Here is a 72,089-nt window from a genome sequence, read left to right on the forward strand (position 1 = left end):
GATTCATCACCGATATCAAAAAAAATTTCAACAAAGGACTGCACCTTACCCTCGTTTATGGGAAGATAGGAGAGTGGATCTATCCATGATAGATTATAGTGATCATCAACAGAAAGATCCAAGGTTTAGAACATCTGAACATTTTAAAGGGTATCAGAAATTCTCTTTCCAAAAAAAATTCCCTAGTACTAGTAAAGATGCCTGTTTTCAAACATGTTTAGATCCTCGATGGATTCATCGCCCATATCAAGAAAACTCTCAGCAAAGAAGTGCACCTTATCCATGTTTATGGGAGGATAAGAACGTGGATCCAACCATAATGGGTTATTGTGATCAACAAAAAGACTCCATGGTTAGACCATCTGAACATTTTTAGGGGTATGAGAAATTCACTTGCCCTAGCACTGGTAAGTTTTCAAACATGTTCAGATCCTCCACGAGTTCATCACCAATATCAACTAGGATCTCAAGAAAGGAATGCACCTTACCCTTGTTTATGGGAAGATAGGAGCGTGGAAAGCGCGGATCAAATCATGGTAGACTTCCTTCTAGATCTTATGCAGTTGCATTTGTTATCTCTGCACCTTAGCATCATCGTTTTGACCTATTTATACCAGCCATGCTTCTGTAAATCCTGGCTATAATTTTGAATTTAGGAATTTGAGTGGCTTTTTAGAGCAAGATGTTCACAGGACATTGTACAAACATGGGCAGAGGAAGTAAGAGTTTGGATATGCTGTATATCTGCAAGTCTCTGCATTTTGCTCTCTTCGAAAATTATCAGCCAAACTCGAAAATGAGCTGCCATTGTGCCCGAATTGTGCATTATATTTTTGGAACTATGATTTTGTTAATGCCCAAATTAGTAACCCTTTCTTTTTATCTGTATTATTGTTTGTTTAGCTTACCAACTTAGCTTTGATTTTGTTATTTGTTTGGTACTTCGTATGTCTTACCGTTTATTTTGTTATCGTTTTGTGGGTAGTTATAAATATAGCCACATTAGTTATTATGATGGACACACTTGAATATTTGAGGTATTGAAATCAGAATTGTTCTCTGTATTTTTTCTCTCCTCTAGTGATACAATCTGCTCATTGTCAAACAGCTTGCTTGAAACTTTGAGGTGTAAAGTGGTTGCCTCCATTTCCTATTTTCGTTTTAGTCCACTACAGTACTATGATTATACTCTGGATTAATCTCTTAGTCTTTCGTGAGTGCGTTTTTTCTTTTTTCTTTTTTGTTTTGTTTTGCTCTTTGTTTATTACGTTAATCGGACTTTTCGGCATTGTTTTATGTGCAAATCCACCCACCACCATGTCGTGAAGGACTTTTCCAGACGGAAGGAAAAAAAAAAAGGTATGCACTTATTTTGTTATCCCTGTCTGCTTTTCCTTTCCTTTTTTTGTTTTTTGTTTTTTTGAAATGTTTAAATATCTGAGCTTGGTTATAAAGATTTTTGTTCTCTCATTTACGATGCACAAACCTTCTCCGTTGGTTAGGGCCTGAAACTTTGAAAGTAGAAGTCTCTTTAATATCTAATGTCAGACAGGTTGAATGGATGAAACTTTTTTGTGGAACTAACTCACCAAGCATAGCTTTTTTCAGCCAATATATATATGTATGTATGTATATATATATATATACATACAAAATATATTTATATATATATATAATAAATAAATAAATCTCACCAAGCTCAGAAGCTGTCAGCTGGGGCCTAAAGTCTCTGGCTGTAAACCAATGGTGGGGCGACAAAAGCATATCTGCAATATCATTTCTGTATGAAAGGCATTTTATCATTGGGACCATTTGTGGGGCTTAGTTTTCTGGCGCTTCAATCATAGTAGGGAGACCAGAAATACACACATAATAATAAATTGTATGGATGAATCTAGAATATGGGTTATGGGATATATACTTCAAGGTCTTTGCACTAACCAATTGAATTAGAGTAGATTTGGTCAAGTGCTAAACATTCATCATTTTCATATCATTATTGGTAATCTTGTCATCACATATTCGGTACAGCGATACAAACCAAGCAATACAATCAAAAGGGTAACGCCAAATATGGGTTGCTTTAATCAACTTTTGAGATGGGACTTGTGTATGCCCTTTCCAAAAAATAAGAAAATAAGATAATACTAATAATAATATTGGTATTGGACTTTATTGCGTCATCAAACAAGTGTCACTGTGTTAGTCCCACTAGACCTAAAACCAAATGACGGCTCCTCCTACAAAGTATCCATTGCTGAGCCTCTTTTGACTGACAGCACATACCCCCTTCCTATTCTTGTCGTTTTCTATCCTTTGATTGTTAGGAAAAACACTTTTTATCTATTTTACTTTTGGGAGCTGTTTTTGCTGAGGAACTTTTGGAAGCTTATTTGTTAGGGACATTTAAATATGATCAAAATCATATTAAATGTGCAAAATTGATAGAATGATACTCCAAAATAGAGTTTTATTAGTAAGGTATTCAATCATAAAATCTCGTGACTTTTGTTTTCTTCAAATTTATCCTAAACCCAATGTTTAGGAAAGGCGCGTGTGTGTGTGTGTGTCCTAAATTGGGACACGAAGTCCTCGTTCTATCCATGTATTGGCGTCCCCATTCCTAACTTCCCCACCTCTACTTTTTCTTTTGGCGCAACTTTTTCTACTTGGATTCACCGCACAGTAAAAGGAGGAATGAAACGAAATGTAAAGTAATATCAACATTTGGCCGACATTGACAAATCTATTTCTCCAATCATATAGATTCTACAAATAGAGTCACTTTTAACAAATCAAATGATTCACTCTCATCACAAAAAAGAAGAAAGAAAAGAGATTCACTGAAAATCTACATTGCGTTGAGAAACTATGCATGTTTGGGGACCAAAAATCGAACCAAAATAAAAATTTAAAAAAAAGAAAAACAAACCAAACCAAACTAACATCATCAAACAGAAATAATTACAAACAAGATATCAATAAAAAAAAAAAAAGGGGGAGAAAGTATCACTCATACAGTATACATAGCAAACATATTAATACAAGTGCTAGCTAACTCCATAGGCTGGTTTTGTAAGCTGATGACGATCTTGTGATCACGTTGCGGGGGATAAGCGCGAGTGGGGGAATTGTGGGATCCAACTTTCTAACTTTGGGAATTCTCCTTTGTGGGATCCTCCATGAGGTAAGTTGGCCTAGCAAATGGCTTGGAAGTAGGCTTTTGAAAACATGTAATATCCACACTTTTAATCACATGAAATTTAGCCATTTAAGCCAATTAATAGCCAAGTCTAATCAAGTATTAACCAACCAACCAAGAAGTACTAGTGCCTAGTGGTGGTAGTACTTGATGAACCCATCACTTTATAACAAACAAAAAAAGCAAATAAAAAGGGAAAATTAGGGTAATTTTCATATACTGGAGTTGGTATTGATGAAACCGTTACGAGGAAATGATGGATATATATATATATATATATGACTATATAATTAGCAGAATCTAGAGGTGGAAGGACGAAGGTCAATCTCTTGGGTCCAAGCGGTTCGGTCCTGAACATGCAAGTGCCAGTAAGTTTGAGCCAGCGCGTCTGGGTTCATTGACCCGTCCCCTCCTCCGCTCTGTACTTGTTCCCCAACCGACGTCCTCTGCCCTGTACCTGTACTACTATTCCCTCCTCCCCCTACCCCTCCAGCCCTGCATTTATATATATACATATTTACACACACACACACAACAATTTTCATTTGACGACTACAATTTTATTGGGTTTTGCGATTTAAAAAAAAAAAAAAAGTAGGAAGTAAACTAATGAGTTTAATAATACCTTTCTCAACATTTTGGCTAAGATGAATGAATTTATGTGTAAATATATATATATGTGGGTTAATAAAGTGAGAATATTGGAAAGGCAAGGAACCTTGGTGGGCCAATGAAACCGTCGATGATAACATGAGCGACGTGCACACCCAGTGGTTGGAACTCTCTCGCCAGGCATTGCGATAGTGCTCTTAGCGCGAATTTCCCACAACCTGATATGAATATGAATATGAATACGGATATTTCTATCTCAAGTGAAGGGATTATTTGAATTCTTACATAGTTCAGAGTGACCGGCAATGCCGCTTAAAGAAGCCGAACAGCCGGTGAAGAGAATTGTCCCTCTTCCTCTTTCCACCATCCCCGGAAGAACCTTAAAAAAAAAAAAAAAATTTAATCAAATGGTTGCAGGCTTAGTGTAGGGGTATGAGAAATCGAAATCGAGGTTTCACCTGTTGAGCGCAGTGAAAGGCGCCGACAGAGGAAACCGCGAGCGATTTCTCGAAGGAATCGATGCGAATGTCAGCGAAGTTGGTCGGGTACTGCCGAGCCACTGGCTGGGACGCATTGTAGACTAAAACCTCTACAAATCCCAACGACAGAACCCCTTCAAATGCTTCCTTCACACTCCTCGATTCCGAGCAGTCGATTCTTATGGCGAAAACCTGCGCTTTCTCCTCCCTCGCTATCTCGTCCGCAAATCTCGACAACCTCCCTGCGAGTTAATTTTCATTTTTTGTCAGCTAATTCAATATGCTAAAAAGAAAAGATAAGTTGTGATAAAATAAAGTAGTAGTGGTGGTACCTAAGTCACGGGCCAGTATGGCGACGGTGTAACCCTCATGGGCGAACTTGCGGGCAATGGATCGGCCGAGCTTGGGCCCCACCCCGACCACCGCCGCGATGCCTCGTTTGGAGCCTGAGCTCGCCATGCTGCGCATCTTCGCGCCGCCGCCTCCTCCGCCCCCGCCTCTGGGTGCAGCCACTACTACTACTAGACCACTAGAGAGTGAGAGTACTCTTGGAATCTGTAGGCGTAGAAGAGCAAGGGATATTGGTGCATATATATATATATACATGTATGTTTCGGTGTATATATATATGTATGTATATACGTGTATATATATATATATATGTGACTTGACTTGGGGACTGCAAGGGAATGATATTATAGCTATATTGCTGTCTCAGTCGCTGCTTCCTTTAGGGAAGGCATTGTTATTGAGAGCTGGTCGTTGTAGTCATGGTGCTGTGCAGGCAAGCAGAGCTCATTTATATTACTGTGGTTTGTCTCATGAGTATCAAGGTTAGTTAAATGGTCTGGTAATATTGCTTTGTTGTTTACAAAGGATTTTCATGAATGTTGGCCCAAAATTTATAGGCCATTAAATTGGTTGGTTTTTGTACTCTTTTTTCTTTGAAAGGGGGGTTTTTTTTTTTGTTTGTTTGTTTGTTTGTACTTGTACCTAATTTAACTGAAATTGTTCCCTTCCATTAAGAAGTATTAGCTTTTAACTGTTTTATGCCCGTTAAATTTATCACCAAATTCCGTTAAATTGTGATACTTTTAATATTCTGTCATAAAGTAAAATATTCATTGATTGATTAAAAACCAGATATATTGTGATACTTTTAATATTCTGTCATAAAGTAAAATATTCATTGACTAATTAAAAATCAGACATACTACGATTAAAAATATTATTTAATATCGTTTCACGTAAAAATAAATAATTATCATACAATAAATAAAAAAAATTAAAAATCATAATAATATTTAATTATTTATAATGACATACATAATAAATATTTACAAAATCATAACAAACCAAATACTTTTCTCTTTCAATAATTAAAGCTCAATTGCGACAGAATAGTGACAGTGAGACTGAGACACACAGTCCTTCCATGGAACAATTACCAAGTGAGTTTAACGTATAGAAATAAATTATAATACTTTTCTTCTATGTACAGACAAAAAATTCCTCCAAATGCCTATCTGATGGAGATGAAAACTTGGGCCACATACTTCCAATATATACCACCTTAATATTCTCCAATTCATGAATTGCGTATATTAGCCACATTTTATAGTTTCTTCACTTTGGTAGCAACGAGGTATATAGTGATATTATATACTTGCCATAGTGATCATTTTGCCAAGAGTGAGATGAGCCAAGGCAAAAAGGGGGGGAAAAAAAAAGAAATAAAGGTAAAGCCTTTATCTAAGTGCATGATCGTGACATTAGCTTTTTGGCTGGTTGGCATTTTTAGGTTCAGTATGTATAAGCAAGGATGAAAATACCAGTATTAGTGAAAATATCGGTACTTTAGATTTACAAAAATTTCAGAAAAAATATCAAGATATATGTGAAAATAATAGAAAAATCGTATAGAAATTAAGGAAATTTACGTTAGAATATATTTTTAATACTTTTTAATAGCATAAACATTTAAAAAAAACATAAATAAACAAGTTTTTTTTTTAATTTTAAACTTCATAGATATTACATTTTTCAATACCAAAAGAGAAGTTCTATAAGGCTTAAATGTGGTCGGGATTCTATCTTGATTTAAATAATAATAGTTTTCATGACATGTTATTTGAATATGTTAAATATACTTATAAAAATGCCACATGCAGTTTTATTGGTCCCTTCAACTCTTCCCAATGTGTTTCTCGCTGTAGTTTTAGGTTTAGAAAAAAGAACTGTTTACAAGAGTACATATATTGCATGTGTCTAAATGTTAGATTTAATAAAATAAAAAAAACATACAAAATTGAAAAATTTTATATAGATTTGAGGGCTTGAAATCGAATCTTACCAATACGGTATTTTTTTTATTCCCTATTGTAAAATCACATTATTATAACGCAAGCGGATTAGAGTTATTGTAACTTGTTTTTATCCAAATATGAATGATTGCCTCTAAATTATATTTTAGATTACTCCATCCTAAACTTTTTAGGTTCTTAATTGGCTTTCGTTATTTAATTTTGGAGAATCCAATTTACAGAACCTTATAAATAGAAAAAGAAATCATTTTAGTAATTCCTATAACTAAATGACCAAGATCTCTAATAATATTATTTAAGTCTCGAATACTGTTTAAGGTATCATTAACTCCTTATAAAAAGAACTATGAATTTCAAATTTATGAAAAATGTAACTGTAATCATTTATGGCTTATGTCTCCAACATGCCGGATGCTAAAGCACGTCACTCGAAGTCACTCTTTGACACATTAAAGTTGCAACCAATAAATATACAATTACTCAAGATAAGGTGGTCATATAAATAATCATGAAAGTGAATTCAATTTATTAAGGTACAACTCAATATATATTCACACTTATGTATATCGTTCTTTGCGAATGCGCTCTAATAGTCAAAATAAATCACATCACACAAAAAAGTAAACAAACAATAATCTTATAAAAATTGCATACTATTAATTTACACTACTACCTTGAAAATATATCTTCCGACATATAACACCGTATATGCATAATGTAAGGATCAATACTAATAGTCTTTGGTACTTTTCGTTTCGCTTGTTAAGCTGTTACAATCAATCCCAATAATAGTATTTAGGACAAATGATGTACTAAGCAAATAAAAACTTTAAATTGTCTCAAATCCATAACATGTATATTGCTTCAGAGCAATAATCCTAGCACAATTATAGCCCATTTGAAAGGTATACTTAAACCACGATTCTTGATTATGACGTGTGAATTTTAAATTTTTTGTGAGAGAAAACCATTATAACAAAATTAATGATTTGAGTTTGAATATATGAAATAAACGGGCTCACAAAGAACATGTGGATAATTTCATTGCGCACGTTTTTTTTTTTAATTGTCGTGCACATGATTTCGTAATAGAAATAAAATTTTGGCTCTTTTAATATGTCTCTAACCTAGGCTTTTTTTTTTTTTTTTTACCTAATACAATTACAAATCTATTGTTGATGTCAATCTTCATCTACCTAAAAGCTTTAAAATCGGGCTTTTAGAAGCTTTAAGTCTCATGAAACGCAATACAAAATTTCACAAAAATACTAAAACAAATTACGAAATCATCATAACTAAATCGAGATCCTAGGTGACTAAACTCATCATCAGTGGAAACATACTGATGACTGTTATGATAATGTAGTGGTAGATATAATGTCAGTGTCACGCCACCGACAATAGAAGCTAATGTTTATATATAAACCAAATAAGTTTTAGAAAAAAAAAAAAAAAAAAAAAAAAAAAAAAAAATTAGAAAAAAAAAAAAAAAAAAAGAAATGAAAGAAAAAAGTGATGCATATTTGCTATTTTTATTCATAATCCACCCGTCTTCATTGACGGTCGATTTCTAGCCTAGGTAGTTTTTTTTTTTTTTTGGGTTCAATTAAGTTCATCGTAACAGGTACTAACAATGTCGGTTGCTCTCTTTATGAATATATATATATATATATATATATATATATAATACACATAAAAAACACACCCATATATATATATGATATTATATGAGTTATGAAAATATCTCTTGAATTTGAACTCATTATAAATAGGATAGAAAACATATCGAAACAGGGGGAAAAGGAAAGGAAAGTACAAAGGCAACTTGCCAAACATGTTACATATGTGACACATTATATATGATGAAGTTTGAAAGAAAGTTTTGGTTACTATCTGGCGGATGTGTATGACTCTGTACAATTTTGCTAAGATTTTGCTACACAGAAGTAGACCCATCCATATCCATTATTGATTTTATACCTTCCTCCTTGAACACCAAATTGGGAAATTATCCGTCCCTCTTTGTGGCAATACTTGAATTCATTTCTCTTGTGCCGCACTGACATGTGTTGCTAGAGGGATCGTTTCTTTAGAAAAAATACCACGAGAAATCAGTGATATTCAATATCACATTAATAGAAAGTGAGTCTCATAGTACGAATTCTATAGATAGGCTCATATTCTACTAATTTTGGTGTAAGCATTTTTCATTTTCTTGCTATTGGTGAATGTTTGAATGACTCGGTTTCAGCAAAAGTATGAGAAATTTATCCTCTTGTCTACAAAACAATTCACACAAAAAACGACCGGAGAACATAATAAGATCAAGAAAACCAACGACTATCGAAATGAATAAGACAAGGTTCGGATTGATAAGAACAACCATACATCCAAGGTTGAGATTATCTTCCTAGTTGAATCTACTAAAGAGATGTGTCACACCCTCAATCTCTCAGCAAGAAAAACAAGAACTCAGAATACATGAATGCTTCTCAGTTTCTCTCTACTGTTTTTTTTTCCCTTTTTTTTCTTTTTAAATATACAAGTATTCTCTAAATCTCCAATACAAACCCATAAATTCTCCAAGAATTTCACTCTCAATTTTTGTTTGCAAAAAGGATGGCAATCTAATGATTTTTAACGATTTCATCAGCCATTTTACTTATAATACAACTGAGAACCAATAAACAAATGAAGCTGGAATAAACATAGAATAACCAATTGTTTAAGTCTTAGTATAACCGATTCTATCAAACTCCATAATGTCATAACTGCCAGATTAGCAAATTAGAGACAATGTAATCTACAACCATGGATATAGAGATAATTTCTCTCTAGTTCCTTGGGCTGCTGGCTAGAATTATTGAAATTGTCTCAAGTCCCACATCCAACTAGTTTGACAAATGTAACTTTTTCGTATAGCATCGCTTGTACAGTATGTGACATTCAGTTTATTTTAGTGTAACATTCAGTAAATATAATATAATCCAACACATATAACATTAAGAGCTACATGGGTATACGAAAAAAGCTACATATATGAACGGACTATGTTACATATACACATGAGAAAAAATTACATTTGCTGGTGAACTTAAGACTTTACGAGAATTCCAATCAAAACGTTTCTGCAATAAAACGTTTCCAATAAGGAAAACGTTTCTGAAATCATTCATAAAACGTTTCCAATAAAGAGCAATCATTTTATATCATTCATAAAGCGTTTCTGCTATCTGATTGCCATTCTGTCTATGTGTTTTTCCTTATTTGGAAGCCCGTAAATTGCAAACTTCAAGAAATGGAGGAAAGTATCCAGTCTTCATAATTAATCACTTATTAATATGTATTAAGCACGAATCACTAATAATATGGTACTCACATGCCGTCGCCAAACTCCTATGTCTTTATTTTTCTTCTTTTAATTTGTCCCAATATATATATATATATATATATTTTTTTTTTTTTTCCCTTTTCATATTTACCACCACTAAAAATAAGTTTTATTTCATTTCACTTATATCATTTTTTTTTTCAAAATTATTGCAACATAATGTAACTAAATAACTCATTTTCTCTTTCTCTCTTTGTTTTTCTCTATGCTTATCTTTAACAAATTTTTGTATAAAATTTATCCATTTCCAATAATTTATTTACATCAACAACAAAGTACCATTGTACCACTAAAAATAAGTTTTATTTCATTTCACTTATATCATTTTTTTTTCAAAATTATTGCAACATAATGTAACTAAATAACTCATTTTCTCTTTCTCTCTTTGTTTTTCTCTATGCTTATCTTTAACAAATTTTTGTATAAAATTTATCCATTTCCAATAATTTATTTACATCAACAACAAAGTACCATTGTAGTTTGAGGTATTTTAAATAGTTTCATTTATATTTCTTGGCTATAGATAACTTTTTAGAGTTTTTTATTAAAAAAAATCTGAATAGAATATATGTTCGTTTAGAATATGAATGAATAAGTATAAAACATTTTATTCATTTTTTTTGCTGAATAAACATGCTGATCAAACGCTAAAAAACTTAAATCGATCAAGTAAATATAATTGAAGAAGAATATCTATGCAATGGGAGTTTATTTCTATAATTAATTGAGACATTTTTACCAATATTGACGTTGTCTTATATGTAGTGCTTTTTTTAGGGATATATAATTATAGTGTGAAAGTACATTTTATAATATCATGAGATGAGTTATATAACCACGTAATACTATAATTCTAGGTTGATTCTATTAAATTAAAAATTTTATGTTAATAAGCGCTTCATATAAAATAAATTTCCGGGTCCGTTATTGCATAACTTATAATTAACACCTAGGTGCACGCTACTTATAACCTTTTTCATACATCTATATGCACCACTTTCTTTTATATATACCACTTTCTTGTATGTATACCACTTTCTTGTATTTATATGTTGGATAAGGACTCCAGCTAAGACGAGTAATATACTATTTTTTAGAGGGAGCTGGACAAAAAAGAAAGATACCCTCCTAAATTGAATCATCAACTTGAGGGCCATAACAAAATAACAAATCTAGCTAACTTTTTTGAACTTTGAAGCAATATATATCAATGTATATATATGTATATATATATACACACACTAATTTGGCGCGACATTTTCTAAAATAGTGGTTATACAAATGGTTGGGGGAAAAAAAAAGAGTGGGAAGCAAAAAGAAAGGAAAAAAATAGTTTAACGTAATAAAAAAAATAGAGTTTCTTTAATAGGATTGAAAAAAATGAAATACTACTTTACTTTTCAACCGTTAGATTTATATCATAAACTATTTACTTTGCATACTTTTTTAATTTGATATGATGTTAATCAGATCCCATCAAAAGAAACTGATCTCACCGGTAGACCGACTTACTAAAAAAAATCCCTAAAAAAAATTTCCGTACGAGAACAATACGAAACATTTTGTAACCGAAGAAATCTTTTCTGCTTTTATAACATGGAATATATATCAATTATCAACTCAACTTGACGACCAATGTGAAGAAACCCATATTCCCACCACTTTTGGCATGCATGGGTGGAGTAAAAAATGGTCCATAGGTATACCGTATAATCTGGATTCTTCCTGCCTACTTGATCATTATGTATTTCGGATTATGGATGGCTCGATTCCTGCTCGAACTGGATGTAAATATATTCGTTCGCGAAGATATTGGTAATTATAATTTACGCTAGAATAGTTTTATACTTTGTTACATGATTAATTATTCTCAATTTGTTTAGTTTAATTACGTATTAGTGTCTTCTTTTAATTTCCTCAATAGCTATAATAAGACAGCTTAATATATAAATTTATTAGTCAAAAAGAACAGAGACCGAGTTTATGGCTCATATAGAGTGGTAACCTCACCAACAGGCAGCCACTAGTGCCTGCATCCGTATAATTACTTATAAACTACATTCATATATTAATACACATATATATCAAGAAAAAAAGTTTCCTTAAACCTTATGTATAACTCATGTACAGATTTATACAAGTGTGCAATTAAAGTACCATACAAAAATTAGTGAGCTTATTAACACATATAAGGGGTGCATTTATGGATTAATTGAGAAGGTTATATTGCATCAATGATACAAAATGTGTTTTAGCCATTAAATTTGTTTTTCAACAATGTGATATGGAGTATGAATAGTTTTATGTTGCTCACCGTAAATTTTTAATGATATAATAGTTAAAAAATTAATCCAACAGATAAAAATAACAGTTTCTACTGATAGAGCAAAAAATGCATGTTCTACTGTAACGGTTCCATATATATGATATTTAGGGTTTAACACAACTTTTTCTCTCGAAATATATATATATATATATATGTGTGTGTGTGTGTGTGTGTATTTATCGTGTGGTAGCGACTAATAATTGTTGAGAATGGTGTCCTAAAAGCATGAGATGTAATATAATATTTATTATTTATTTAATAAAAGAGTTTATTCATTATTTTATGTGCATATATTATTGAATATTTTATGAATATCACTGAAAATTCTGTGATTATTTATGTGACCTTTAATATTGTATATAAGTAATATATGCGAGAGGATAATATTTAAGAATAATAATCAAACGATGTTTGTAATGAATTTAATTAAAGTTCAGAATCTTTAATTAAAACATTACTAATACATGTTGTTTCCATTTAGAAGGGAACAATGTTATCCACACTATTAATATGACTAGATATTGAATGAGTGTATTACGTATAATGAGATTGTGTGGAACCGGGACACATACACAATATGAATTTCTGATAATTTCCTTAAACATAGAAATTCTAATTGAGTCTATCGATGGTCATATATAGAACAATCTTAATCTTGAGTTATTAGCAGACTCCTATTTATGAATTTGTATCTTTTGATTTACTCGGTACGGATTCTAATATGTTGAATCATGTTCCTTATATTTTAGAGACATGATGAAGTGAGTAGTTGGGAATGTTATTATATGAGATGAAATCCATTCATTCTTGAGAAAAAAGTAGATAAATAATTCTCTTGAGGGTTGATTCGGTACTTAATGAATTTGTTTTATGAATCACTATCCAATAGAGAATTAATGGTATTCAAGGATAAAGATGTCATTAGAGAGGTTAATGGACTTCACTTAGCTCTAATTATGAATTATTTATGAAAGACTGATTTATATGTAATGACTATATTAAATGGACACTTCACAGTTTAGAAGTAATTTATATCTATAATTACGAGAGTGCAATTCTACGTTTAGAGTGGAGTAACTTTTGAAATTAATAGAATGAATGAATTAATTAATTAAAGAGTTTTAATTAATTATTAATTTTATTGGAGCTTAGAATTATAGGTCCATGAGTCCCCACATTGTCTTTGTATTCTTATAAGATACTAAGGGCAAAATGGAAATTTTAGAATTGTGAAATTCTAAATAAAACGCTCAAGAATAATTAATTAAGAATTAATTATAAATTAAATAATGTGATTATTTAAAATTTAAATTTTAGAACATACATGTGGAGGTGTCCACATGGTGTACACGCCTTATGTAGTGTGAAACTCTCTGAGATTCAGTTGCTTGCTCTCTAAGTTATCCAATTAAAATTTAAATTAAATTAAGTTTGACTTAAATTGAAATTTGAATTTGAGTCAAAATTAGACTAAGGATAAAAACAGAATTTTACCTTCTTCTCTACCAGCTATTTGCGCCTACCAGGAATCTCCCTGTGGTGGCCGGCCATATGGGATAAGGGAGAAAGTGGATTTTGTTTCCAAAATCAATTAGAAGTGGGAGATAATTATCAAGCTTTATCTTGAGATAAAGTTTAGACTTCTTCTGGGAGTCTAACTAGTATTCTATAAATAGAATATTGTAGAAAATTAGAGAACACAATTTTTGCTCTTCCTAGCATTGGTGGCCGAATTTTATAGAGTGAGGAAAGGAAAAATTTTCTCCCAAATTCCATGTCATACATGTGTTGGTGTTCGTGGAAAACTTGAGGGTCCGTTTAGTTCGCTAATTTGAGTTTTTAATTCGAATTAAGATGTGACTTTATGTGAGAGTTTTTTACTTAGCAAAAAAGTTAAATGTGACTGTTTTTTAGAGCTTTTTACTGTAGCAAAACTCGAATTGGTGAAATGAACGGGATCTGAGTGTTTATTTACTAATCCCGTTTTGTTTCAGGTGTGCTCCCACACACATGTCTTCATAGATTCAAGGAATTGATGAGGGAGATTCGGGTATTTTAAACAAGTTTGGAGCGAGAAACGTTCGTGATCAAAAAATTCAAATTATCGACCTTATCGTTCACTAAGTAAATAAATTAATTTAATTATAAAATTTTTATTATACAAGATTCTCTAGATACACATTTCATTGAAAATCGTTTTCAAAACCAAGTAATTGAATTAGACTACTAGCTATCCTGTCAGTGTCGCTCGACTTGCATTTGGCAATTCAAGACCTCATGATTGGGGCATATATATGTGTGGATGTAGATAAGAAGGGACCAATGTTTCCATGACCAATCATTGCACATTCCCTTAGGTCCACCGAAAAAGATGTTGGAAAGGAAAAAGAAAAAGAAATACTTAGGACTAGTATTAATAAAGAAATCTAAAGCAGAGTATATATTACTTGAAGAATAATCATGCACCGCATTTTTATAACATAAAGCTGCAAAGCTAATTTGCTGTTAATGTTGGCTTTATAACCAGTCACTTTCTCCTTTATGCTAAACGTTAAACAGCTTTTTGGCTCTTTAAACAACTTGACAACATAAGAAATCACAATACATTTTCATTCTGTGCCAGAAGAAAATGAGCATACAGCCCTTCTCCCCTCACACACACGTATGTCTCTCTTACTCTCTCTCGCGCTATACATATATATACATACATACATACATATATATATATATAATATACATATACACATTTATTTATTTACTAGCATGAGGGAGGTGCCCGGTTTCTTAACAATATTTAGTATTGACAAAAACAGAGAGTAAAACAATATTAAATCTACTAATTGAATACTAATTAAAGTCCAATTAGTATTAAAAAATTATATTGTCAATCAAGGAAAAAAAATTAACAAATGTACTTTTAATATATTAACATAATATATCATTCACGTATTAAGGCATTAGTATAACAAGTCAAATAATAGTATTAAAATTCAAACATCTAAACAAACAAGGTGAAAAAAAGAAAATCAATAGAGAGTAAAATAATAAAAACTCTATTAATTGAATATTAATTAAAGTCCAATTAGTATTAACAAAATATTACCAATCAATAAAAAATTTAACAAATGTACTTTCAATATATTAACAAAATCTATTACTCATTTATAGTGCGTTACTATAACAAGTCAAATAAAATATGAAAACAAAAGCAAAAAAGCAAAAAAGAGAATACACAATCCATGTGGGAAAACAAAAGCTTTATATAATAATTCATGAAGTATATATTACTCATATAAAATATATATTACTCATAACATAATAAATTACTCATATAATTGTGCATTTCTACATGCATGTTTATTAGCAATATATGAAAACAAAATTTTTATGGTAAAAGCACAAGAGCATATGAGAAATAGGTTATATAACAATTAAAGCATGAGGTTTGAGAGAAAACATAATCCATGTGGAGATATCTTGATCATTGACTTCAAAGTAAAAAGGGAACTAATAAACCTTGACCATTCTTAGTTGAAGTACAAAACTCTTCTAACCTCATCGTCCCTTCTATATATAAAACTACAGATATCACTTTCGCTGCCTTTTGGTGCTACATGATCCAAAGAAGACCCCATCAAATCCCTCCTCATCTATTGTTATTTTCTTTCTTTCTTTCTTTCTTTCTTTTAAATGCTGATGCTGAATACTAGCTAAGTAGCTAGATGTGTTCAACCACCACAAGGCTTTTCTTTTTCTTTTTCTTTTTTCTTTTAAAAACATAATTAATAAACTTACCATATGGTACGTCTAAATTTTGCACCACTGTAAAAGAATGAACAAATATATATATATATATATATATATATACAAACACACACACACACATTCATTTAGAAGAGTTCTTCAGTCCTTCGTGACGGACCATCCTATACTACTGCTAAAGGGTGTAAGATGATACATATACATTATGCAACAATAAATCTTAGGATGTAAAAAAATTGGTTTGAATTTGATCACCGTTTGATTCACAAGTTTGAACATAAATTTAAATTTTGTGAGGAAAAATATTGTAACAAAAAAATTTGAAGAGTAATTCGAACTTATAAATCTAAATCAATTCTTATCAAAACGTAATTATTATAAAAAATAAATATTATATTACACCTCTTACCCTTCCATGTTAGTCTATATAGACGGTCCCTCAACTACGATAGCCTTTGTCAATTCACTTCATAGGTAACTTTAATTTCCAGTTCTGCTGCATGGACCGCCTACAAGATTTTCGAATATGTGATGACTAAAAACATTTGACTTCTATAACCAATTCCTAAGCCGCTCAACCCACACGATAAAACCTCAACCTTCTAAATATGAGCCTAAGTACGAGCTTAAGTACGCTAACCTCAAAACTATATAAAAATATCAATTACAGGGTTTGGATCTAAATATAATAGTGACCTATAGGATTTTTTTAATGCAGTCATTTAGGGCCTGTTTAGTAGTGTTTTCAAAATATTTATGTTTTTAGTATGGAAATGAAAATGAGAACTTTTTGGAATGTGTTGAGTTATTTATGAATTACGTTTAGTTACTCTTCTTAGAGGTTATTTTAGGTATAAAAAAGGTGAATTTATTTTTGGATATATTTTAAAAGACGTGTATTAAGTTGTAGTTTAAAAAATGAGAACCATTTTCCATTTCTTTAACAAAAATCATTTTTAAAAAAAGATGAAAACAATTTCAAACATGCACTTCAGTTTTTCAGACTCAAGTTTTTTTTTTTTTTTTCTCATCTGTGTTTCAAAGACATTCTCGTCACCAATCGCCATTATGAGATGAAAAGCCTCACGTGAAATCACCAAGTCAGTTTTACTAAGAGAAAAAAGCAATGGCAAGAGTAAAGATGCAGACCTTAGACCTTATAGCGTTGATATTTTTGACGTTTTCCTCTTTTGATTTTTCAACTCACAATTATTTTAGAGATAAATCCTAATAATCATAAGTTTTTTTTTTTTTTTTTTTTTTTTTTTTTTTTGTTTTTGACGGGAAATTTTTTTTTTTTTTTTTTTGGGTTTTTTTTTTTTTTTTTTTTTTTTATATGCTTTGCTTTTGTTGCATCCTTTCTAATGTTAATATTGAAATCGCAGTTTATAACTTATAAAAAAGTTTTGGAGACCTGATGAATTTGACAGGACAACCATTTTAATTGGGCAAAAAAATTCAAGAAAATTTATTGATTTATCAAGAACAAAAGATTTATTAACCAAAACACCTGTATATTGTGCAAACATGGGTGTCACGTGCGTTTGGCACGTATCTCAAACTAGTTTAAAAAAAAAAAAAGGAACATGCATTGTGACCCTTTATTTATATATATATATATATATATATATACCTTTTTCAAATTAGTAGTTGAAAAGCGCGAGATTCTGTAAATAAGAATGAGAAATATATTTATTAGGATCTTATACGAAGAAAGGAAAAAAATGTATAAATAGAGAAAAAAAAAAGCTAATAATGAAAAGAAGAGGAAGAAAAAAAAAAAAGAAAAGAGTGAGGGAAAAAAGAGGGGAAAAAATCCTCACTTACGAGACATTTCTTCAATAGGAAAAGATGGTTTAAAAGAATCTAGACGGGGATATATATAAGAAAAGATTATTTCAACAGGAAACTAGAAAGAAGAATATTTTTATGAAGGTCAATTTAGAAAAAGAAAAAATAACAAATGTATAATAGGGTAAAAAAGAATAAAATTGAAAAAAAAAAGTAGAGAGACAAAAAAAAAATAAAAGGAGAGAGGACTAAAAAATTAAAAAAAAAAACAAAGAAAATTAATTTAGGCAAAGTCTGCTACCCGAATTGCGGAACGCCGTCCGACCCACATTAGAGGGGAAAATTAGCAAAGCGAGAAAACCATAGTATGAGACTTAGGCTAGAGGATTCTTGAGATTATCAGGGATAAAATTCTCTCTTGGTAAATTCTGAATTTACCGTATATATATGCAAGATTTACCATTATATTTTGTATTATTTTAAAAAAGTGATGCTAACTTGATAAATACAGGATTTATCAAGTATATCTAGATTTTACCATTAGAATTTAAAATTGATTTTTTTTTCATGTAATTCTAACTCACATTTTTTTTCTCATCTCTGTTTCAGAGACATTTTCGTCACCAATCGCCATTATGAGATGAAGAGCCTCGTGTGAAATCACTGAATCAGTTGTACTTAAGAGAAAAAAGTAATGGCAAGAGTCAAGAAGCAGAAATTTGACCTTATAGCGTTGATATTATTGACGTTTTCCTCTTCAGATTTTTCAACTCACAAGGACTCTTCAATCTACATGTACTCTTCCTATTCTGAATATTCAACTGGTTGAACATGTAGACGGAAGAGATCATGGGAGTTGAACAATTAGAGGACCAAACGAATAAATACTGTGGCAAAAAAAATAATTTATAAGTCTTTTTGTTGGTTGAATCCTAATAAATCTAAAACTAATTATTATAATGGAATTAGAACTAACTCAAAAAGTAAATGATAATGATAAACCCAAAATAAAATTAAAACAATAAATATATAAGAATTAGAACTAACTCAAAAAGTAAATGATAATGATAAACTCAAAATAAAATTAAAACAATAAATATATAAACTATTTTAGAGATAAATCCTAATAATCCTAATAATCCTTGAGATAAACTAGTTTTTCAGGTTTTTGAACATAAATTCTGATGCTTTCATGATCACTTGAACGTGCTTGTATTGAATTATCTTTAAGTAGAACAAGGGTCAAGGCATACCTATTTACAAATAGAGTTGAAAATCAAGGAAGTTTCATGTTCAAGTAAAACTGTGAGTCAATACTCTTAACGTATTACTAGAATCTACATAATTATTTGCCATACGCTACCTTCATAATTATTCGCACGTGCATCAGATTAGTAGTACAACATATAACAATATAAAGAGGTAATTGAGGAGTATTTGATAACCAACCTTCAATATTGGAAATATAAGAGGCTTGGTTATAAGTTATTGAGGTTCCAAAGTTGATCTTATTGTTACTTGATTAAACGTATCCAAATAGTAAAATCAATCTCTTAGATAGAAAAGTTAAGTTCTACAGCTTCATCATAGAAACGACAATAACACCATCTTATGAAAACGACACCCTAATTTACAAACTACAACATTCCTCTAAAAAGACAACAATGACAATATAAACGGAAGAAGAAGCTTTAAACCGAACATTTTGCACAAAGAGAAAAATAAAAATCATGAAAGGAAAAGTAAATTCTTTAAAATATCCATAGAAGAATTTCCACAAAAGTAGTTCTACAATCATTCATTCACAGTTCACAGATTTAACATTATCTTTACTTTCAAACCCACCAAAACCACGATTTATTTATATGTATATATATATATATATATATATATTTAAATTGAAATCTGAATGTAGAAGCATAAATTTTATAAAAAAATGTATTATTAACTTCACACTATATTAACAATGATTTTAATCACGTTTGATTTAACAAAAAATGTACATAAAATACACTATTTGGCTATCATATGTTAGATACAAGAAGCTTGACATGTAATTTATTTGAAAAAGTTGAAGTTTAAAAGCTGTTCTTGAGAATTTGCATTTGATTGTATAGATTGCTACTTGTTTAGCTCTTATCCGAAGGGTTGATGGAAGAACATGAAGATATTGATTGAAGAGATCGTTAGATTAGTTGAACATGTGCCAAATCACAATTGCAAGTCATACAGTATCTTTGTGGTATGAATTGGAATTGTGATTTTGTACGTGTTTAACTGTTAGACGATCTCTTCTATCAACATCTTTACGTTCTCCCAACAATTCTTGAGCTTTGTCAGCTTTGTTAGAGGACCAACCAAACGAAACAAATACAGGGAAAGGAAATTTATAGGTCTTTTGTTGGTTGAATCCTAATAGATCTAAAACTAATTGTTATAATAGAATTAGAACTAACTCATTAGGTAAATGATAATAATAAACCAAAAATAAAATCAAAACAATAAATATATAAACTATTTTAGAGATAAATCCTAATAATCCTTTTTTTCTTTAGCTTTTTCTAAAAAAAAAATTCTGTCAATTTGTCGACCACGTTGGTAAAGTTGAAGCTAAGCTGGTCGGTGCCTTCCTATGTGGTTTTGCACATGCTTTTGCTCTCTTGCAAGTTTGAGCACGATATTCTCTCTATAATATCTACATCAGCTATGGATATTCTAAAATCAATATCGAGTTCTAAGTAAAGCTCTAGACACAAGACTCTCCTTGGAGGCCAAGTTTTTAATTATTGTTAGCTATTTTGTGGTTTTTAACTTAAAATAGAAAAACTTAAAAACATTTATAGTGTGTTTAGTTGGAAGTAATGGAATGGAAAAGAAACACTATTCAATTAAATTCCATTGTTTCGTTCCATTTTTTTTATCAGAAAGGGCTTTCCGTAGGAAAGCCAATTCACTCAATTTGAATAAATTGCGATTCACACGGGGGTTAATGAAAGGCCTTTCCATTCAAGCCGGATTCATTTTTTGTCCAAATTGTCCCCGATTGAGAGAGAGGAAGCTCCTCTCCTCGCTTCATTTTTTTCGAGCTCCATCCATTTCCTTTCAGTCTCCTCCTCTGATTTGGATTTCCGACCAAAAGGAGGAGGTTCGCGGCGACTGCTGGACTTGGATCTAGTTTCACCGGCGCCTCAATCTCCGACTGAAACGAAGAGGTTCTCGCGGGCGCAAGTGCTTTTTTTGCAGGCGTTCGATTGGAGGAGACAGTCAGGCTCTGTCAGGCAAGGTGAGGCTCCGACCGAAACGAAGAGGTTCTCACGGGCGCAAGTACGTTTTTTGCAAGCGTTTGATTGGAGGAGACGATCAGGCTCTGTCCGGCAAGGTGAGGCTCTGACCAAAACGAAGAGGTTCTCGCCCGCGCAAGTAATTTATTTTATATACACGGCCATGCCTGCCAATATATATATATATATATATATATATATATTGCTATGAAAGCTTGTGTGGTATTAACTAGATCCTAGCACAGTTCTTGCGCAATCGAGGTGCAAAATTGGTTGTTTCAGGTGGATGCACAGACGCCGGAGTACTTCTCAATGATACATACTTGTTGGATCTCACGACAGACAAGCCAACATGGAGAGAAATTCCAACGTCATGGGCTCCTCCCTCTAGGTTGGGGCATTCACTTTCATTTTATGGCCGCACAAAGATTCTCATGTTTGGCGGGCTTGCAAAAAGTGGCCACCTGCTGCTGCGATTAGGAGAGGCTTACACCATTGATTTAGAAGATGAAGAACCCCACTGGAGGCAACTTGAATGTAGTGCGTTCACTAGTGTTAGGAGCCAGAGTGCTATTGTTCCTCCTCCTAGACTTGATCACGTTGCTGTCAGCACGCCTCGTGGAAGGATCATCATCTTTGGCGGATCTATGTATGATCGTACAACCGGTAGGAGTTATGAAGCTACATTTAAGAGTGGTTGTTTAGTTTCATAGTTACATAAAAGATATTGTAATGTATGTGTTATGCGTTTCTCTTTTGATATTGTAACTGATTAGGATTGTGTTTCACTTTGTTAAATTGTATTAACTAGAAACTTGCTTGACTTGACAGATGATAGATACTATATATAGGTGAATCTACTAGTTTTAGTGTATGACTATATTTTGGGATTATATATTATGTAGTTGAATAATAAATTGGTTCATTTTTATTATTGACAGGGGCCAAAGTGATCATTTTACTCGATACATATCATGGTAAATGCCAAAGGTCATTATATTTGAGCATGTGATACTTTATTATTACATAAAAAAAATCAAATCTTTTTTTTTTCACCATTGAAATATAGTTTTTAAATTTTATCCTTCAAATAAATAGTTTGTTCAATAATTAAATTATTTTTTACTATTTTAATTAATTAAATATTGAATTATTTATGATTATTTATCAAGGGTATTTTTGTCAACATACAGTTTACTTTCATTCCATTCCGTTGTCAACCAAACAGTATAATTCTCATTCAGGTATAGATTCCATAACACCAACCAAACTAAAGAATCAGTTTATGATTCCACCACATTCTAATTCTATTCCATTACCATTCTCATTACTATTCTGCCACCGCAACCAAACGCCCCCTTGGAGTTATAATCTTTTTTTTTTGTAAAGAAATATTAGGTGCATTTGAAACTCGTTCCAAAATGATTTTATTTTTTGTATGAATATAGAAATGAAAACGTTTTCAACCTAAGACAAAAATCATTTTTGAAAATGCGTTTGGTAGTTTTATCAGGAGATTGTTTTCAGTACAAAAAAACTCATTAATGTGTCTTTCTCTCTGTTCGAGAAAGGAGAAAACGAAAACAAAAAATAAAAAACGACTAAAAGTCATTTTTCATTTCTCACATTTTACACTAAACCAAAAAATCATTTTCATTTACGTTTTTTGTCTTTAATTGTACCAAACGCCGTTTTGGAATAGTTATCAATTTTTTGTTCTCAAAAAACGTGAAAAATAAAAACGAAAAACAAAAACAAGAACAATTCTAAACACAGCAATTATAATAACTTATAAAACTAAAATTGAAACCATCTCATGTCTAATTATGTCCAAACGGACTAATGAGACACCACATACACACTCTAATAAATTTTTTTTCCCCTAAAACATGACACAGGAGGAAAAAACCCCCCTGCCATGATTTCCTAGTTATTTAATTCTTGTTCTGTTTTCTTCATTCCAAAAACCAAATTAAACCATAAAAACCCCGCAAGAAGACCTCAGAAGAACAAAACTCGACTCATGGGGAAAACCTTTATTGGGGCAAATTTCTTTTTAAAATGACCTCCAACAAAGAACAAAACTACTTGATTATTGGAGTAAATCCAACAACGGCAACAAATCTATAAGTTGTATCCACGAACAATTAACAGAGTATGCCACAGCAATTAACAATTGAGCAATCACATCCCCCACCATGTATGTGTCACTATGATATATCGATCAATAAATTATTGAATGAAACAAATAGTTAACTGCAAATAGACACAGTGATTGCATCTTCACTTTTTGATGATTGATATACAGACACCAAACGTCAAATTATGTTAGTATGAGCTCTATATTTCTCTCTTCTTTTCTATTTCTCACTCCGGCATTAGAAACATATCACGACAAAGTTGAAGCACAATCCACACAATAGTTTCCAACAAAATCCTTAGCTCTAACAACTACCTTGTAAATCTTTCATATACATTGCATTAACATGAAAGGCAATCAAAATTGAGAAAACCCAAAATAAAATGGTCATTTTGTTGCCAAAAGAGAGGAGAGGTATAGAGGTATCGAAGGCAACAAATTTCTTCCAAAAAAGGGCAAAAAATAAAGAAGAAAAAGAAAGCAAACAACTAAAAAGGTCAATGTAGGCAAGGATAGGAAATTGCCTATTTCATGTGAAGCCCACTTCACCAAACTACTCACAGCCATACATCAATTATTCATCACAAAACAATGAAGTTTCTCAGTTTGGCTTTGATTCGAAGGGATTAAAAAGACATGGGCATGAATACTCAGCTTAAAAAATAAAAAATAAAAATAAAAAATAAAAATAAAAAATAAAAAACTATTTATGTAAAAGCAACTTATTTCATTCCCTGACCAGTAAAGTTTTTTATCTCAAAAGAAAAGAACCTGTAATTCAATCTCTCCCTTGAATAAAATAACAGAAAATAAAAGAGTTATTTGTTAGCAATCAGTAAAGTTTTCATTCTTATGTTTATTTAGCTTATATAACAATCAGTACATAACTTGGTCAAAATCAGTTGTTTTTCATACGATAAAGAAGAGTGAATAAAACTAATAACTCATATATATCATATTATATTATCAAAATAGAAAGTAGCGGTCTACATGCTGATGGACCATTTCACAGCTCTTAATTGTGATTGAGAGCACAAGATACGAAAACATTTGTACACACTAGCCTCCACTCCATGTGGAACATTTGATTTCTCCTCTCAGAGGAGCAGTGATGAATGTACCAACTACCAACAACCTTAGAAACAAAAAAGATAGCCTTAGCTACATCTCCAACAAGTGTGATATCTCAAGCTGAACTTGAAAAAATTAGCAACAGTTTCAAATCTCACATTTCTTGTCTTTGCACTTCAGAGAACTTAGAAGAAGAAATGCTTTGACACACGAAGAGAAAGAAAAAAAAAGGAGAGCAACTCAAAAAACCATAGCAGGCAACGACCCAACGGAAATAGGAAAGGAAAAAGAGGAGGCAAAAAAAAACAGAGGAGACAATGAAAGAAAACCCATAACTTATCTGGGCTCTGATTATAGGGTTCAAAGGAATCCAAACATTGTCCACAAAGAAATTCAAAGAGAGAGAAAAAAAAAATCAAAGCAAGAATTTCAACCTTGAACGAATTCAACAACAAAGGGGCTGAAATATCCGGAACTAAATTGGAGCAGCAAACAAAACCCAAAACAAACAAAATCCCAAAACAAGAAAGCATAAAGGAGAAGTTAAAACCTGAAAGAGAAAGAACCGTCCACGAGAGGAAGCGAAGAAGGAAAGCAAAGAACCAAAAATGAGGGAAAAGGAGAGCGTGAGGCGTGAGTTTGTGAGGATCTTTAGTCATAGTATTACTTGATTAAACGGATCCAAATAGTTAAAGGGCTTTTTTTTTTTTTTTTTTTTTTAAGCGAAAAACTCAAAAAAAGTATTTTATTTGAGTTTATATTTTTTGAAATTTAAATTTTAGTTTAAATTCGAGTTTAAATTCGAGTTTAGGATTAAAACTTAAATTTAAATTTTCCCTTCAACTTGAATTTAGAAACTCAAACTCAAATTAATAAATAATATTTTTTCTATTCTTAAAAATGCTATAACTTTTTCGTTTTAATTCTGATTGAGATGATTTTTTTTTATGCGTTGACAACGAAAAGACGAATAAAATCTGACCCATATACCCTATTAAAATTTTTCATCAGTATTGAGTTTTTATTAAAATACTATCTAAATACAAATTCAAGTTTTGATTCACTCAAACACAAAGTCAAAAAGATTTTTATCTCAAACCATAACTCAAATGAACACAACTAAACACAAACTCAAGTTACAAGTTCAACTCAAGTTATAACTCAAATTCAACTCAAGAATTATACTCAAATTAAATTCCAAAAGAACAAGCTTTAAATCTCTTAGAAAAGTTATGTTCTACAGCTTCATCCTAGAAACGATAATGACACCATCCCATCAAAACGACACCCTAATTTACAAACTACAACATTCTTCAGAAAAGACAATAATGACAATACAAACGGAAAAAGAAGCTTTAAACCGAAAATATTGTACAAAGAGAAGAATAAAAATCATGAAAAGAAAAGTAAATTCTTTAAGATATCCACCGAAGAATTTCTACAAAAATAGTTCTACAATCATTCATTCACAATTCATAGATTCAACATATCTTTGCTTCCAAACCCAAAATTTAAATTGATATCTGAATGCAGAAGCATAAATTAAAAAAATAAAGTATTATTAAGTTGATACTATATTAACAATGATTTTAATCACGTTTGATTTAATAAAATAGGTACAAAATAGAAAAAATCACGTTTACTTACCTTTAAATTGTCAATCTTGTCAAACTCACATTGCAGCGCCCCCTTTCCACGCTCAGAGATTCCAATTCCAGTTCACCCTACGAAAATAACATCAATACCCTAAAAACGACGTCAAAAAAAGTTTACTACTGAGTTAAACGACCAAAACTTTTGAGTACAAATTTACATATTCATCTCTTTCTAATAATTCCTCATCTTTGTTAGCCTTTTACACGGTTTGTTCTCGATTTTTCTTATTTTCATATACCTTAGGCTGACAAAGCTAAGGAATTATTGGAAGGGGAACATGTGGATGGAAGAATTCATGAGAGTTAAATAATTAAAGGACCAACAGATTGAATACTGCTGTAAAAAATTTAGCCATGGAGATCATAATTTGTAACTCTTTTGTTGTTTGAATCCTAATAGAATTAAAACTAATAATCATAACAGAACACGAACTAGTTTAAAAGTTTGTGTTTGAATCTTAATAAAACTAAAACTAATAATCATAACAGAACTAGAACTAGTTTAAAGGTAAATGATAATGATAAACACAAAAAAAAAAGTAAAACAATAAGTCTAAATTAAAAGATAAATCCAAATAAATCCCAATAATAATTGGCAAAATGCACCAAATAACAATTTTTCACATATGGCAAGGAAACATATCGCATATTTTTTAAACCATAATAGTAAATTGCAATTCATCCTTTTCTGTTTAAAATAAAATATTTTATTATGTCCTCCCTCTCTATTTCAGTAACCTTCTCTCTCTCAAATCACGTATTCTCTTCCCGGCCAGAAGTTGAAGCTCTCCGACGACGGTGACTCTTCGCGATTCTGGCATTGAGCCGAGCTGGTCGGCAACTCTCTCTCTAGCCTCAATCGCGATGGAGTAGATCTCAATCTCTGCAATGGCGAGCGACAGGCGACGACGAAACTCATGGGAGATCGCAAGGAAGGGGGTCAGAGATCGTAACGACCGGTCGTTGTCGTATCTAAGGTGAAATAGCAGATCTGATCTTGGTGATTTTTGGCTAAATCGTCGCCGTCTGTGTGTCGTCCAGAACAAGATCCCGACCGAACCAAGCGGATGGGGAGTCGCCGTTGGCGTCGCCGTCCACGAGCGAGGCAGCAGACTCGCCGTCAGATGTCGAGTCTGAGATCTCGCAGCACGACGCCGTGTGGCGTCATTTCAAGGACTCGTCGTACGATGGAGATCGCATACTTGCGAGGCTTAGTCAGACTGGAGATTGTTAGGATCAGTCGATGCCAGCATGTTCTTCGGCTCCGATTTCCTCGTCCGAATCAGATATGGTGCCGGCACAGAGTCGGCGGAGTCGGTGACGGTGGTTTTGGGCTCTCAGATTCTGCTCCAATTAGAAATTGATAGGCCTATATAGATCTTTGTGTTTGGGAATTGAAAAGAATTGTAAATGATTTTGTCATTTTTTTTTCTTTGTTGCAGGTGTAGCGGGAAGTTATACAATGGATCCTGAAAGTGTTAATAGGAAAAGTTTCTAATAAATTTGCAACTTATACGTATGGAAATAAATAGTAGAGATGATTCTTTGAACAATTTAATAGAATACCTGATGGGTTCAAACTTTATCAGTTATTTGATTACTTGAACAAATTCAAAGGCACATTATAAGTCCGTTTAGTTTGCTAATTTTAGTTTTTAATTCGAGTTGAGATGTGATTTTATGTGAGATCTTTTTATTGTAGTAAAAAAGTTAGATTTGATTGTTTCTTAGAGCTCTTTACGATAACAAAACTCAAATTGATGAAATGAACGGGGTCTATGATTATTAGACCTGATATGTAAAAAAAACTTAAAATTGGTAGGGTGTTAATAAATTAAAGCATTTTTTTTAAATGTAGATTATAATATAATTTGATGTTTAAGGTTTCTAACATTATTAAAAAAATTAAAAATACTCTTAAATCTTTTTTCCACCTCTTTTTTTTTTCTTTAAACCTCTATTTTTTTTAAATAGTAAATTATAATATATATTTTTTAAAATTGGTAGATTATAACATATTTTTTTAGAAAATATGCAGATTATGATCGCCACTGGCGATCAGCGGCCGGCTCTGGTGACCAGGGACTATTTACCGATAAATAATGTATTTACTTGTAAATATCGTATTTACCAATATATACTTATTTACAGGTAAACACCACATTTATCTAAAAATCCGGTTGTTGGCTCCGATGATCACGGTATTTATCAGTACATACCGTATTTATTAGAAAATTTGGTATTTATCAGTAAATATCATATTCTATATTGTAACTACTAAAGTATTTACATGTAAATACAGTATTTACTATATTCAAATATGCAATTACTAAGAGCCCGTTTGGTTCATGGATTAGAACCATATGATTATAATAATTTTCGATTTACGTGTATTTTTTATGAGAGAAAATACTGTAGCAAACCACGAATCATGATTCAAATCCCTTTACTAAACGGGCTCTAAAGTATTTACAAGTAAATATAATATATATACGAAATTTAAACTTGTAACTACTATAGTACTTTCAGGTATATATACTATTTACCATATTCAATCTTGTAACTATAAAGTATTTACTGATAAATACAATATTTACCATATTTCATATTGTAACAACTAAAGTATTTACAAGGAAAATACAATATTTACCATATTTAAAATTCTAATACCATATTTATCAGCAAAGACTGGTGACCGGTGGCCGTTGTCGGCGACCGGTGTGACGACCCTAACTTTTGATCATCATCCTAAGTTTATACTTAGTATTACTCGTCCTCTACTATTTTCTAATTATAACCTCTTAAAAATTCAGGCTAAATTTTTTCAACCATTCATACGCCTTAATGCTGTAGCATTTGGCTATGTATTCCATTAATCCTATAGCATACAGTTACATTAATCATACATTGTGACTAGAGGTTGCTATGCATAGTCTCATTGTCTTGTAAACTCAACTTTTGTTATATAACTCATCTATATTCATAAAACATTATTTACTCTATACACATAAAGCTCAGCAGCGTTTCTAAAACACGTGATACATCCCCTACCCACTTGTCCATACTCCGCTGCTACATCCTCTCTGCATGCCCAGCAATAAGTTTCAGGGAGCCGGTGTCTTACCCAAGCTTCCTACAACACGAACAAACTTAATGAGATTTCGCTCAATAAGTAACAGTAGGTCATAATAGATGCAATAATTATGCATACTCATATATGCATTCATGTCATATATCCTAAGACATTATGTACTACTAGAACATGTATTGCTTATGTTCTTCTTCTTTCATTACATACTTTGCTCAGCTTTCGTCTCTCTTTAGTCGTTCACATTGTATTTTCACGTTCTGAACGACTTTTATATTGGGTTTCTCATTCTTTTCATTTTTCTTTACAAATACCTACCCTTATATGGAACGGTTTCTGTTTTTCATTTTCTTGTCTTTTACTTCTTATGGGGCCTATCCTGTTGTACAATAGAGCACATAACCAGTGAGGAGTGAGGTAGTTAACTAATCCAACTCAGTCACAATTTCATTTCTTTCATAGTCTCATAATAACCTTTCCTTCGAAGGCTGGTACAACAGGATGTTTGATCTCTTACCTTTTATCAAATTTTCTCATTGAAATGGTAACTTTAGTTAAATCTTATGACTTTGTGCATTTTTGAGTAATTTATCATGAGATTGACTTTGCGTTAAAGTTTAACTTTTTCTCTTAACTTGACCTCGACTTGACGTCAATACATATTTTTCACAGAATAAAATTCTACTACTACTTAAGTCATGTAGATACATGCATAACGTTGTATCTAGCATTCAGGAGTCATCTTTCACATTCTAGCATACATTTAGTCTACAATATGCTCGGATTGAGCAACATAAAGAAATAAATTTATTCGCATTATAGACAAGAAAAACTATTGATACTTACAGAAGTTTTGCTAATGTCGTGTCCTTTGTCTCATTTGATGCTTTCTGACTTCGATCGTTAATCGATCTTATTGCATAAATTTCTGATCGTTTGATTCAAAATCTAAGATCAATAATTACATTAAAATTTAATTCAGAAATGTCTACAATCCTTATGTTTGGTATTCAATCCCAAAATATTTTCTATCTCAAGAATTTACATTAAAATTGTGTACTTTCCTCAGTCATGGGCCTAATTTTTAGTTTTGGTCCAAATCTTTGACTTCTCATTGTGTTCAGTTTTCTATACATCACCGATTATCAAATCGGCTTACTTTTCACATCTTAATCCCTTATTCCTCATGAAAACCGGTTTAGTTCAAAATGCTCAAACTAAATTTCGACAAAGTTCCGCCTATTTTTCTAGGTTTCCCGAGCTAACTTTAGCTCGTTTTATCTGTTGTTTCCACCATCAAACACAATTCTTATTCTTTCTCTTTCTATTTAATCCTCAATAACATCACAATTCTAGAGTTTCTCCATATTTCCACAAAAATTCTCCTTACCAAGAATTTCTAGAAACAAAGGTCAATTAACCTAGAATTCCTCCTTAATCACTAGATTTTCAAGTTCTTAACAACCACAAGCTTAATCATCATCTTATGCAAAAAAAATTTCATGCTTTTCCCCATACTCTAACGTGCAGCCAAGGTAGAAAAAAGTGAAAAGAAAACCAACATTTACCTTAGAGAATGAAGAGAAATCCTTAATGACGCGAACTAGCGGTGTCGTTTCGTCAATTTCAATCAAAACTTATTTTTCTCACTTTGGGTGAATTTTTTTTCTTCTTTTCTCTTTGGCTGAGTTCTCTCTATTCTTAACATGAAAAATGAACATTTGGTGGTATATTTACCTCTTAAAAACCAGACTTAATAAAGTGGGAGGACTGAAATGTAATTTTAGTACTTTTGAGGGGCATTTTTGTAAAATTTCATCAAAAATATCTTTTCTTTCCTTCTTTACTAAGCTTGGCCGGCCACCTTGCATTCCACATGCCTCAATCTCAGCCTTTCATCTAATTTTTCACTTTAAATCTCAACCGTCAATTTCTAATAACTATTTTATTTTGGTTCAGTTTAATTTCTATCTGGTACGCGTTTTTTGAACAGTTAGTCTACAAAGTCAACTTTGTTCAACCTTGACTATCCTTTCAAGAGTGACTTATTAATTGACTATTGGTCAATAAATTTTGACTTGGTTAACCCTATTTGGTCGAAAACCTCAATTTTCTCGGTTCGGCTCTCTGAACCCCTTTTTCGTCTGTTTTTTGTTCCGATTGTTTCTAAAACCCTAGAATTAATGTTTTTCAATTTTTTTTTTCCATTTCTCAACCTTAATATTCATGTGTTTACCCACTTGTCGGTTTAACACAGTGTTCCGTACCTCATTCTTAAATACAGTCTGAAAATCGATAACTACATCATACTTCAGAAATTTCTGAACTTTATCTTATAACTTGCTATTCCATATTTATATCAACAAATACTTATCATAAAAATATTCATATTGATAATACAAAGGATTTTAAGAAATTCTATCTCATACAATAATTTCGATAAATTTTCCGGTAATGACAACCGGTAAATACCGTATTTACTGATAAAATACTATATTTATCATAAAAGACTGATGATTAGTGCCGGCAACTGGTAGATATTGTATTTACCCGGTAATAGCGTATTTACCTAAAAATAATGTATTTACCCAGTAATACGGTATTTATCATAAATATAGTATTTATCCTAAAATTTGGCCATATATGCTGGTGCCAAAAACCAAATCACAGTAGAAAAACAACCTAAATCATTAGCCTATAATTAATATTATAATTAGTTCCCTAAAATTCAAAATAAGCCCCAAATCAATCCTAAACCTAATCCCACAAAAACACCCGGCCGCAATCCCTTCCTGATAGAGCTGTAAGTTTAGGTTGGGCTAAACAGACCGGTCCTAAACTTGTCACTGTTGGCCAAGGCTCGGCTCGGCCCCTAACCCTGGCACCGAACTGGGTGGATACTTTGGGCCTTAAATTATTTTCGGACCGGAGTGAGCCGGCCTGAAGTACTTTTATTTTATTTTCACATTTCTTTGTAAAAGTCTGGGCCGATCCAGCACGATCCTAGGCCCCGTCGAGTGTTAAGGCCGAATTTATCCGAACCTTTCATTTTTAGGGCTGGCCCGGCCCGACCTTGCATGCATATTTCCGACTGACCCAAACTTTTAGCTCTAGGTATATATCAAGGGTAATCTTGATAAAATACCTCTTAAAAGTGTATGTGTCAGGATTTTTACTATTTATTCTTGATTCATAACCTTTTTAGTCGAGTAATTACACTAAAAAAAGGTATTTATTAAGAGTAAAAGATAAAGGTCTAAACTCATACACTTTCAAGAATATATTCTCTATTTTTTTATCTGTCAATTCAAGCCTAAAACCTATAAAGGCCTGTGTGATTCATGTATTCAAATCAATGATTATTAATTCTAGTATTTAAAATTTAAATTTTTTATAAAAAAAAATATTAAAATATAATCAAAATCATGAGTTTAAAGATAAAATAAAGGAGCCTTAACAGTTCCCTTCTCAATTCAGTGGCTCAGTATTTGAATTGTTGGCCCAATAGGGTAAAGCCCATCTACTCCGTTGGTCCGAAGTCCGAATCTCCGATCTCATCGTCTTTCTCAGTCTTTCCTTCTCCTCTCCCTCTTTGCTTTCCTTGAATTCTCGACGTTCACAGCAATTCTTTCTTCTCAGCGTTTCTCCATTGAAATGACCTTCCGTTTGACGTAGTTCTCACCAGGTAATACCTCAAATTCCCCATAATTCCTCTCATCCAAGCAAGATCTGCTTCTTCTTCTTCTTCCCATTTTATCTCTCTTTCTCGATCTACTCCATTTCCATGACAATTTTGATTTTTATTAGGTCTAATAAGGTCTTCATATAATTTTTATGTATCTATATATATAGATGTAGTACATATATATATATATATATATGTATACGTTGTCTCTAGTTTCTGATTATGATGGTGATTTCGGCGATATAGGTGAAATCTGAGGAGAAGAGCGATGGAGTGGACGACGGTGCAGCATCTGGATCTACGCCATGTCGGACGCGGTCTGAAGCCGTTGCAGCCGCACGCCGCCGCGTTTCACCCTCATCAGGCGCTCGTCGCCGTCGCGATTGGAAGCTACATCATAGGTTAGAATTCCGCCATTTTCTCCTAGCTTTAGTCAACTGATTGAATTTTCTCAGATAGTTTCTGGATCGTTGTTTTCCAGTCAGAATCAATTGCATTTTTCGCTGTAAATTCGGCTTTTGATTGGACTCTTGCTATATGTTTGAACTTTTTTGTTTTCTTTTGTTGATTCTCTCTTTGTAGAGTATAACTTCAGCGCATAATCTTGGGTTTCTGTGTATGTTCGACTGTTTCGAGCACTATTGCATGTGAAAGTTCCTGTAGTAAACTAGTTTTTTGCTCATTTCTCTTACTTTCCTTTTGAATTTTACCTTTCTAGGAGCTACTGGAGTATAAAAAGGCCTATAATTGCTATTTATGCGATATTTAATTTTTTTTTTCTTGAAACTATAGACTATATCCGAGGTTCTCGGTAGTGGACTACTGGCATCTGTATCGTTATAGTAGGAACTGATCACGAAAACAAAAATGTGATAGAACTATTTATGGTGGGAAAGATTGGATTTTTATTTTCCATTGGCAAAAAGATGTGTTAAATGCTATATCAATCTTTCAGTCGTGCTCAGTGGACAGATCTACTGGATACTCTTTGTCATAGATGTCATATAATTATCAACCAAGAAATATTGTCAGTTTCTCTTTCTTTATGCTTGCTGAGCATGTCACACTTCCAAATTTATCGTTGATTAGCATGTATATCTAGAAAACGTTGAACACCTTGGCATTGATGAAGGATAAAAGGCTTATTGAACTTATAGGCTATTATTTATCTCGAAGCACAAGCAAGTTTTATTATTATAATTTAAAAGATTTTACAACTCGTATGTCTTTTTTTTTTGGGTCTTAACACAGTCTTCTCTTACAATTTGTATGCAGAATTTGATGCTTTCACAGGAAGCAAGATCTCGTCTATTCATATTGGCTCACCCGTTGTCCGTATGTCTTACAGTCCTACGAGCGGGCATGCTGTGATTGCCATTCTTGAGGTGGGTCTTCCATACGTGCTTCCTTTAGGCTGTTCTATAGTCGTAAAATTAAATTAATTGAAGATGAGATGCTATATGTGTTGCTTCTTACAAAGAGTTTAGTTTTGTGGTATCAGTATAACTGCAAAGCTTTTTATCTCACTAAGAATGAAATTCTTGAATCAAGTGCTTTTATGCTTGTTTGGAGTTTGAATAGTATCCATGAAATCTAATTTTAACATTGTGAAAGATTTAATTTGTGTCAACGTGATATGCTTTTAGTAGCTTTTGAATTTGCATCTTTTTCTTGGAAGATGTGCTTGAATAGATAAGTTTTCATTTTTTATTCTTTCGGTAGAAGATGGATTAGTGTGATGGGTAATATGTCTTGTGCTTTGGGAGATAGGTGGAACAAATAGGTGTTGTTGTACGCTTAAAGGAAAATGCTCTGCTTATAAACAGCAGAAGGCTGTGGAATATAGTGATTTATAATAGACCATTTTGCAACCCCAAGGGGGTTGCTTAAGTGGCTGTGAGGTCTTGGGTTCGAATCCCCTTGGGGCCACTTCCCATAGTTTGCCAAGGGGTTCCAGATAGGAGGGTCTAAATCCCCCTCAGGAGTTGCCAAGTGCTCTAAGAGGCTTGGACCTCCTGAGATATAATAATAATAATAATAATAATAATAATAATAATAATAATAATAATATTATTATTATTATTATTATTATTATTACCATTTTGCATAATGCTGAAACCTGCGATTCACCTTACACTTCTTGCATGGCCTGTATTCCATAAGAATTGAAATTTTCAGTGGATTCAAGCTCTGCAGCAACTATATAATCCCTCAATAGATTAGTCAAGTTTTCTATTGCATCCCTTTTGGTCCAAAAGATTGGATTTTATAATTTATCCATTAGATTAGGTCAATGTATATTTATTTGTTTGTTGTGCTGCGTGCTTTATGTATATTTCTTTCTACTCAGCTACCTTTTCTTTTTTCCTGTTGTTTTACCTTTTGGTAACAAGTATGGTAATGCTTACTGGTTGCTTGCTTTGGAAGTTCTAAATGGTTGTTAGTTTCCTATTTGTTATGCATATTTTCTTTCTAATGGAAACGTACTATTTTCTATATTTGGTAGGATTGCACCATTCGGTCCTGTGATTTTGATGCTGAGCAAACCTGCGTGCTTCATTCTCCAGAAAAGAAAATGGAACAAATTTCTTCTGATTCAGAAGTCCATCTTGCTTTGACTCCTCTCCAACCTGTGGTTTTTTTCGGATTCCATCGAAGGATGAGTGTGACAGGTTTTATTTGTTTGCTTACTTCATCTCTGATGGATATATTGTTGTGCGTTGAGTTATGCCTGATTGTTATTTGTTATTCTAACTTTTGATCATTTACATGCATGAAGTCGTGGGAACTGTTGAAGGGGGTAGAGCACCAACAAAGATAAAGACGGATTTGAAGAAGCCCATTGTCAACCTTGCTTGCCACCCTCGTCTCCCCGTTCTGGTATTTGGTTGAAATTATTTTTGATTTTTGCCTAGTTATAGATGCTGTTAATGCAATGTAATATATCTGATATACCCATCTGGGACTAGCCCAGATGGTTAGGGTAGAAGGGCCCAGGTTCAAAATCCGGGTGGTGCCAAAGGGGGCTTTCAATCAAAATATAATATATCTGATATACTCGACTCTTAGGTACATGAAATGCTTATCAATTTAATTTTCTTTTGTTCTTTTTTTCAGTACGTGGCTTATGCAGATGGTTTGATTCGAGCATACAACATTCATACCTATGCTGTTCATTACACATTACAGCGTAAGATGGGAATGTCATTGATTCTTTCTTGTTGCAGATGTAGTTAGTTGTATTTTTTTAACGGTATGTCCTTTATCATCTTTTTTCTTCTGCCAGTTGACAACACTATAAAGCTCATTGGTGCTGGTGCATTTGCTTTTCATCCGACATTGGAATGGATATTTGTCGGTGATCGACGTGGTACACTTCTTGCATGGGATGTGTCAACTGAGAGACCCAACATGATTGGAATGTAAGTTAATCATGGTAGCGAGCTAGAAGGATTTTGATTCTTGTAAAGACTCAATTCAAGAGATGTATTGGAATTTTGTTTAGTTCGTGAACCACCCTGTTTGTTTGACTTAATTATCTAGGCTTTGATTCCTTGTCTTATTTTGTATGTTTCATTTTCCCATTCGTTTAATTTTTGGTTTAAAATCGAATGGTTTCTTGAGGCTACAAAGCGGAAATGATATTTAGCAAGTTAAATGAAATCTTTATCACAGATGGAGCTAGGAGTATTTCGTAATTTGCATGTAAATTCTAGTGGACAGTTGACCTTAAATGGCCTTAATTTATTTTTGTACCTTATAAAGGCATTGGAACTTCTAAGGGCATTGTGTCTCCGGCTGACTGAAAAGCTATGTAGATAAAAACCATTTTGTGTTTGCTCCATATAGATTCTGGTTTTTAGGAATTGGAGTTTTTGGAGTAGTACCTCATCATAACTTAAATGTACTCAGTCATGTCTTTGATGGCCAAAACTATGATTGTTTGTGCTTTTTGAAAACTTTTGTTATATTTTAAACCTCTTTAGCTAATTAGATACGTATTATTCAATTTTAATTGCAAATCAGCACGCAAGTTGGTTCTCAACCAATCACATCAGTTGCTTGGCTCCCAATGTCGCGGTTACTTGTAACAGTATCCAAAGATGGAAATCTTCAAGCATGGAAGACAAGGGTCATACTTAATCCTAATAGGCCTCCAATGCAAGCAAATTTTTTTGAGCCAGCTGGTCAGTTGTTATATTTTACTCTTTCATCCTCATACTTTGAAATGTCAAGTTCCACACCCCCCCACCCAAACCAAAAAAAATAAAAAAAAGAAAAGTCATAATCAATGTTTATTTTTTTTCCTACAACTTTCTTCTTTCGTAATTTTGATAATTTCAAATTTTGTTTCTTTTCTTGTTGTAAGGGATTACATGTAGAGTGTGCAGTTAAGCTTTTTCCCTTTCAGTTTCTAGAGTTCGCATAGGATCCCCGGATTATAGTTTTTTTTTTTAAAACCGGCTTTTTTCTGGATCGAATGATAGAACTTTTATAATTGATTGTATACTTGAATTAATTAGGGGCTAACGCAGTATTTGCATGTTTGCATTTTTTTTTTCCACAAACAATCAATTATAAAAGTTCTATAATAAATCTCTGATGTATTTATACAACCATCTTCATGCTGTGCTTGCGGAGGTACAAATACAAAAATTTCACAGCAATATCGAGTCTTTGACAATCCCAAAGTTGCATGCACATACACGCTTTGGTTGTCTATGTTGCAAGTTGAAATTTTCTGTCATTACTCATTAGGTATTTCTAACTTTTATTACGTGCAATTGTTATGCAGCTATCGAATCAATTGACATCCCTCGCATCCTGTCTCAACAGGGTGGGGAAGCAGTTTATCCTTTGCCACGAATTAAATCTTTGGAAGTTCACCCCAAATTAAATTTAGCGGCGCTGCTTTTTGTAGTTAAGTAAACTACTTTCATAATCTACAGCACACATGAAAAACAATGAAACTGAAAAAGCAAATTAGTAACTTCCATATTTTTTTTCTTTTTTTGGTGATAGAATATGACAGGTGGAGATAATGTAAAAAATAGGGCTGCATACACCAGGGACGGAAGGAAACAACTGTTTGCAGTTTTACAAAGTGCAAGAGGATCTTCAGGTGATTGATTATTTAGCCCAACTGTTTGGATTTGCATGTTTTTAATTGCTAGTACACTTGGAAATTGATTATTGGTACAGATATCATAGTATTTCCAAAACTCTTCTACTGCAACATGTTTAGAAAAGCTAGTGCAGGTAGGCATTTTGCCTCTCTGAGGTGAGGTGTAAGCTTCAACTTAAAGTAGGAAAGACAGAAACATTGACATCCGTAATAAAAAGCCATAAATCGCGTCTCTATATGTTTATTAATAATCACATTGTCCCAAATTTTAAAAACTGGACGTGTATGAAACACAGAGAAATTGGCGGGCGTTTGTTATGCAGTAATCTTAAGGGTAGATGGGAATCTACAGGATTACCATATTGGGTAGTTGGTACAAGAATTGTCATTTATACATTCTTGGGAAAGTGAATCCCATGGGATTTATTTTACCTCAAAATTAGGTAAACTGAATACCACCCAACAAGTTGTTATTCAAATTTACGGGAATCTCAACATCATGGGAATCTCACCACCATCACCACTGACCACGTTCTGGCCCAGTCACTCAGCAGCTCCACCACTCACTAGAGGTCCAGCGAAGTTCAGCCCCCCACTCAGACAATCTCAGACGGCTGTCGTAGCCCACCATGACTTAGGGTCGCCATCACACTGTTGCAGCCCCATCACAACTCAGGGTTGCCGTCGCACTGTTGCAGTCTCCACCACCACCCAGACACTGGTAACAACTCCAGCACTGTCACAACCCCACCATGAGTCAGACCCTCTATTGCAAGTCAGAACAAAGAATCAAGACCCACAAAGAATAACGTCTTAAATTTGAGGGGAAAAAAAAAGTAAAAAGCCTTTGAGATCAAGCGGGTCAAACTCATATAGGTGTGTTGGGCGTATTATAAGATCGTGAAGATTGAGATGATATCTTACAAAATCAGATCTGTTTTCCTTAGAGCAATAGGGGGGAGGAGGGGAGAAGTGGAGATAGAAAGAAGAAACGACGGGGAGAGAGAATTTCTTTTCTAATTTTTTGCATTATTTATTTTCTAAAAGGAGTTTTTTTTTATTAACTAAATTTACCTATATCAGTTTCAATTAACGTAATTTATTCGTCTAAAAAATTAGTTAAAAGTTATTGCTTTTGGAATTTTTAAGTTTTTATTGATTTTATTAAAAAAAATATATTGCAATATCGTGAACAACCAAATACAGTAAAATAATATTCTTGGGAAAGTGAGAGGAGATTCTTGTATGTGATCAAACGTTGTAACACACGTTTCCTAGGAATCATATTACTTTCTATCACTTTCATAGTAATATGATTCCTACTGATTATCGCGTACCAACGCCCCCTTGAAGAAATTAAGAATTACCTAGCTATTGAGCATATAACATTTGCGAACGAAATTAAAAGGAAAAAAATCCCAAGTGTCAAGAAAAAGCATCTGTCCATCAGCCACGTAGACAACAAACTAGACATGTAATGAAAAGTAACTAAAAAATGTTGCTGTCCAATATTGTCTCTCACAAAACGTCCATAAAGAGTGAGCTTTTGTTTCTCTTGAACAGGCTTCCTCCCTAGCCAGCCAAAAGTCAAACTTAAGTGCAAATATGCCGAGGCTTTGTCTCTGTATACGCTTATCTGGAGAGGCTTAAACCTCTTATTTTGAAGCCTCAATGCTTACAATCTTCGCCTCAATTTTGCCTCTTAAAACAAATATACCTTTCTGTTGGTTTATGATAAAATATGGAGCATCTCCTTATTTTTCTTCCATTCCTCTCTATCGTATTTTTTCTGGAATCTTCTTCCCCATGATAGCACATTTTTAAAATTTTGCATTATCTGTAAATTGATTTCCTAATTTTATCGATACTCTAGTTTACTTACAGATGTTTAGTTTCTAGTTGCCAAACCCTATAGTTTTGTTGTTTGTAGCATGTACACACTATCAATCACCAAGCACGCACGCGTGCACACACATGCATTCGTGTGTATGTATGTATGTCTGTTGACTAGACTTATAGTAGAGGTACTTTGCAGCTTCTGTTTTGAAAGAAAAGCTTTCATCCCTGGGTTCATCTGGAATATTAGCTGACCATCAACTTCAAGCGCAATTGCAAGAGCATCATCTTAAAGGGTGAGATTACCCACTTGCATACAAACTTAATGATATATATTCGTTTGGTGATGATTGTTTGAGATATTGCTAGGTTGGTAACAAAATTTCTGGAACAAACTATTAAGAATATAGGCACATAGAGACGTGAACAGTCTTTTATTATTTGTTTCTTTGTTGTAATGCACACTGGCGCACACATAATGATTTTCTGTATTGTTTTTTACAGCCGCAGTCAACTTACAATATCGGATATTGCACGGAAGGCTTTTCTTTACAGTGTAAGTTGCGTTTGATCTACTCAACTTCTGTAAATGACTTCTTCATATTCTTTAGATTTACTGTTGTGTTGTTTATGTAGCATTTCATGGAAGGTCATGCTAAAAGTGCTCCAATTTCTCGGCTGCCTCTCATCACTATGTTAGACTTTAAGCATCACCTGAAGGACACTCCAGTTTGTCAGGTTAGGTTTCTTGCCATCATAGTGTTGTCTACTGTTTCAACTGCTATTATTGAGTTGTGAACGGCACCATTGGGTTACGTGCAGCCCTTTCACTTGGAGCTCAATTTCTTCAATAAGGAAAATCGTGTTCTGCATTATCCTGTTCGGGCGTTCTACGTGGATGGTGCAAACCTTATGGCTTATAATCTATGCACAGGAGCTGATAGTATCTATAAGAAACTTTATAACTCGGTAATATAAATGCTGTACTTTTTTAAATCAGCAATTTTTGTTTGGGTTGTAACCTTTATTCATCTCCTATATTTTCCAGATTCCTGGAAATGTGGAATACCATCCGAAATACATGCTTTACAGTAAAAAACAGCACATCTTCCTTGTTGTTTATGAGTTCAGTGGTTCTGCAAATGAGGTGGTTGTTTATTCGGAAAATACCGAGACTCAGTCAGCAAACAGTAAATGCACTACGGTGAAAGGTTTGCGTGATTCTGAATGTCTTAATTTTTCCTTGTTGCTAAAATACCTAAATATTTAGGTGGGAGAACTAATTAGTCATTTATGATTTGCATCTTTGAGTTTTGTAGGTCGAGATGCAGCATTTATTGGCCCCAACGAGAATCAGTTTGCAATTCTTGATGATGATAAGACTGGACTGGCTTTATATATTCTTCCAGGAAAGACTTCTCAGGAAAGTAATGAAAAGAACGGAGCTGTTGAAGATAACCAATCTCTGGACAATGATGGTGGTTCTATCCGAGGGCCCAAGCAGTTTTTATTTGAAGATGAAGCTGATCGTATCTTTTCTACTCCTTTGGGTGAGCAAAGATCTTTTTTATTTTATTTTATATTTTATTTTGGTATTTTTGAAAATTTTTTGTATAACATATATACTAACCATGGACCCGTGTGATTGTAGAGTCATCCTTGCTGTTTTCTTCTCATGGTAATCAGATTGGCTTGGTAAAGCTGGTTCAAGGATACCGCTTATCAACTTCTGATGGCCATTATCTATCAACCAAAAGTGAAGGGAAAAAGTCAATCAAGTTGAAATTAAATGAGACTGTACTTCAGGTCACCATTTAGTCTTTCAAGCCAACTTAAAGTGTGTGTGGTGTGGTTTTATTTCATTTTATTTCACTTTTTTTTTAATTCTTTTAAGTAGTCCTTTAAGAAGCTCCATATTGCTGTCTCTAAAAGTCACTTATCCAACATGTTGGAAATTTATTTCGCAACTAGTGTTAGCAGTTATACAACTATACAGCGTAGGCCTTGTAATTAGGGTCCGTATACGATGTTTTGGTTCTGGAAGAATAAGACCTGTTTTTCCCCTAAAGTGCATACCAAACAAGAAACATATTGGGCCTATTTTTGTATTGTGTAAATTTATCATATTTTCAGTTATGAGTTACCTATGATTTCGATACTGTTAACCTTATAGACATGGTATATATTAAAAATCCAGTATTGCGCCTTTCTCTAGGAGATACCTTTGACGTTGTTGAAAATTCTGTTATCTTTGAGTCAGTCTTATAGTTAATGGATATGGTTCCATCTCACATAGCAATTTTGAAATATTGGAAGTTATTTTATTTGAGAATGCTCTATGAGATGTTTGGTTGGTTTTGTGTCTATTGTTCAAAAAGCTCACTTTATTCACTGACAGGTTCAATGGCAAGAGACTCTTAGAGGTTATGTTGTAGGGATATTAACCACACAAAGAGTGCTTCTGGTCTCAGCGGACCTTGAGATCCTGGCTAGCAGTTCGACAAAATACGATATGGGACTCCCCTCAATATCCTTACACAACATCTAAATTTTTTTCCCTGTTTATTGATATATATGTATGAAGGTTATAAACGTGTTTAGCGCTTAACTTTGGTCCACTTTAGATCCCTGTTATGGGTGGGTCCGGCACTTCTTTTTTCTACTGCCACTGCAATTAGTGTGCTTGGCTGGGATGGGAAAGTGAGGACTATTCTCTCTATAAGTATGCCTCATGCAGGTACAAACTTAGGCTGCTGATGCTGGTTTTAATCGCCAATTCTGCAACATTGAGTGCTCTATTGGTCTATATCTCATAGTCTGCCATTCCTTATTCTACTATTATCCTTCTGACCCTTCTTTTCTTTCTTTTTTTTTCCTTTTTTTTTTGGCAGCTTTGGTTGGTGCTCTAAATGATCGTCTTTTGCTTGCTAACCCAACAGAAATAAATCCTAGACAAAAGAGGGGAGTTGAGATTAAAAGTTGTCTTGTTGGGCTTCTTGAACCTCTTCTTATTGGCTTTTCTACCATGCAAGAAAGATTTGAGCAGAAGCTTGACCTTTCAGAAATATTGTACCAAATTACTTCAAGGTTTTCTTATAACATGCTTATTCACTGACAGTTGTTTGGGACATTCATTATTCATTCACCATTTTTGCCTTTTACTCTTGGAAATTTTTGAACCTAGTGCCTTTTCCATTCTTTCTACATCTCAATCAAAGCATGCATGAAAGGTAATGACATGATTGAAATCTGACATCTCAAGTTACTGCCTGAATCAAGGTTTGACAGCTTGCGTATCACCCCAAGGTCTCTTGATATTCTTGCTAGAGGTCCCCCGGTCTGTGGAGATCTTGCTGTGTCTTTATCCCAAGCAGGCCCGCAATTCACTCAAGTAAGTGAATAGTTGCGTGTCATTTTGCAAATCTTTCTGTTCATTCAATTTAGTACTCAACATGTTGCAAACTGAACTTAGGTGTTGCGAGGAGTTTATGCTATCAACGCTCTTCGTTTTTCTACTGCCTTATCTGTTCTGAAAGATGAGTTCCTCCGTTCTAGAGATTATCCGAGATGTCCTCCAACCTCTCATTTGTTTCATCGTTTCCGCCAGTTGGGCTATGCTTGTATCAAGTACGCAGATAAGATATATTTCATTCTTATTTCTTATGCTATAAAGTCAATTCTAGTGACAGTCTCGAACGTACTTAAACTTTTTCTGTTACTGATTGCCTCTGTTTTTAATACTTTTCTTCATTGTACACTGACATGTATGATAGTGGTAATTTAGGCTCCTCTGTAAGCTACATGCTCTTAGGATAAGTGTTTCTGGTTTATATTCTGCCTAGTTGTGGGATTAGTTTTTCCCTTGACAGTGAAATAAAAATGGTAACTAAAAATTTGTTTGGTTGAGACAACATGGCATATAGTAGTTACATTTACCGTATGGGATTTTAGTGTTTCAGAGAAAAATTTCGCACAAATGATCATATGTTTCCATCCGTAACCTGGTTAGAACTAGACAGGTGTATTGATACTATCAGTTCAGCTTTGCTATCAGTGTTCTATTGCTGGTGTTATGTGGAGACAATCTAAACAACTGGGTATCATTTAGATATCATGATTATTACTTTGTTCTTCCTCTCTTTTTTAGTATTTCCTAACCAAGGAAAATTAGATGATTAATAATATCCAAAAATTTTGCAATGATGGTGATTGGAAATTCAATGACTTTTTTGTGCACTATACTTCTTTTTGCAATAAAACTTCTGTGTCTACCTTTTAAGTATCTCTTCAGTAAACTTATACTTTTTCCGCGGGGTTTTTTCTCCTATTGCTGCTGACTGATGGTTCATGTGTTTCTTTAAATTGGTATTTGATGGAACACCTGAATTGAAGGTTCGCTCAGTTTGATAGTGCAAAGGAAACTTTTGAAGTTATAGCGGACTATGAAAGCATGCTTGATCTATTTATATGCCACCTAAATCCCAGTGCAATGCGCCGTCTATGTCAAAAATTGGAAGAAGAAGGAACTGATTCAGAATTGAGGCGGTACTGTGAGAGGATATTAAGAGTTCGCTCTACTGGGTGGACCCAAGGCATTTTTGCTAACTTTGCCGCTGAGAGTATGGTTCCTAAAGGACCTGAATGGGGTGGCGGAAACTGGGAAATGAAAACCCCTACTAACTTGAAGGCTATACCTCAGTGGGAGTTGGCTACTGAAGTGTTGCCATACATGAAGAGTGATGATGGTACCATCCCATCCACGATTGCTGATCACATTGGTGTTTACTTGGGTTCAATTAAAGGCAGAGGAAACATTGTGGAAGTAAGGGAAGGTATCCTGGTGAGAGCACCTACACCTCCTGCAGGTGCAGACAAGCCAAATGGTCTTCCAACTGCTCTTGGCATTTCTAATAAGTCCAAAGCAGTTACGAATGGTGATTCGAAGGGCAATTCCTTGATGGGTCTGGAAACCCTAGCAAAACAGTTTTCTGGTTCCACTGCTGCAGATGAGCAGGCTAAAGCTGAAGAAGAATTCAAGAAATCCATGTACGGTACTGCTGATGGTAGCAGCAGTGATGAAGAGGGAGTGTCAAAAACTAAAAAGTTACACATTAGAATACGTGATAAGCCAGTTACTTCAACGACAGTGGATGTGAATAAGATTAAAGAAGCCACAAAGCAGTTCAAGCTTGGTGAAGGTTTGGGTCTGCCAATAAGCAGGACCAAGTCATTGACTAGTGGGTCGCAGGACCTTGGCCAGATTTTACCCCCGTCATCTACTACTAACAGTGCAACGGTGTCTGCTCCTGCAGTTTCTGTGCCTGCTGATCCATTTGGTACAGTCTCATTGACACAAACTGCAACAGTATCACAACCGGCTCCGATGGTAATGGGTATGGGAGTTACATCTGGACCCATTCCAGAGGACTTTTTCCAGCATACCATACCATCCTTTCAGGTTGCAGCCTCATTGCCTCCCCCAGGGACTTATCTTTCAAAAATGGACCAATCATCTCAAGGTATTCAAAGCAACAATGTAATGACTAACCAGGTTCCTGTATCTCAAGCTGATATTGGTCTTCCTGATGGTGGTGTTCCCCCTCAAACTGCTCAACAACCTGTCGTTACCCTGGATTCAATTGGGCTTCCTGATGGTGGTGTCCCACCACAACCCTCTGGCCAACCTGCTGGACTGCCACAGCCTCAGGCCCAGGCAACTCAGGTTCCAATTTTCACACAGCCTCTTGATCTTAGCGTCCTTGGAGTTGCAGATTCTGGAAAGCCTGCAGCACGTCCTACTTCGCCACCCTCCTCTGTGCGTCCTGGACAGGTAATACATTGATATCTGCATATTTTAGTCTATAAGATAAGTTCCGGAAGTGGATGGCTATCATAAGAGGTTTTCATCATCTCATAGGAGTCCTTTTAAAATTTCGTACTTCCCCAAAATCCTAAATAATCTATTGTTGCTCTCTTACTTTATTTGCAAGTTTTGTTGTAATAATGTTTGTGGATTTCCTCATAACAGGTTCCTCGTGGCGCCGCTGCTTCTGTATGCTTTAAGACTGGAATTGCCCACCTGGAACAGAATCAACTTTCAGATGCCTTATCTTGTTTTGATGAAGCTTTTCTTGCACTGGCAAAGGATCAGTCCCGTGGAGCTGATATTAAAGCCCAAGCAACCATCTGTGCTCAGTACAAGTTAGCAGTTAATCTTCTTCAGGTACAGTGGTTACAAGTCCTATATCAATTCAGAATGAGCTTTATTATTATTATTATTATTATCATTAGTATTAAATATTATTATCATTATCATTATTGTTAAATATTATAATAATAATATTATTAAATATTGTTATTATTATTATTATTATCATCATCATCATCAGCAGCAGCAGAAGTTATATCTCTGAACTTCTAATCCCGTAGTTGGAAAGGTATCTATGTGGTTCTCTTCCCACCCCACATCATGACGATGCACAATAAGTCAATAACTCAACACTTCTTTTGCGTTCTGCCACAGGAAATTGGGAGGCTGCAGAAAGTCCAAGGACCCAGTGCAATAAGTGCAAAAGACGAGATGGCGAGACTTTCTCGTCATCTAGGTTCATTGCCTCTTCTGGCAAAGCACCGGATAAACTGCATACGAACTGCCATTAAACGTAACATGGAAGTGCAAAATTTTGCCTATTCTAAGCAGATGCTGGAACTTCTTCTTTCTAAAGCGCCTCCAAGTAAGCAGGACGAGCTTAGGAGCCTAATTGACATGTGTGTTCAGAGGGGTTTATCCAACAAGTCCATTGATCCATTGGAAGATCCGTCACAGTTCTGTTATGCCACTCTTAGTCGTCTGTCAACCATCGGTTATGATGTATGTGATCTCTGCGGGGCCAAGTTTTCGGCTCTCTCGACCCCTGGATGTATTATTTGTGGCATGGGAAGCATTAAAAGATCAGATGCGCTCACAGGACCAGTTCCCTCACCATTTGGCTAACTTTAGGGGAGTTACAAACAGGTTGCGGCTTTATAGGCTAACTTGGGAAAACAGTTCCAGAATGTTGTCGTGCCTCGTTCACCCCATCAAAGTTGCCACTGCAAAATGCCCTTTCGAGGGTGTTGAATTTATAGTAGAGCGAGAAAATTGCAGCTCGGGGTTATGTATAATTTGTTTGTTGTGAGTTTGTTTTTGTGTCTCATTTTGCTGTTCATTAATAGCCACGCTGCTTATTGTCCTCGCCCATATTGTATTCTATTTCTTTTTTCCTTTTTCTTTTTAGAAAAGAATGGATGCCATTGATATTTTTAGTTTTGTAAAGTATTATTCTTTGTAAAATCATGGTCATGGATGCCTAAAATAGAGAGGGGGAAAAAAAATCAGTTTCTTTAACTGATGCGTGTGTAGGTTCCTAAGTTCTTGAAATGCAAAACTGCTATTCTTTTTTTTTTTCCCCTGTATATCTTAATGGTGTGCTGGTTCATTTCTATGCTAAGCTCTCTCTCTCTCTCTCTCTCTCTCATGTGTGAAAAATGAAAAGCGTCAAGAACAAGCATTTATTATGGCGGGAATAAATGTTGAATTGGTGGGGCCTGATATGTCGAGCTGCAGGTGCTGCATGTTTCCTAAAAGGAGAAAACAAAAGACAATCAGGAAGGAGAGAGCATCTCTGGCCCCCTTCCAGACGCTATGGACGATGAAAGGCATTATCTCTAGTGTGGTCAAACGTGCTGTGTCGGGTCGGCACAGCACGCTTGACCCCAGGCCCATTACGGGCTTGGGCTGTGCCTGGGCCGGGCCTGAGAAGAAAAATTCAGGCCCGGTCCAGGCCCTTGGCCCTAGTCCATTAGGGCCTGGGCTCATACCCTTCACGGGCCGGCCCCGGTCCTTGTATTTTTTTTTTTAAATTTAATTAAAAAAATATATCATACGCCCTAAAAGATGTGATTTTGTTGAATTGACGTAATAGGAGTACACATAAATGACTGTCTCGTTAAAAATCTTGCTAAGTAAAACCCGTGGGGAGATCGAGACAAAACCTTAGCGAAAGAAAAAAGAGTGCAGTAGTTAGGAATAGTAAATTACAAACCAAAGTGCTTCAAGAAAATTCTGTTATTTCTAAGTTAGAAAAATATTCTTGCATCGAATCATCTGTGTATTGTTGTTTTCGTCTTCTGGCATCTTCCTAGTCTTTAACGCACATTAGTCCCTCCAAGATATCTGGATGCATTATGCTTCTCTTCTTGTCAAGAATTCGGTTGCTTGTGCTAAAAGCTTGCTCCGATGCTACCGTTGACACTGGAGTTGTAAGAATGTCATGAGCTATTATGGACAGTGTTGGAAAATGATCGGTCTTGCTCTTCCACCACTGTAAGATGTCTAGTTTGTCGTCATCGATTACAAAATTTACTTCAAAATATTTGACTAATTCCGTAGACGCTTGTGTTGAGGACGATCCTGCCGTTTTCTCTTTATTCTTTAAGAAACTCCACGACGATCCTTTAGGCCCCGAACTGGTAGTTGACGATGAAGTTCCCTGTTCTTTTTGACCTGTGCTATATTTTGCTTCATACAAACTAAAAACTTTTTATAACATTTTCTTAGCGTCAGTAATACTTAGTTGCATATCTATTTCTAAATTCTCTGCAATAGCAGTCATAAATGATTCAGTTCCATCTACTCCGCACCTAGGATCTAAAATGGTCGCCAATGCATATAACATGGGACAACTTGACGAATAACTTTTAAATTTATTTTCCATTAAGTTAACTATATTTTCAAAAAGTTATGTATCCCTATAATAAGAAAATATTTCTGAAATATTAAATAGTTGATGTAAAGCTAAATGTGCAGTAGGATAATAAACTCCAGAAAGTAATTCAGTAGCATTGTAAAAAACTTATATAAATTTTAAAAAATACTCAGCAATCTGCCAATCAGGATCGAAAATTAAAATTTGATCGTTCTTACTGTTTACGTATGTTGTGATAAGCTGTGAATACGGGAGTGCTGCCTTCAACATTAAATATGTTGAATTCCACCTATGTCTCACGTCAGTTGGAAACTTTCTTGGGGGCATCTGGCTGTTCCTGCAATATTGTTTGAATTCTTGGAGCCAAGCTCCAGAACTAGATATGAATGAATGATTCTCTAATATTTGTAAGATTAGCTGAGATATGTTCAATTCCTGCCTGAACTACTAAATTAATTATGTGACATGCACACCGTTGATGAAAAATTTCCCCTCCAAATGCTGGTTTCAAACTATGTTTAAACAGATTAATTGCAGCTGTATTAGCTGACACATTATCAAAAGTAATTGTTAAAACTTTATCTTCTATCCCATAAAACCCAAAAATTTCCATTATTGTATTAAAAATAGCTGTTGCGTTATGAGGATATGGACATAAACGAAAACTAATTATTCTTTTTTGTAAAACCCAATCGTCATCAACGTAGTGCGCTGTGACACATAAATATCTAGTTTTGTTGCACCCCTCCCACAGATCAGAAGTGCAAGAGACAGTAGCATTAAAAGTCCTAAAATTATCTACAGGAGATTGTCTCATTGCATAAAAAACTTTCATGCAATCAGAACGAGTTGTGCTTCTACTTACCAGTTTAAATTGTGGGCAAAAGGTTGTCTGGATGAATTCTTCGAACGAGGCATCATCTGCAAAAGAAAGAGGCAAATCGGCACTAGCTAGAAATTTAGCTAGTGCCTCATGAGTAAGTTGTGCATCGTATGTAAAATTTTATAACCCCTGTGATGTGAGTGATAGTGTTTGTTGGCGGGAGTCCACACTCCCACCTTGGTGCAACGGTAGACATACTTTCCAATGTCTATCCAGATGACCAGTACCCCCACCATTTTTATTAGAAAAGTGATTTTTACAATATTTACATACCGCACGAATTTCCATCTCACATGTTTTTGGATTTGGTCGGGGCTACTCGGTGAAATGCTGTCATGCCGGAGAAGTTCGCAGTCTTTTTCCTCTGCTGCGTTCTCCAGCTTTCTCGTTGTGTACTGAAGCATTATCCACCGGAGCATTTTCTGGTTCAGTGGGGGTGGGGTTGGGAGGCATCATTTCATCCTCATAAAATGGCTCATCACCAAGCTCAGGAAGAGCAGTGAAATCAGGAAAGTTTGGAGCGGCCATTTCTGGAAATTGATAGAACTTGATTAAACTTTGTACATGAAAGAGCTAGAAAATGAATGAACGCGTGAGAAAAGCTTAGAATCAAAATCAAAGAGACAAGTTGAGAGATAAAATGAGAGTGAGATGAGAAGTTGAGAGTGAATTGTTGTGTGAGATTTATGGTGAAATTAAAGGGTATTTATAGGGATTTAGGGGTGAATTTTCAGTTTTTTGCCGTTTGGCCCTTCACGGGCCCAACGTGCGGCACATGATGGGCCTCCCGTTTGGCCTGTCATGTGCCAAACGAGAGGCATGTGACGGGCCAAATGGGAGGCCCGTCACGTGCCGCCCGTTGGGCCCGCGAAGGGCCCCCTGGACCAAATGAAATGGGCTGTTTCATGGGCCGTTTTGCGGGCTTGGGCCGGGCCGAACAAGGGCTTGGGCCGGGCCGAACAAGGGCCTTGCCGCGGGCCTCCACGTGCTTTGGCCGCGGGCTGAGAAGCTGAGGCCCAGCCCTAGCCCATTACACGTGCCGTGCCGGCACGGCCCGTAGCAGTAGCGAACCGGGCCGTGCTGAATCAGGCACTATTACGGGCTGGGCCGGGCCGTCCATGGACGACCCGGCCCATTTGACATCTCTATTTATCTCGCACATAAAGAATGCCTAACAATAAATCATATTTGATATAAAAATTAAGAAAATGTAAAACTAAAAAGAAAAATTTTAGAGAGAAATTAGAGTGAAAGTTTCCTTAATTTTGTAAAGGTATAGAAAATGAAGAGTTTTGAAACTTTATTTATAAAAAAAATTTCAACACTATTTACGGTTATTATTTACACAATAAGATTTTAACATGAACAATAATTTTGATTGATTTACACAATAACTTTAACTAAGATAGACAGCTACTATTTATAACGAAATCTCAATTGTAAAATTGTTTCTATCAAACGAAACGAAAAGAAAAATGGGGTTTGGTCTGTTTGGTTGGAAAGTCATTTTCACTTTACAGTTATTATATCTTTAGCCTCAAATTCGAATTGGTTAAAAAGCTTTTTAGGTCGAGGAGAGTTTGCCTCAAATATCATCGTCCTTTTGTTATAGTATTATTATCAAAATAGAAATTTAAGGCCCCGTTCATTTCGCTGATTCGAGTTTAAAATTCAAGTTTTGCTACAGTAAAAAGCTCTCACAAACAATCACATCTAACTTTTTTGTTACAGTAAAAAGTTCACATAAAATCACATCTCAATTCGAATTAAAAACTCGAATCAGCGAACTAAACGGGCCATTAGTGTAATCGCTGCTTTTAATCAAGACCAACAGAAATCCACCCTTTTTATTTATGAAAATTTTTTACTGGCTGATTCAAAAGCTACAATGTCTTACAAATCATTCAAGTGAAAGACATTGGCATCCTCAAAGTACGTTTATTCCCCTAATCCATATATGTTCACAAACCAATCATCAAAACCAATTTTGGGAGATGAACACTGCCCACAGATGCTCAAAAGAGCTGGATTATGTACTTTTTATCGTGTCGAAATATACACTAGTATGCGAAAAAGATTGCATCCAAAGTTCACAGCCATGGAAAGTGAGGATGAGAAAAGATTGGAAGAGATTTTTCAGCGGCGTAATAGCAACCTGAAGCTGAAGTCATATGGCATTGTTTGTGCCACCTGTGAAAGAGGCTGTCTTCCCCTTCTCTCAAGGCATTTAACTGCTTCATTTCTGACTTCTTTGGGCAGTTGAAGGCACACCCAATCAAGCAATGATTCCGTATCTTTTGCAAAGTCAAGGAGATACCAATCCAATAGTTTTGGTATTATTAGTTTGTTTGTCCTTGAGATACCAACTGTGGCCTGTAGATAGTCCCTTTTTGCTGCTTCCAACTCTTCCTCAACTTGAGAAGCCGAGTACACCCTCACCTTCATTTGACCAACATTAAAGATTTAAGAACCACTTAAAAAAAAAAAAAAAGAAAAAAGTTTTCTACATCAGTTGACTAAGACTCGGATCACTTTTCTCAAAGAGTTAAAGTAAAAAACGAACTGTGTTTTAATGAATTCTATTCAAGAGCGATGAATTAACTGTTTTTCAAGTTCATCTTTGCATAATTTTGAGACGGAACTTACAGCAGGAGAGGACCAACTTCCACAAGAGAGGGCGAATGTGACCAACGGCTCAGACCACTCCAATCCAAATATGGTTCGAGCTCTCATTTCGTCGTTTTTCGCAGCTTTTGGACAGGTCTGTTCAGCAGTAAAAACATGGTACAAATAAATTGTCAATGTAGGTTACTTTATGCAACCTATTAAAGATGAGATGTATGGATGTACTAACAAATTTCAAGTGGTAAGGCAGTCTCAAGATGAAATGCTCAATCGTAATTGCGTTCAGCAAGTGTCCCCCCACAGTTATTGTTGCCTGCGCCAAGCACAGTGAAAATGCGGTTACTTGCAGGATGATTTATCTGACAGTACTTGACATTATCAGAATACTAGATATTGGAAGCACAGTTTGTCCTCTGAAGTAATGTGGGGAAAACAAGCACAACCTTACAACTTTTATCTTCAAAAGCTGATAATCATGTGCCACTTAATAAATCTCATTAAAAAGATTTCGGTTGGGATATCAATCGAAAACGAATTAACAGTTATATCCGAGTACTAAAAATTGAATGCACTGCCTTTGACACTGTTCCACGCAACAAAAAAACTGTTGTTCTTACCTTTTGCATTAGTGATACAACCATTTCTGGGGTCTCTGGTACACCATGCTCTAGAAATGCCTACAAAATCAAACAATTTTTATTAAAAAAAAAACATGAAAATGGTAAATGAAATTCGATAGAACTCGCGATTTAAACACACTAACTTTGTTGGTCTTACAATTGCTAGTATATGAAGGAGAAACATCTTACATTCATCATGCAAGAATTATAAATGTTAATCCAAAATGCAAGCTTCTGCTGATGGTTAAGACTCTCCAAATTCACAGAGGCAAGCTTTCCGAGTAGGAACCTGAATGTGATGATCAATATAGTTTAAATTTGATGAGCAAAAGAATATATTCATATATCATATATCAGTAGGGGCAGAGCCAGAAAAATAAATAATAATAACAAGTGAGGGGGATGGGGCGCATGCTAAGACTTTCATCAGATTTCACATATAAGTGAAGTAAAAGATTTCACATGTTTAGAAATGAGGCAAACACAGAATTTTAGAATTTCAGATGGGCAAACTAAATTTTCATCACATATAAAAGTAAAAGAAAAAAAAAATCATGGTTGGGTAGCTGCCTATCCTCGACTGTACATGGTTCCGCCCTTCGTTGCATGATCAATGCATAGTTACAAATTATATTCACTTACTTGAGTCTGTGCATCAGAAACAATGCACTTGTTGTACGGCTGATATCAATTGAAGTAGCATCAATAGCACATAGATGCTTGTAAGGGCCAATATCTGCATTTCTGAACTCCAAGCATATTCCGTAAGGATCTCGAAACTCTGTCTCTCTATCCTTTAATGTACTCATTCTCAGCAAAATGTTTGACAAGCACTTGACAATATCCTCAGAGACTTTATTAGGTGAGCAATCAGCTTCAAGTACTTTGCTATCCGGTGATCCAGAACAACTCTCCTGTGCTCTTTCATGGTCTACCAGTCTGCTTTCTAGCTGGACAATCAGAAGATGCAATTAACACAACCGAAATGAGGCAGAAACTAGTTCTAACTTGAAAATTTCTAGCGCATCTTATAATACCTGTACTTTCAACGAATCTGGGGTCTTGTCCTTTTGTTCATGCTTGATTGGAGGTTTCTTCAATGGAGTCACCACTTTGGAATTTTTCTTTTCAGGGGACGCCTTGACGAAATTTGTCCACAACCGATTCTCTTTTCCCCGTGAATCTTCAGAGGGCGAAGAAGATGTCTCGGGTTTTCTCGGAGTTTGTCTTCCATTAACTTGTCTAGTGGAACAATTCCCAGTTCTGACTGAGATTGCATCACTGGGAAGTAGCCTTCTACTCGAAGTAGTTCTAGCAAGAGAAGGTTGAGACTTTGTGGCTGATGAACTAGTTGCGGAATTAAGCTCGAATTGGGGCAAAGATTTCGACCGTTGATGTTTAGTGATTTTCACCGGAGTTTGGTCCATCGAATCATTCGAAGTTTCCACATTCCTCTTGGATGACACATACACGGCTTCTTGATACAAACCTTGCCTAAAATTCACAACCTGTTCTTCAAGCCTAACGACCTCCTCTTCTAACACAGCCACTTCAGCAAGAAGTTCTAATGTCTGAAACCGAAAATTCGGCATACCCCATTACTTCAACATCACATTTTAAGCATCAAAAAAAGAACTTCTACATTCCCTTTTCTTGCCATTGGAAATAAAAGAGAAGAAGAGCAAGACATAACAGATACATAAGTAAGAATTATAATCGTAGAGTTACAATATAACACTTACATATGAAGGAAGATAAGGAGGAAGACGAGGTAAGGCTCCTAGAGGTCTAGTAAAAGCTCTTTCTAATGCTCTATGAACATTCTCTTCATGTCTAAGCTTCTTCTTCAACTTATCAACCTGTAAATTTGCCGAAAAGCACATCAACAAATTAAAATTTGAACAAAAAAAAGATAGTGGGAAAAATAAGCAATAAATTTTGCAAAAGAAATATATATGTATATATACATCTTGAAGCAAGGCCATTTTCCTTTCCCTGTTTGATCGACGCCTATTCGCCACTGTTTTCTCAGAACGCATGACTCTGCCAATGATCCGGGTCTCCATCTTCTCCTTCTTTGGAAATTCAAAACATAAAAAAATTATACACTATATATATATATATATATTAAATATCAAATATTATAAATATACATAAAAGGGGTCTATCTGCATGCCTGAGTAAAAAAGAAACCAAAAGAAAAGAAAAGAAAAGAAAAAACTATTCTTTTCTTGAGAGAAGTGAAAGAGAACCAATTCAGATTTGGATCAAAAGCACTTGCCTTTTTTTTTCCTTCTCTTTTCAGGTCATTAAGTGTAGAATTGGACAGTGTTTAAAACAAAAGGAAAGAATTAAATAGTGAAAATATATTATCTTTATGATAAATAAATGTGAAATTTAAGACGTAGCTTCTCTGAAAACAATTTAAAGTCCATTTTCTTTTTCAAGTAAGCTTCAACATCCATTTCGGATTGCCCATCAGACTCAAATAAAAAAAAAAAAAAAAAAAATCTTCTTCACGTCTAGAAATGAAGTTCTGAAAACCCAAACAAAAAAAAAAGAAAAAAAAAAAGAAGACAAAACTTACTTTATCATGATTTGAAGCAGCTTTCATGGCCTGAAGACTGGTGCTGCGGGCTCTGGTACTATTCATTTTCTTTCCCTTTTACTTTCCGGTAAAATGAAAAGGAAATAACATGCTACACACACACAAAAGGAAAAGGAAAAGAAAGAAAGAAAGAAAGAAAAAGCAATGGAATTAGATTCTTAGTAGGACTAGTAAGAAAAAAAAAAAAAAGACTGAAACGAACCACTCTACTGTCTAGAGAGAGAGAGAGTTCATACAAGAAAAAGAGAGCGGGAAACTTGAAAGCTGGAAAAATGGGAAATGGAGGAGAGACAAAGGCAGGCAAAAATGCCTGGAGATTAATAATTATTATGTCAATGTATGTTCATGGTTATTTATATATACATAGACAAATCTCGAACAGAGTGAAAAAGAAAACAACAAAAAGCTCTCTCTCTCTCTCTCTCTTATCTTTCTTTCTTTAAACCAGCGGAAGTGAAGAAGAAGAAGAAAGAAGAGAGAAAACGACGAGGTTTCGAGCTTGAAGCGTAATCCAAGAAAAAAGCGTAGCAGAGGGACAACAACAAGCCTCCACCGCCTGTACTATATTAATACGACAAACCATATCTCTATTTAAAAAAAGTAAATAATATTAATAATAAAAAAAGAATCTGAAAATTCAAATTACTTTTAATTAATCTTGTTTGTTTGTTTGTTTGTTTGTTTACGCAAGTATATTAATTAGGCAATGAGAAAACAGTGGAAAGTTGGACGGAGATGGAGACAGGCAAGACAAAGACCAGACACAGTCATCATCTTTTTGCTCTCTTTTTAAATTTAGTGCTTCTTCTTTTTTCTTCTATTTCTTCTTTTGAGTTGTTCTTAGTGAAGTCCAATATTAAGCTTTGTTGTGTGAGATATAAACGTTGACAAAAGAGAAGTTCTATTTTTTTCAATCACAATAATGCATTCTACACATCGTTTTTTTTTAATGGAAGTAAAACACACCCGGTGTATTTAGAACTCATTTTAAAATAATTTTATTTTTGTATAAAAATAAAAACGTTTTTAAAATCAGATTAAAATTATTTTTAAAAATGTATTTGATAATTTTATTAAGAGATTGTTTTCAGTGTAAAAAAACCTATTAATATCTATGTTTCTCTCTCTATGCTTGAGAGATGAGAAAACAAAAACAAAAAATAAAAAATGACTGTCGTTTTTCATTTCTCTCTCATTTTACGCTAAACTAAAAAATCGTTTTCATTTCCTTTTTTGTATTTATTGCATCAAACGTTGTTTTAAAAACGTTTTTATTTTTTCTTTTTCAAAAAATGTGAAAAATAAAAACAGGATCAATTCTAAACACGGTAATCGTTTCAACAAAATAGAAGAGAAAATTTTGATATTATTTATAAAAAGAAAACAAGTATAAAATGTAGGGAAATGTTGCACACATAATCAGTACGTTTGATAAATTATGGATAGGGTATGCAATTTGGATAGCGATATGACGATACGACTTAAAATTCACACAAAATTAGCGGGTTTGGGTTTATCATAAATAAGTTTGGGTCAAAATCAGGTCAAACCCATAAAACACGATTAAATAGCGTGTCATTTTCAGGTTGACCCGCCAACCCACAATTAATATGCCGTAACCCGTTTATTAAACATGTAATATTTAGGTAACACGAATACATAACACAATTACAACCTGTTTGTTACCTATGTTAACAGGTTGAGAAATAGGTTGACAAGACCTTATTATCACTTATTTTATAAACGGGTTATTAGAAACAGGTTGACACGACACTATTATGATCTGTTTAATAAACGAGTTAGCGTGTTGTGTCGTGTCGTGTCAACCTGCTAATATACAGGTAGTGTTTAGATTTTGTATTTCGACACGAATAATAAATGAATCGTATTCGTGTCAGGTCTTACCGTATTAACTGAGAGAGTCAACACGACACGAATACAACACGGCAACCCGGATTGCTAGCCCTAATTATGGGGACCAGGTTTTTAACAATTTATAAACGGTAGTTATTATTTTAACACGATTTGTAAATGTAGAAAGTAGGTTCAACATTTCTAAACGTATAGGGTAAGGAGTATCATTTTGGTAAAATACAAGAGAGAATTTTGTTTATTATTTATTTTTTTTAAAAAAACGTGTAAAAAAAATCATGAATAAGGTTCTTAACATGATCATTTTTTAGGAAGATGTTTAACATAAGTTATAAAAGTTCAGGGAATAATACTAAGAGCATGGAAACTCTCTAAATTTTAGTTAAATTTAAGTTAAAATGATTAGAAAGCTATTTTAATTAGTAACATTTTAGTGAGTCACTCTAACTATACTATCTTTTTTAACTAAATATAGATTATTTTTATATTTATAGAATTTAAAATATAAATGATTTTATTAAATTTAAAAAAGAATTTTTGCATTTATTACAGTTTAAAGAATAAAATGATACAAAATTGAAATAGCTAGCCATTTTATGTTTGTTATATTTCGCTAGTGTGGAAGGAATTTTCTAAAGTCCCGTTCACTTCACTGATTCGAGTTTATAATTCGAGTTAAGATGTGATTTTGTGTGAGAGCTTTTTATTGTAGCAAAAAAGTTAGATGTGACTGTTTATGAGAGCTTTTTACTATAGCAAAACTCAAATTCTAAACTCGAATCGGCGAAATGAACAGAGCATAAAATAGCTAACTATTTAGTTAATAATTCGAGTGGAGAAAAACTAAAAAAAAAAAAAAATTTATAGTTATTTTAATTAAAAATATAAAATAATTAGTATGGTTGAAGTTCCTCTAATACGATTTAAAAAATGAAAAAATAAGTACAACATTTCTATATAAATATAAAGTAAGACACATTATTTTAATAAAACAAGTTTCTTTTTTTAATATGAAAAAAGTGTGTGTGATTTTGATTGTGAAGAGTGCTTTATAGTGGTTTAGCCTTTGGCTGTCAAAACGCTCCCTCATTATGAATTAACGTGCTCTCTCTCTCTCTCTCTATCTCTCTCTCTCATATCTTCGGATTCCTTTTTTCAATTCAATAGAGAATAGCATTGGTTTTCGTTAGAATTATGCTAGTTGTGTATGGTAGCTCCGCGCAATTAATCTTCGTGGTATTGTTTTGTTAACGTTAAGAATGTCTTTTTTCTTTTCTTTACTTTCTTTCTTTCTTCCTTTCTTTTCTTTACTTTATTTCTTTCTTCCTTGTTTTTTTTCATGAACACATTGTAATTTCTTAATTTTTCCTCTTTCTTTCTAATTTCTATCACGGCATTGTGAGGGAGGGAGTGGCAACTTTAGTGAAAGTATTGTATGAATGGCTTTGTCAGCACATGTGATGACAACTAGAAAGTACTCATTTCAGCAAGTACTTTGGTGAATGCCCACTAGAGCCTTGAGGGGCCCTAGATTATGACAATCTAATATATCAACTTTTAGGCTTAGCAAGTCAAAAAAATATATTTAAAAATACCCTCAAAAAAATTTTAAAAAAATTAATAGAATCTATATTACACTAAGGTACTTATATTAATGATAATTTTCTTTCCCTATAATAATCATTATAATGATAATGCATATACATGTGTATATACACATACTTGAAAGATGAACTCAAAATTTTGTCCCCTAAAGACTCTAAAGAGTTGATTAGTTTATCACATGATATTAATATATATATAGAGAGAGAGAGATGTTATTTATATGCTTGATTATTGTGCTAGCAGCTAATTAATGATGTAACAAACCTGCTGACCCTCCCACTTCTCATTAACTAGCTACCTAATTAAATGTACTAATTAGATTTCTTACGTTAATGGTGTCTTAGATTTGGAAGAATTTTCTCTCACCAATCACTGAATTTATCACTGATTTTAGATAACGTGGCTGAAAGTCTGAAGACTATAAATTCCTTTTCAAGGGGGAAAAAAAAGTCTGAAGACAATGAATTTTCCCTTTCACCAAAAAAAAAAAAAAAAAAACCATTATAAATTCCTAGTTGTACTTGTAGATGTATGTAAATAAGGGTAAATTCACCTTGTTAACTTTTCAAGTGGTTATGCATCGGCTCGTACACATATATGTCGGTAAAAATTAATAAATTAGGTCATATATACAGACTGATATATACTCTCAAATGTAAAATTGAGATTCTTTTTAATTAATATTGTCACTTTTTTTTTTTTTTGGGTGAAAGAGAATGTTATCGTCTATGATATGAATTCAAGGAGATATATGTGTAGAAAAATGCCAACAATTCATGTCATGGATCGACTTATATATGCTATGAGAAAAACAGAAAATTTCATACCATGTCATAGCCAAATATCTAGATAATACTAAATATACCCCAAAAATTATCATACTATAGACTAACGATATCCTATCATAATACTTAAAAAGTATATGCCAAAAATTTTGACAACCAGCTATCGCTAGCATGCAATCAAATTTTTCTATGACACAAAAAATCCCCGCAACCAACCACTACAGGTCGGAGATCAACCATATTTTACTACGATCTTTGGTAGTCAGATGAAAAATGCAGATGTATTACCTGTAATTGACCACTAGGCTTTGTTCATTTCAACGATTTGAGTTTTTAATTTTAGGTTTATATAGTTAAAAGCTCTTAAAAAATGTCACATCTAACTTTTTTTGCTACATTTAAAAGCTATCAGAAAATGTCACATCTCAGTTCGAATTAAAAACTAGAATCCGCAAAGCGAATGAGGCCTAAAAAAAATTACGAAAATGCTCAACCAACTTATAAATAATCCATAGAATGACATATGTTATACGTGTGTTTTAATCCCACTTGTAATCTTTATTTCTTATTAATCGAACAACACATACTATAACATGTGTTATTTTGTTTTAAAAAAAATATATATTATAGAAAAAAGTTCTACTTTGATAAAGAAAAGGATAAAGTACAAAGATATAAACATATCACAAACACGTCCAATATTTGATACTTTACTGGGGTCTCATTAATTCCTTATGCTCTCTGTAAATATTCTACAAATATTTTTATGCTCTATCCTAAGAAATTGTATGCACACTTTCTTCTTTGAAGTAGGATGCAAGTTACTTTAATGCATGAAAAGAAATTGAATTATATATATATATATATATGTATATATATAGTGGGATTTAGATTTATACTTTATAGTGATTTATATTTCTTTTACAATGAATATATTTATATATATTACGGAAATTAATGATTGGCAGAAGCATCGAAACATGAAGACAAATCAAAGATGAAGGCAAGCAACCATCAGCGTACTCCGAAAACTGCTCAACATGTTTAGACTTTTTTTATTAGTAAACAAATAGAAATACGTGATTTGCCCGTCTCTTCGACCGGTTCTAATTTGGACTGTTATACACGTATGCAAGCGGATATAATTTAAGGTGACAAAAAAGGAATATTGTTTCTTAATTTCAAATTCAGTGACTACGTATGTGGCAAAATACAGTTGTTTGATATAGAAAAATGGCAACTTAATTAGCATATTTGAATCTACTAGTTAGAACTGTGTCACCTCCGAATTTTTTTTTAATTAATGTTAGAAAAAAAAAAAAGTGTAAGGACACCAAATGGTGTCTAACACTAATAACATATAACTAATAAAAAATGGACTCTAAGTACTACATAATTCATGTTATGGACCCACCTTTTTATTAATGGTGTTTATGAAACCCAGCTTAAATTTTTTTTTTTCTTGAATAAAACTTATATATCTATTGTATCAAATTATATTTAGTTAAATATTTACCGTAGTGATTAGCCTCCCCTCACAAAAATTTCTGGCTTCATCACTTAATTAATGTCTTGTAAAATTTCATTTATATGTAAATATTTGAAGATGCGATTAGGTTGGGTGGTTGTTTTGAGCCACCACTTGAAATAATCACAAAATAATTTGAAAATTAAGAGAATGATTAAATTTCAAATCATATGTATTTTCCTATAACTCTGTGTTGGCCTTTCATTATTGACCAGGTGGATGCATTCTACGCCTACATTCAAAGTTGGTGTTAGACCATATCCGGATGCTACCGAACAAGGTTGCGATATGATTTGACAACGCACAAGCAATAGTCGTGCGATCTTTCTAACAGTCGCCATGGCTGGGGAATTTTTTTAAGGTTAAGAGTTAATTTAGATTTGATTTCGAGATTAATTTGCAAATATTGTTTCATCAAAGTGAATCAATGATTCATTAATGTAAATCAATCATTTACATTAATGAATCATTTATCAATTATCAAAATCTGTTAATGGTTTGTGAAAATCTGATCAATAAAAATCCATTATCAGTGATCCATTAATTCAACTTAATCGGTCAATATTCATTTTCATTAGTGAATCATTTGTCAATAAAAGTCTTGTATTGAACCCTTCTGAGATAGAATTTCTAGAGAGTGACAATTTAATTGGAACGTCTTATAGTTTGTCGAAAATAGAGGTGTAAGTTTGAGCCGCCGAACCCAAACCTAAAGAGAAATTTAGGATTGGGCCGACCTGACCCTAAAAGAAAGAGGGTCAGACCAATCCGACCTTAAGCCTAAAAAGTTTAAGGCTGGTCCGACTTGACTCAGAATTTTATAAGTAATTTAAAAAAAAAAATCTTTAAAAATATGATATTTGGGCCAACCCGTTCCGACCTTAAAGGAGAGAGGCTCGGCTTAGTCCCGCCTTAAATTTAAAAAATTTAAGGTTAGGTCGGGTCAAACCCGGGTCAAGAGTAGAGGGTCTCAGGCATATCCGTTTAATCAAATCCAAACTTACAGCTCTAGTCGAAAGCAGACAGACATGATTTTCATTGTTTTCGGTCATTTTTTTAATTTGGCAGAATTAAGAATATTTACGGGAGAGATACTCTAAAAAAGGGCAATTTTAAAGCAAATTCGGTTAAGATTACGTTCGTGGCCTCAAACTAAAGATACAATAACTAATTAGCTGCGCATATTCTTTGTAATTATGCACGTGAGCTTATTGTGTTTCTCAAATACATATAATACGAACAAGTGGTGATCATTATTATTATTATTATTATTATTTTGAACTGGTGAGCAATTAGCACTTTGGAACATTAATCTCTCTCTCCCAACTAATATAACATTATTACACGGCCTTTTTGTCGGGAGAAAAAAAAACGTTCCTCTGTCAATAACGTGGTTGATCGTTTCTGATGACTTTTAACGAATGATTATTTTCTTAAAACGTTAAGAAGATTTAAATTTTGTTGCCTTTCTTTAGTTAGTTTAACAAATTTTTCGTTGCCTTTCAACTTTTTATATATTCATATTAATATCCATATAATTATTTATAATATGTACTTTACAACGTCGTTTAAAAAATATAAGATGAAAAATACTGCACGCAAAGACAGAAGATTCCATGTAAAAAAAAAAAAAAGGATATATAAGAAATTGCGCGCCTCTTTATTTTGGTTTGTAATTTGTATTGCCACATGACACGTGTCCTAATCCTAACATGTTATTTTTCCTTTTTGAAATATCGGTTTAGGTAAACCTCAACCCATTTGTTGGCACATGAAATAACAACTCTATCCTAATTTCAATCAAAAAATATATTTAAATACGAATTCAAAAAAGTAATTAATAAAGAATAAAATCTAAAAAAAAAAAAGAAACTAAAATAGTTCTTTATGTGATGAGAGGTAGACTTCATAACATTCAAATGATTATTTTTAAAGCAACAGGGTATCTCGATGAAGTTTTTTGAACACTAAGGTACCAATGTCCGAAAAAGATAAACTACACAGTATTAGAATGATAATATCTCTTTCGTTAAAAAAAAAAAGAATGATAATTTCTCTTTGTATAATGTCAGTGATGAGAAACGACATCTTATACATATAATATAGTTAAGAATTTTTTTTCCTATGTGAGTTAGGACTTAATTAAGAACGATATGAGAACATACATATATATATATATATATATTAAGTGGTAGAAATAAAAGCGCAAATTTATACGATTCAAGAACAATAAGAAATGACAAGAATAAAATCAGACAAAGAGATATATTCACTTTAGAAAATATAAGGTTGTGGGAAGCTTTATCGTTCCTAGTCTAAAGTCGTCTAATTTAAAGATGGAAGTGATCACTGGTGTGGTGTTTGTGGGAGACATGAATCTCTGCTACATATTTTCAAATCTTTAGTCATGAGATGTGATAATGAATTGGAAGTCATGTGCCATAAGCCGTGCAATGGAATATTTGTACTTTCCTCACCAAGCGAAAGATGATCTATTTAGTCCCATTTAATTATTTTCATTGTGTGTAAAAGCAGCTAAATTTTTAGCTATTTGTATTAGGAAGATTCTGAACTATATATAGCTTGGTTTTCAGCTGTGGTCGTAATCATGCATCTTTTTTTACGCTTAAAACATGACCAGTGTATAAATATATTAGTCAAAGTCTAGAATAAAGCGCATATATATATATAGCATAGTTTCTTCTGGTCTATGATGTGGACCATTCATTTATATGCATCATAGTGCCAGTTGCTTTAAGTCAATGGCGCGTCTGATTCGGGCCATTCAGGTCAAGAATGTTGAGGTCAAATTTAATTTCTCATTTCTCATCACACATGTGTCATCATACGTTCTGAAGAATGAGGTATGTCAATTCATGAAATTGGCGACCAAAATGAGCCATGAGCTGTCGGCAGCTCGCTAGTCGATGTGTTGCCCAAACGACCAGTCCAGCAGCACGTCAAACGAGTTGTTAAACAAAAATGTTAGCTCAACATCTGAAAATCAGCAAGAGAATGATCTCCTTCGCTGCAAATATCCATAGCATCAATCCATGATATCTTGTCCAAAATAGCAAAATGAAAAGTCGAATGTTACATTTACTTACTCCCTAATCATCCTCTCTATATGGAAAGTCCTAGAGGATCTTCGATTAAAAGTCAAACAGAAAACTGCTACAGTGCTACTAGGCTTATTTCTAGCCATCAAAAGCTTATAAATACAAATCATAAACCTCCAAGACAGGAGTTGATGCATTATTACACACGCTTTCACTTCTATTTGCAGCGGTAGAGTTAACCTTTTACTTTTACATTAAATTTTTTCTAATAAATTATTTTAGTTGAGACACATAAAAAAATATATTTATTTTAGTGGGAGTAAATATTATTTCAGTAAGAACTTAAATGTAAAATTTTAAAATTTTAAAGGTAATATTTTTTTCAAACAAACTTGAGTGAAGAATGTAGTTTCCACTGAGCTGTACTTAAATATGTCACTGTTTACACGTATTTCTAGAGATATTTTCTCACCTTTCTCATATTTTTCTCCTGACATTTATAGAGAACCGTTCTAATTTTCTTCTACAATCATTATAAATTCTTGTGTCTCTCTCAATCTTTAGACGAGATTTTGTTTGCCATATCCATCCAAGACTATCTTGTGAAATCTATTTCCTAGCATCTGATGAGTAAACGTTAACTCTCAGATGCCTTCTCCCTCTTTCAGGTTCTTTTAAGTTAGGATTTTTTTTTTTTTTTTGCTTCTCCTTTGTTCAGACTCATTTCTTATTTCCTTTTATTAATTCTTGTAAGTTTTTCTGTTTTCTTTCTTGTCCTTTTGTTAGTTCTTGAAATTTGTTTGGTTTCATTGTGTTTTGGTTGAGCAGGTTCGAGGTGCGGAATCGTGCCATTAAAGCGATTGAGTTTTGCTTTTCTTTTTTTTTTTATTCGATTGAAGTTTTTTCTGCGTTTTTAGTTGCTATGCAGTTTTTTTTTTTCTCGTTGGATTCTGTGTTCCCTTTAATGCGACCTGTACTACCTTTCAGCAACTTGATTTTATTTTATTTTACTGCGAAATTTGTCACAAAAATGAGAGGTTATTCTTTTACAGTTTTAAGTTTTTGTGATTTGAGTGATGATTTTGAATTAAATTTAAGTTATAATTTGAGTTAAAATTATAATTTGAGTTTGTGTTTGGATGTGTACATTTGAGTTATGATTTGAATTGAAAATCTTTTTGAATTTATGTTTGAGTGGGTCAAAACTTAAATTTGTATTTATATAGTATTTTAATAAAAACTCAATGGTGATAAAAAATTTTAAGAAGGTATATGAGTGATGTTTTATTTGTCTTTTTGTTGTGAATGCATAGAAAAAAAATCATCTCAATCAGAATTAAAACGAAAAAGTTTTGGTATTTTTAAGAATAGAAAAAATATTGTTCATTAACTTGAGTTCGAGTTTCTGAACTCGAGTTGAAGGAAAAACTTAAACTCGAGTTTAAATTCAAATTTTACAAAAGAACATGAACTTAAATAAAATTATAACTTAAATTTAAACTTTTTTTGAGTTTTGTTGTAAAAGAACAACTCCTGGTTTAAATGAAATATGTTTTGCTGATTATAGCATATTAAAATGAGCAACAAGTTATTAATAACTTATGTCGTTGTTGAAACAAAGGGCATTTGCCAGAAGAGCAGATAATAAACGTGCAGAAAGAGAAATTTCCTTCTTGGTTTAAGAACAAAGTAAGCCTATACCCAAATCGATTAATAACATTTTAGAATATATTAATATATTCATTTGACTTTGCCCTTTTGTGTAGATGGCTTGTCTGCGAGTCCCGGGTTCATTAGAAGCCACTGATGATCTGTACTCATTATCTCAGGCTCGTTAGAACGACATACAAGATGGCATGGTTGTATTATAAATGGTGTTCGATTTCGTTGTAAAAATCATGATGATGTTTTCTGAACACACTGTTGATTTTAATATGAAGGCAAAGAGGGAGTTTTCTTTACCATCTTTGATCTTTTAGCAACATTGAGGACAATGTTGTTTTTAAATTTAGAGTAGAGGATATTTGTTAAAAAAAAAAAATCAAAAAAAAAAAAGAAGAAAAAGAAAAAATAGTGCTGCATTCTTGATTTACGTAAGAAAGAAATAAATTTGGGGTGTAGTATAACTCAAATAATAAAAATTAGATGACAAAAGAAAGTATAAATTAAAATTTAGGGGTGTTACTTTGATGTGTTATTTGAGCTCTTTTAAGGTCCTAAAATGATTGATGTGATTAAGGGATGATTTGAGCCACAATGTTATCTCATATCCTACTTTCACCTTAGCCTAACATTACAAATTTAATAAGTCAATCCTTGGTAATGTGTTGCTCTACATTAGTGGATAGAGAGATGATAATCAAACCTATGAGACTTGTTTATTCTTTGAGATTAATTGTTAATTCTGTGTTTGCATAAACTTATCCTGATTTGCATGCAATAAATAAAAAAAAAAAAAAACTTCACACACTTGGATTATCCAATTTGAAATGGGACATACTCTTGGATTACTTACAATATTTGGTAAATATTTGTGTTTTTTTTTTTTTTAATAATGATCTTTAGTTAATCTTTAAGGAAAATCATAGGGAATCACCAATTTAGCACATCTAACTTTCTTTTCTTTTCTTTTTCTAAAGTCCATTTATCAGAATTATCGATTTCTTTTTTTTTTTTTTGAATAATAATCTTTACTCAATCCTCAAGGAAAATCATAGGGAACCACCAATTTAGCACATCTAATTTTCATTTCTTTCTCTTCTGAAGTCCATTCATTAAAATTATTGAAAATGGACTATTTACGTCGTCAAAGATCTAAACACGAACTATTTGCTGTAATTCCTCACTATTCTTTTCTGTAGAAGATTAGGATGCGTGCCACACTTTAGCACTTTTATTGACAAATAATACACACACACACACATATAAAATTATAGTAAATAATTGTTTTTTTACTTTAATAATTAACTAGAATTTTTTTTATAATCAAGAAAATAGTTGTCTTTACTTCGAAATTGTCATTTATTAATTCATTTAGTCAGTGAATATGATATTTACTTAAATTTACTGATCATTTAGGCACTAAATATTATGTTTATCAGATTTATCAAATAATTTATTATAAACGGTCATTTCTTTCACCCAAAAAATTCGGCCATTTTTTTTATATTTGCCCTTAAAAATTAGTCATTTTCTCAAATCCCTCTATTATATATAACTAGTAATTGGGGCACGTGCTGATTTGTAACTAATATTCTAAGATCAATGAGGCACATATCAGGCTTTAAAAAATGCTAGGAAAAAAAAAGTTGAGTACTATGGGTGTTAGATGCAACTTTTTACAAATGATTTTATTACAATTTTGAGAAAAAAAAAATAAAACGTCAAAACTCCTTAAATACGTTTTTTTTTTCTACATTTTAAGTATTATTGATACTAACTAATTTTGAGTTAGAAGTATATAAAGAATACAATATTTAGAAATTAGAACTCTCACGGGAAATAACAGTGGACTTTTTTTAGTGCATCTATTGACAATCCAATATTTTTTTCACACACTTTTTACAATATAATATTTTATTACTAAATTACCTATTAATAAAATTATTTTTAGGGACGAAAATATTTTTTTTTTAAAAACTCTTAACGCAACCCCTTTAAAAAAATTTATTCCCTTATAAGTATTATTATGCCGTACTTTTTTAAAAGAAATAGGGATGAATTCCAACGTTAATACATAGTACAGTTGCGCTTTGTATAAAAAAATTGAAAAATATAAATATTGTAATGATTAATAAACAAATAAACATATTGACTGACAGTAATAAAAAACTAAAATTTAGCATTAGCATACTTACTTAGCATCACATGTGAAATGTTGTTAACTAATCTATAGATATGTTAAAAAAAAAAAAAAGAACTTGTTTAAACATTGCTCATTTTAGCATCAGTATACTAACAAATTAATATAGCATCGCATTTGAGGTTTAATAGCTAATGAACATTATCAAACTGACAGTTCGAATACGAGATTTGCATATGACATGGTTTGAAAAATGATAATTTTTGTTTTTCATGTACAAATCTCGTGTTCAGAATGCATTTTGCCAAAATTAAAGATTAATCTTTGAAGTTTTTTTTTTTTTTTTTGAGCCCTACTTGAAAGTGGTGGCATTCCCCTTCCCCTTATATTAACAAAAAGTAATATTTTTTAAAGTATATTTTCTTAAACAAATGAAATGTGAATTGTAAATGTAAAATGCATTTTTTTTTTCAAATTACATAAAATATATATACTATTCATTGATAATATTCTATTTTCAGACACAACATACAACACACATGTAATAACTCTTCTAAACCACTAAAAGAAGGGTAAAAAAAATTGAAAGTGAATTACCAAAAAAAGACCTAAACAGATTTGGTAATCTAGAATTTACCTCGTTTTAGTAACTATTCTGAACATTTTAAAAAAAAAATTATTCTCAAAAGAAAAACTTTCGGGATTAAACTTTATTCCCTTATTGTCACATGTCCATAGCCGAAACATTGGCTATCAATTTGCCCTCATCATCATCACATCTAAAATTACAATATTTTTTCTCTATTTTGATAAGTATCTCTCCAAAATTCTTTCATGAAGATTTGTCTCTCGCTGGCTGTCTTCATAGATGAAACTTTCTTTAGTCGACAAAAATCACTCTCTAATTTCCTATTACACATAGTGAAACTTTGTGGTTTCTTTTCTTTTCTAGCTAACTCTCATGTTGAAAATATTTATCATGGTAGGATTTATTTATAAGGATAGAATTCCTTTTTATGCATAAAGACTATAGTTTTTATTGACATTTTTTGTTGGTGATTCATTTAAGTGTTAAATCTGTAATTATTGTCACATAAAATTTGACATTATAGCTATATATGTTTTTATTCCCTCTATCTTTAATAGAGTGAAAAAGAAATAAAAAATGAACTCAAAGGGGAAAAAATTATTTTTTTACTGTCCAGTCATATTCTTAATCCTTCCAACTTTGCAAAAATAAAAAAAGAGAAAGTATCACACAAAATATAGATAAAAAATACTTACTTTTTCATTAGTTTCTTTAGATGGCCATTAGATATTCTTCAGTCACTTTAGTTTGTATAATAAGAGTGAGTCTAGTATTAAAAAAAGCTTATGCAGATAATTTTTTTTCTTCCTTTGTTTAAAAACATTATGAAAGAAAAGCTCTTTCTTTACGTGAATACATAATTCTTTCAGCTTTATAATGATTTCTGATTAATATAATACTATTTTTTTTCTGTTTTAAACATGTTGAGAGATGTTTACCCCAGGTAACTAATAGTTAGGTTAATTCCTATAGACGTCTTTTGCAATATACAAATATGATGTGCTAAAAAAAATCAAGAGAATTTATATTTAGGGACAATATTAGGGATCTTAAGTTTTTTTTACTATATTTTTTGACAAAAGGGCCATGATCAATGAGTTATTAATTCTACATCCTTTTTTTTTTTTTTTATAGATTTTTCATTTGACAAAAAATTTATAATAAAAAACTTATTATTACTTACGTTTTTTTTTTTTAGAGAAGTTACTTCTATACCTTTTTACTGAATAGTATAAACTATATATATAGTGTTTTCTTTTTGCTGAATATATATATATATATATCCTTTACATGCTAGCTTATCTATCCTTTTTATATATCTAAGGATATTATGCTCCTTGTCACTCGATTGTGACCTTCAGGATCATCCATCCGGTGACTTAATTTTTGTATGCGTCTTTGCGAGTCACACATGTCACCTGGTAGGTGACCCATTCCCCAGCTCCAGCCTCCAGCCACGCTGCTGCTTCCATGTCAGCTTCGTCAATTAGCATTACTGATCTAGTACTATAGATATAATGGGAAAAAGAAACATACTCGAAGATACGAGTAATTTTATTTTAATGCTACGATCCTTTCTAAAATTTTCCAATCTTTTTTATTATTATTATTTTCCATTTTCTATGAGTGAAATGAAACTTCATTGTCCATTTTCCCGTTTGAGAAAATTAATGAATTTATTCTTAAAAGAACATAAATATAGATTTTTAAGTCCCGTTCGTTTTACCGATTTAAGTTTTACTATAGTGAAAAGTTCTAAAAAACAGTCACATTTTATTTTTTTGCTAGAGTAAAAAAATTCTCACATAAAGTCACATCTCAACTCGAATTAAAAACTCGAATTAATGAACTAAACGGACTCTTAATCTTTATTTTTAATTAATCTCTTTTTGACTTAATATATTTTTTTGACTAAAAAAATATTAATTAAAAATATGAGATAAAAATTTAAAAATACATGACCTCGGGGGTATTTCCTCAACCAACAATTCATTAACCAGTGTATCAACCAATGAAAGGGGATTGCAATTCATAACGAACCCAGGAAGTCCCTCATATATCATATCAAATAAAAATACAATAATATACTAAAAATTGATGAAAACCAGACGATTAAAAACTTTGTCCTGTCGTAATTAAATTATTTTATAAAAAGAATACTCCTAAAAAAATCTCTAGAAAAAGCATACAAAAGAGAGTCCTTATCACTTGATTCTTCTCTCTCTCTCTCTCTTTTTTTTTTCTTTTTAAATAATTATATTATATATGGCAGTGTGGTCCCGATGCATGCACACAGGGAGCAAAAACCCGCCATAAAATTCTGGACCGGTCATTCTGCTCTGCTGTGATAGAGCATGAAAAGCAAAAAAGTAAATGAAAGGCCTTATTAAGTTGATATAGCCATGTCAAAAGGGCAATCAAACAGAGCCACTTGTAAAAAAAAATAAAAAAAAAAATAAAAAATGATCACTGGTTCCTTCTTCTCCGCTCATTTCGAGATCCAATATTTTTTTTTTTTTTTTTTTTTTTCTCTCTTGGGTACTACTCAAATAGCTTTGTGCCTGCATTTCTATGCATGCCCTCTTAAAAACACCTACTCCCAATTACACACTTTCTTTAATCAATGTCTCTGCATGTGGTAACTCATCATAAGATCCAAAACAACCATAGAAGATGTCAAAACTAGACTGCTACTTGTATATAATTAAAATTATTATGAACCCGAATCTAGATGATCTATCCTTAATCAGGATGAAGTTTAGATAAAATTAAGTGGAGATCCAAACCGAAGAAGTTATTTTACCTCTTATTTTTTACATATGCATTAATTATATATGCAGCTCAATTTCAGGCGTTGGATTATGAAAAACAAAATGATTTTGAAAGATCTTACTTTTTTTTTTTTAAATTTTTATAACTAGCATCTAACATATAGCTGGGATTTGAACAACATGATATTTCATGAGATTTTGGACTGGTACACAGTTTTAACGTAAATTAGCCATATATCATTGTTGAGAAGCGATTTTTAATCTTACTTTCTAGTAAAACTTATAGTCTTAGGCGGAATGTAGTAACAAATTATTGAGTCGCACTACCACAGGAAAACAGGCCTCTGTTTTTTAGCTACGGATAAAAAATAAAAAAAAGGAAAAAGAGTGAGTGATTTAATCTTCGACATTATGGCACGGTATGACTTGTTGTTAAGCAGAACAATGCGATATAAGCTATAGTATCAACTTTATCTAGGTACAAGATTAAAATTTTTAGTTGGGACTATGTGTATATTTATAGAATAAATTACATATTTATACATATGTTTTCCAAGGAAAAAAAAAAAACATAATAAGTTAAGTGGAGACTTAAAACCAACACCCACTAAATCCCACTTGGCTGGCAATATTTTGTTATCGTGAAATTATCACATCAGTTCGGAAGGAAGGAAAAAAAAAAAAAAGAAAAAAAGCTGTTAGCTTCGGATGACTAAATTTGCTTGGTTTTTTCTGAGCGGATGTTAGCTGATCCATGAATATTATTTGCGCGTGAGCGAGAGACTGAACCAAGGACACTGTTTTTGCACATGAATTTAATTAAGTGG

At 33.1% G+C, this 72,089-nt stretch overlaps 3 protein-coding genes and 1 long non-coding RNA gene across 4 annotated transcripts; 1 reads left to right on the forward strand and 3 right to left on the reverse strand.

The window, feature by feature from the left end:
- Positions 1-3,432: 3,432 nt before the first annotated feature.
- Positions 3,433-4,761, reverse strand: LOC112092949 (3-oxoacyl-[acyl-carrier-protein] reductase FabG). The gene is made up of 5 exons (XM_024170297.1): positions 4,626-4,761; positions 4,273-4,535; positions 4,100-4,193; positions 3,921-4,032; positions 3,433-3,697 (listed from the first exon to the last, which is right to left on the reverse strand). The coding sequence occupies exons 1-5, from the start codon at positions 4,759-4,761 to the stop codon at positions 3,493-3,495; spliced, it is 810 nt and encodes a 269-aa protein (XP_024026065.1). The 3' UTR covers positions 3,433-3,492.
- Positions 4,762-24,239: 19,478 nt separating this feature from the next.
- Positions 24,240-25,024, reverse strand: LOC112092947. The gene is made up of 2 exons (XR_002902833.1): positions 24,930-25,024; positions 24,240-24,443 (listed from the first exon to the last, which is right to left on the reverse strand). It is a non-coding gene; the product is annotated as an uncharacterized LOC112092947 (long non-coding RNA).
- A 7,637-nt stretch (positions 25,025-32,661) lies between these two features.
- LOC112092948 lies at positions 32,662-47,198 on the forward strand. Its single transcript, XM_024170296.1, has 25 exons — positions 32,662-32,807; positions 33,054-33,208; positions 34,083-34,192; positions 35,314-35,479; positions 35,587-35,687; positions 35,925-35,997; positions 36,094-36,229; positions 36,834-36,994; positions 37,603-37,727; positions 37,830-37,929; positions 39,968-40,064; positions 40,273-40,324; positions 40,405-40,506; positions 40,591-40,737; positions 40,817-40,979; positions 41,088-41,318; positions 41,420-41,574; positions 42,167-42,295; positions 42,388-42,505; positions 42,660-42,855; positions 43,048-43,159; positions 43,241-43,395; positions 44,161-45,598; positions 45,797-45,991; positions 46,292-47,198. Exons 2-25 carry the CDS (start codon positions 33,076-33,078, stop codon positions 46,760-46,762), a joined length of 4,866 nt encoding a protein of 1,621 aa, XP_024026064.1. The 5' UTR covers positions 32,662-32,807; positions 33,054-33,075; the 3' UTR covers positions 46,763-47,198.
- Positions 47,199-51,271: 4,073 nt separating this feature from the next.
- LOC21394998 lies at positions 51,272-55,619 on the reverse strand. The gene is made up of 11 exons (XM_024170294.1): positions 55,488-55,619; positions 55,231-55,342; positions 54,611-54,718; positions 54,386-54,502; positions 53,681-54,214; positions 53,286-53,593; positions 52,833-52,932; positions 52,641-52,700; positions 52,253-52,336; positions 52,045-52,161; positions 51,272-51,837 (listed from the first exon to the last, which is right to left on the reverse strand). The coding sequence occupies exons 2-11, from the start codon at positions 55,294-55,296 to the stop codon at positions 51,535-51,537; spliced, it is 1,797 nt and encodes a 598-aa protein (XP_024026062.1). The 5' UTR covers positions 55,297-55,342; positions 55,488-55,619; the 3' UTR covers positions 51,272-51,534.
- Between the last annotated feature and the right edge of the window lie 16,470 nt (positions 55,620-72,089).

Source organism: Morus notabilis, unplaced genomic scaffold, assembly GCF_000414095.1.
Source record: "Morus notabilis unplaced genomic scaffold, ASM41409v2 Scaffold214, whole genome shotgun sequence".
NCBI lineage: Eukaryota > Viridiplantae > Streptophyta > Magnoliopsida > Rosales > Moraceae > Morus > Morus notabilis.

Excerpts from the sequence above, each read along its gene's own strand:
- LOC112092948 (XM_024170296.1), top strand. The coding sequence starts at position 33,076 with ATGGAGTGGACGACGGTGCAGCATCTGGATCTACGCCATGTCGGACGC. Across the intron at positions 34,193-35,313 it reads CTGTGATTGCCATTCTTGAG|GATTGCACCATTCGGTCCTG; the intron begins GTGGGTCTTCCA and ends TATATTTGGTAG. Across the intron at positions 40,738-40,816 it reads ATAAGAAACTTTATAACTCG|ATTCCTGGAAATGTGGAATA; the intron begins GTAATATAAATG and ends TATATTTTCCAG.
- LOC21394998 (XM_024170294.1), bottom strand. The coding sequence starts at position 55,296 with ATGAATAGTACCAGAGCCCGCAGCACCAGTCTTCAGGCCATGAAAGCT. Across the intron at positions 52,933-53,285 it reads TTTCTGATGCACAGACTCAA|GTTCCTACTCGGAAAGCTTG; the intron begins GTAAGTGAATAT and ends CATCACATTCAG. Across the intron at positions 51,838-52,044 it reads GAAGTTGGTCCTCTCCTGCT|GTGAGGGTGTACTCGGCTTC; the intron begins GTAAGTTCCGTC and ends GGTCAAATGAAG.
- LOC112092949 (XM_024170297.1), bottom strand. The coding sequence starts at position 4,761 with ATGCGCAGCATGGCGAGCTCAGGCTCCAAACGAGGCATCGCGGCGGTG. Across the intron at positions 4,033-4,099 it reads TGCCGGTCACTCTGAACTAT|GTTGTGGGAAATTCGCGCTA; the intron begins GTAAGAATTCAA and ends TATTCATATCAG. Across the intron at positions 3,698-3,920 it reads GGTTTCATTGGCCCACCAAG|GGCTGGAGGGGTAGGGGGAG; the intron begins GTTCCTTGCCTT and ends ATATAAATGCAG.